Source organism: Saccostrea echinata, unplaced genomic scaffold, assembly GCF_033153115.1.
Source record: "Saccostrea echinata isolate AGI-Se365-2 ecotype Australia unplaced genomic scaffold, CSIRO_AGI_Sech_v1 ptg000009l, whole genome shotgun sequence".
Taxonomy (NCBI): Eukaryota; Metazoa; Mollusca; class Bivalvia; order Ostreida; family Ostreidae; genus Saccostrea; species Saccostrea echinata.
In genome coordinates this window covers 44784055-44856143 of record NW_026889758.1, presented here as the reverse complement: position 1 = coordinate 44856143, position 72089 = coordinate 44784055, and the positions used below count along the sequence as shown (strand labels likewise).

The following is a 72089-nucleotide window of genomic DNA, read 5'->3' as shown; positions in this document are numbered from 1 at the left end:
ATATATATATATATATATATATATATATATATATATATATATATATATATATATATATATGTATGTATGTATGTATGTATGTATGTACAATGTATGTATGTATGTATATGTATATGTATATATATATATATATATATATATCCCATGTTTACCCCTTTATCCCTTGGATATGACTCACTGGATAATTTTTTCATATTCCACAGTTAAGTGCAGTTGTGATGTCACAATGGTTTTTGCGTTAGCGTGATGAAGTAAAATAAAGTGGAGTCCTATATAAAACAGTGTAAAACATTGGTTGGGAAATATTAAACATGGGATAAAAAGAATCTCCCATGATTTGTAGTTGGATATGACTTTTATCTCGTTGTGTGTTTTTATCCCCTCGCCAAGGCTCGGGGATAAAAAAAAACACACAACTCGTTGGATAAAAATCATATCCAACTATAAATCATGGAAGATTCTATATATATATATATATATATATTAAAAAGATACTTGTCCCACCGTAATGAATGACCCCTAAGTACCTGTTAATTAAAAAAAAATGAAGGAAAAGGGGATAAAGTACCACTAAGAAAAAAAATACAAAATAACTTCCTAGAACGAGGTAAATGACGTAAACAAGTAAGATTTATAGACTTTGAATCTTAAGAGATCTGTAGTACTTGTATCTGTAGTACTATGAATCTCTTCGGGCGCGACTTTGGTCCGTACCCGAGTACGTACTAGAGTTACTAGAGTTGCAACCGAACACTGGTAGTTTTTACTCAAGTTACGTCACATGACCTTATGGACTCTACCCGCTCTAACCCAGCCATTATTAGTGTCAATGTTAATATGTCCGACGGTGAAACCTTTAGGGCGAGCGCAATTCCTTTTCTAAAACTCTTCACATCTTCTCAAATGTCATTTTACATTCTGCTTATTACACTTTTATCTCGCGTTTACTGTGTATCGTACATATTTTTTTTTACCGTTATTGAAGTATATATTCTCTAACGTTGCAGACTCCCCATGCATCGGGATCGAAATTCCTAACTTCTCGGATATTTCCGACGAAATCGGAAATACCCGAGTAGTTGAAGTGACGAAAATATGACGACACATATAAAGTCGTGTGTACCAATGACGCACACGATAGTTTTGTTGGCAATTATGGCATGGAAATTGAATTAAATCATTGTGTATTGGTTTTTTTTAAGTAAGTTGTTGCTATGCTAAAGCCACCATGTTGCTAAGCACCGCAAAGGATTATTGGGAGTATGGAATATTTTCACGTGGGACGATAAAAATTTCTTTGAACAATGTGCTGATTTCAACCCGAATTTCCTCCGTTCGTACACGTTGTCTATGGAGCTCGCTACGCGAGCGGCGCTTCGCGCCGCCTCGCTGCGCTCGCTATTATTTCGAAATTCCAAACACTAATGCATGTACACTGTAAGTTACTATTCATTAAGGATGTTAGCTTCCAGCTTAATTGAATTTTTATTTATAGAGAGCGCAGCGCGTAGCGAGCTCCATTGACAATGTGTATGAACGGAGGAAATTCAGGGTAAATTCTGCAAAATTGTTCAAAGAAATTTTATTAGTCCATGTGAAAAAATTCCAAACTCCCAATAATCCTTCGCGGTGCATTGCAACTTGGTGGTTTTAAAAGCATAGCAACAACTTACTTAAAAAAATTACAAACAACAATTTAATGCAATTTCCATGCCAAAATTGCCCACAAAAATATCGTTTCATCCTCAGTAAACCGTGACTTTGTATGTGACGTAGGTCTGTCATGGTTTCCCGAAATAACCAAAAACCGCGTCTAGGTTGTTCGATTTGGTTTCGGTTCCATTTTTCCGGATTTCGGTTCTGTTCTTGCTTATATATTAGAATCTCTTTTATACAAAGAATTGCGTCGAAATCAAAAGAATGATAACAGTGATGAATAAACATCACAACTGAAATCTATTTCATCCATTACAAAACACTTGTCACGAAAGGACGGGGTCATTACCAAAACGAGCAAGTGTGGTCATGTTCGGCCTAGTGGTCCTTAACACCGATATCAAGACGTTAACATGATTAAGAATTGTTTTCAGTGTAAGTTTAATTCATAAAATTAAGGGTTAAAGTAGATAAAATAACCGAACCGAAAAACTCAAAACCGAACCGAAAATTTACAGAACTGACCCGATCCCCAAACATTTGGAACCGTGACAACCCTAATGTGACGTCATATGTACGTCATTCAACGACTCGGGAAATTCCTAGAAGTTAGAAAAATCGATACCGATGCATGGGGAGTCTACAACGTTATAGAATACTTATATTTCAATATCATTTTCTAAAAACATCCCTGTTCGATAATGCAGTAAAAGCATGTAAAAGGAGTTTACTAGAAAGTGTAACGTCATAAGCAGAATGAAAAACGACATTTGAGAAGGTGTGTATAGTTGTACAAAAATGAACTGCGCTCGCCCTAACGGTTTCACCGTCGGACATTTTAGCGAGTGCAGCGAGCTCTATAGACAACGCGTACGAATGGAGGAAATTCGGGTTGAAATCTACACATTGATATAAGAATTTTTTATGAGTCCACGTGAAAAAATTCAAACTCCCAATAATCCTTTGCGGTGCATGATAGCTATGACATCATAGCCTCCTCCACTGCGTTACGATAACCTCTAATGCGGAATTAATTGCTAGCGATAATAAATTTTAGCGACCTTGACACCCTCGATAAAAATGCCAAAATTAAATCCTTGCTAAAATTTCTGCTTATTCTGTATTTTCCTCCCTGTACTTTAAAATAAAAGACATTTGTTTAAAATCTTTGACATGTGGTATCATTTCAACCTAGAACATGCATCAAAATTTTGTAAACAAACAAAGATGATGGTGATGATGCTCACAATTTTCATGAGATGTTGATAATGACAGTAATTAACATTTAACTCACTGTTGACAAAATGCGGCTTTTTCTGATGCCATAGAAATACCATAGAAATGGAATAGAAATAGAAATGCCGTAGAAAAATCTATAAAATCACTGTATTAACAAAGACATGCCACAAGCATCTGTATATGGGAAACCTGGCCTGTAAGAAATGAGCATCTCAGCATGTATTTACCACGTTCATATATCAAAATATACAGGTCTACTGCAACCCAAATATCAACAATCTACATAATGTATTCCAAATATCATTATCCCTGAATCCACAAACTGAAAAATAAAACATGATAGTAAATAATTATTGTAAAACAATCACTGAGTGAATATCTATAACTATTACCTAAATGTTGTTTCATACTTGGTATTTATATCACTACAGAGTGATAATCTGTCTGCGAAAACTGATTTACAAAAATATTCATAATGATGCATGATGTCCTGTGCAGATTCAACGTCATCCATTAAATTCTTTACTCTGGTAATTTTGCATCAACACACATGGGCTAATGGACAAATTTTAAACATAATTGCACCTGACAATGAAACTGGATTCATCCAAAAATCTGTCTAAACCTACCTATTTATTAAATAATGTTTAACTTGGAAAAATTGTAATTAAATAAGCTTCTCAACAATTTTAAGAGTTCGAAAAGTACACATTTACCAGCTAATTGAATAATGTGCAAAAGTAAAATGAAGATGTGTATGCCAGGTAAGATATATATGAAAACGGCAAAATTACTCTGTTAATGTTTAAAGTATTATCATTTTATGTATTTTAATTTACAGCCTATTTTCTCTGCTTATCACAGTGATACCATCTTATCAACGCATTCTTATATTAATTTCTTGTAAAGAGTATGTCAGAGAACAGATTATTTAATGTGATCAGTTTCAGTTTGAATTTTTGTTTAAGACTTCAATGAACAGCTTAATATAAAGGGACAATTTGAGAATAATACTTAATTATAATATATTCTTTATTGCATAATACACCCATATGGGTCAAGCAATACAATTCATAATAAGAAAAAAACAAAGAACAATGAATGTATTTATACAATAGGCGCAATTTAAGTAATTTACTCCTTATATGTTACACCGATGTGGACCTTTTATTTCTTAATTCTAATGATTGTTTTATAAAAGTGAAAAGAGCCGGTATAACTTCAATTGTTGGGCTAAGTATATATTCAAGTTTCTGTATGGGTGATTTGAGATAGAATGAGGAACAATTATCTACACTCACAGTTCTCTTCGTTTCTTGTGTCTCACCAGTAGTTGAGGATTAAACCCTCTTGTCTGCCATTTTCTAAATCTAAAAATCTGTTTCAAAAATTAGAATAATTAATTTTTAGAACTGGAATTCAATGTGTCTAAAATAATTTTTGAATTAACCAACTTGCACCTAAAACTAGATGCAGTGTGTTTTTATAGTGAAAAACAAAAAAATAATTTCATACTTAATATAAATTGCAACCGAGAACTTATAGAAGGGATCAAATTGATTATAAGATTTCTCCAAAACCATTTTGCTCTCATGAAAAACCTATATTGTTGAGCAAGATGAAATGGTAAACTATCTTAAAATCACATTTTGAAATCTAAGAGCGATCAATAAGTTGTAAATGACAGTGATATAGATAGGCCATGATGCAAATATATATTATAAGTCTACTACTATTATAAGTCTACTACATTTTCAAAAAAAAGTGAAGAACTATAGTGATATCTAGCTTCTTGGGATTTTCATTTTCTCAGTGCTATGTTTTTTTTTATATTCTGGGTTGATAGATCCCACTGATAATAATATGTCCTTTTTATGATTTCTTGTGGGGCGTTCTGCTATACTTCCCTAGTTCATTTAAAGAAAACCTTTATGCTCATATAAATTTAGGTATACTTCCTTGAGAGCTTGTAGCCTCCAGAGTTCAAAAAGCTTCATTAGCCAACTAATGTAAACTTATTATAGTTTATTTGAAGGAACCACATAGCGCTATAAGCATGATACCAGTATCATGCTTATGCAAAAAAAACAAAAACAAAAACAAAAAAAACAAAAAAGAACATTTACATGTAGGATAACCAATTCAGCATAATGTAAGAAAAATACGTACAGTGGTTATAAGTGTCAGTGAATTGAATGAAATGTAACCGAAAAGAAACTGATGAAATTTCCAAACAAAAGATATATATTACATATTTCTTTTTAAGCTTGAAAGCCAAAGAACAAGTCTCAATAAGGCTTATCTATGGTCCCCGGTTACTCGTCAAATTTCGAACATTCATTAACATTTTTAAAAATTAGATTTTATTATTAACTAATGTCTTTATTATTTGAATCATCATCTAAAAATGTCAAACAATAGATATAGGCAGCATACGAAGCTGCGCGTTGAAGGTAGGGTCCTTTGATTTTCATGAATATCAAAAGAAATCAGCGACAGGTACACACTTCAAAGCTTTCGTAAACACCGAGCACAGGTTTGTTCAGAGTTGAGTTTGAAATATAATGTATATATTATATGTGTAAAGGTTGAGTGAAAATATCTTTGTTGAACAACCTTGTGCTCTATGTTTTCTAATTAAAAGTATTGCGATTTTGAATCTCTTCGCTGACTTCATTTACATGCGATTAACTTCTTTATGACCTGTTTAGAATCATAACAAGCCACGTGGATTTGTATCGTTACGGGTAAATGCCCCGAGTAAACGTGCTAGTTCTCAGTTGAAACGTACTCAGTTTTATATCGATCAGCATGGACTTGTTTGGTTTATCTTGTTATAGCTTTTATTGCCAAAGCTTTGTTAACAGAAAATTGTATTTGTAGTTGATTGTGAATCTTGAACATATTATTCGTCTTTGAAAAAAAAAATATCATACCAAGATCTTCTTTTTATAGTATCTAATCTAAATGTCTCCGCCTATTTCCATATAATAGAGAAACCGTAGTCTGATCGGGGGGAAATGTTCCGGCATTTTCTAGTGCGATGGGTGTTAAAAATATGCTTGTATTTTTTTTATCTGTTTGATTATTCATTATAAATATACAATGTTTTAATTAGAAATACTTCGATATACACAATGAAAACAAACAAAATACCGTATGCTAATATTTAACCGGTAAACCAAGGGTGTAAAAAGGGACCACACTACTATACTTAAGTAGAATACTCCTTTGCCGTTTCCAGCCTATCGTCAGGAATATCGGAGTGTTTTGATATCAAGAAAGTTGTGAAAAAGGCTGCAATATACATGTGTAATTTGCTTTTCTATTTCTGTTAACTGTGGACTGTATAATGAGAACTAGACAGAATGGGGGAACAGAAATGAGACTTGACTCTACCAACACACTAAATGAGCTTGTCATTGCAAATATAGTTTAATTTTCTTCAACAAAAAAATATAAAAAGCAAAATTGAAGATATACTTCCCCAGAGTCAGAGAAACTGTGATCAAAATTAATAATGGAAAAACAGAACAAGTGCTCGACATTTGGAAAGAACAATGGTAATAAATCAGCATGAAGAAAGAAGAGATTGAGAACGCAACTAGTTGTTAAACTAATAGTAATACGAGTAAAAAGGATCTGAAAAATAGAGAGGCATATAGTCCAAAAGAACATCACATGGAAAAGAAAACTAAAACTGTATAAACTAATTATACTAGAAATTCACGTGTATAAATGTGAGACGTGGAAAAAGTAATTGAACAAATGCTCAGAAAGATGATGAAAATAAGACAGGGAGAGCTATTCGGCAATGAAGAACTAATTGAAAGGATAAAGATAAAACCAACTAGCCAGAAAGTATGTAGGTCATACACAGAGGCAAGAACCATCTAGCTACTACATCACCAGAGGGATGGGAAAACTTGAGGGTCCGAAAACAACGTGGCACCACGGAGTAGAAAAGGAGAGAATAAACTGAGTAACTTTTAGCAGCCAATTAAAGTGAACTGAACTGTGTTTAGAAGGATATATATATGTTTATTATTTAAATCAGTCCAAGCCTCAAAGACATCTTTCCAAAACTTGTTTTTCAAATTCTTCAGGATAGTTTTTAATAATAATTTATATTCAATGCCACATGTTGATATTTTTATCAAATCTATATTAGGTAAAAAGTTTTGAAAACCTTTATATGACAGAGTGAGCTGTCTCATCCAAAATAATTTAAGTGATGCAGTAAAAGCTTTAAGATTTATCATTTTTAGTCCGCCTTCTTAATATTTTTTACTAAGACATCTTTTCTCACTCTGTGATGTAAACCATTCCATACAAATGAAAAAAAAAAAATTCAAGTTCCTTCAAAAAATTTTCTGATGCGTTGGGATTAGCCATTAGTATATGATTTAAAAGAGGTAGAACAAGAGTTTTAAGAACAGTTATCTTCCCAATAGGTGTCAAATATCTCTTAGTCCACTGGCTAATAGTGGCTTTTATTTGACTTAATTTGGGTTCATAATTGAGTCTTTCAATTTCACTTAAATCAACATCATAATGAATTCCAAGTAAGCTAAATCTTGTACATCCCCACTTAAGATTATGCTCATGACTTAATATTTCTTGACTATATTTTTTGAAACCAATCCAAACTGCATGGGATTTTGAACAATTGATATATAAACCAGACATTTCTGAAAATTTCTTTAATATTTTCATTACTTCTGTCAGTGATTCTTTACTACCATCTAAAAGAATTGAAGTATCATCTGCTAATTGTGATATTTTCTTTTCTATGTTCTTTACAGTTATTCCCTTGATTTTTTTTATATTTTCTTCTCAGAATTGCTAAAATTTCTGCACACAAAATAAAGATATAGGGTGATAGAGGATCCCCTTGTCTACAGCCTCTCTGAATGTTAAAACTTTGTGAAAAGTTACCACTCTGATTAATCATGGAACTTATATTAGTATAAAACAATTTCACCCATTTTTGTATTGATTGACCAAAGTTAAAAAACTGCAGGGAGTTCTGAATGAATTTCCATGAAATGGTATCAAAAACTTTCTCAAAGTCAATCAATAGCAACAAGCCTGGTATATTTTCCTTTTCTGTATACTGCATAATATCATAAATCAAACGTGTATTTTCTCCTATGTACCTATTGGAAATAAAGCCAGTTTGATCGCTATTTATTAATTTGTCAAGATTAATTTTTATCCTATTAACAATAGTACCTGATGCAATTTTGTATACATTATTGAGGAGTGTTATTGGCCGCCAGTTTTTGAGAAACTGTCTTGGCTTATCCCCTTTGGTAAAAGTGTTATTATACCATGTCTCTGTGTGATAGACAGTTGGTTATTCTCATATGCATAGTTAATTGATCTGACAACAAAGTGTCCAAGGTATTTCCAAAAAACTTTTTAAAATTCTGTTGAAAAACCATCAGAACCTGGTGATTTGTCTGATTTCATTTTACTTAGAGTGCTAGAAGCCTCTTGTAAAGTAATAACACCTTCTAATTCCTCAGCTTCTGCATTAGATAACTTTGGAGTATCCTCAATTTTTAGATTAGACTCAAACTCTTTCAAATTTTGACTTAAAACAGATTCAGAATATAATTTCTCATAAAATTTCTTTGTTTCTTCTAAAATTTGTGCTTGATCATGGATTATCTCTCCTGTGTCTAATTCTAGCATAGGTATTATTTTACTAGTATAGTTCCTAGATTCTAGAGAACAGAAATATCTTGTAGGTTTTTCTCCTTCGTCTACCCATCGTGCCCTACTCCTTACACATATACCTTGTAATTTATGTCTTCTTAAGCTTTCAAATTGTTGTTTTTTGTTTTCTAAAACTAGAACATTTTCATCTGTAAGATTTTCCTCCAGGTGTTTTATTTCTTCTCTCAATTTTTTTCTGTATTATCATTTTTCTTTTTTAAGTATGAAGAGTTTGAAATACTTTTGCCCCTGATTTCCATTAAAAGAGTTTCAAGAAACAATTGATCATTTATAGTAAAACATATATCTTTATCATGAAGAGAATCTATATATTTTCTTTCATAAACTGGTACAGCATACTGCATTTTAACATTATTGATAACCTCTTCAATGCAATCTAAGTACTCTTTCTCCCTTAATAGAGAGTTATTAAACTTCCAAAAACCTCGTCCTTTTTTAAAGTCATAAAATTTTAACACCAACGAAATCATAGAGTGATCTGATCTATAGCTAGTTTCAATGTCACATTTATTTACGCAGGGCAGGAGTATTTCTGACATGACAAAAAAATCAAGTCGACTCTGTTTGAAAGTTTTTTTTTCTTACGCTAAGAATACCTTCGATCTTTTTCATGAAGTTGTCTAAAAGGGTCTATATATCCATTGCCCTCCATGATCTCTAACAATTTAGTTCTAGCCTTTGGATTGTTTACATGTTTGTAATTTAAATAGTCTAATTCTGGATTCAACACTAAGTTAAAATCTCCGCACCATATAACATTACTACAATTCATGTCCTCTATATATGTTTCAATGTTTTCAAAAAAAATTAGGAGAATCATTATTTGGACCATACACCGTACATATTACTAGTTCATGACCCTGAATACAAGCTTTTATAATATGAAAATTTTCATCTTTATCACCTTTCTCTGATATGACCTTGAAATCAAAGTTGTTATTTACAAGAAATGCAACACCTCTAGAATTACTCGTAAAAGAACTAAAAAAAATCATTTATAACCCCACAAGTTTCTCACTTCGTTCTCAATTTCAGATGAGAAGTGAGTATCTTGTAAACAGTATAAGTTATATTTTAGTGTTTTTAGATAATGGAAAACATCTCTACGCTTTTACAACATCACCAAGACCTTGACAATTTACTGATAACTTCCATCAAAACAGAGTACCGGCATAGAGTAATGACACCAACTGGATTTTATTCTGTGTAAATGTTTGGTTTTATGATTCTTATTCTGAAAACATGCCATAAGGAAAAAGAGAGGAAAAGAGTGTAAGAGAAAGAAAACATGAAAAGAAAAATAAAACATATTTCGCGTCACAGTAATGTCTGTAGAAGACTTCACTGGCAATTTTCATACCATTGACCACATGGAATGTCGTATAGCTCACAACCGGTTGTTTATATGATAATTATAATATACAGAACCCGTGCGTAATTGAGTAATTTCCGGATTAGAGGTTTCACTCCTGGTCGTCTTTGAGATTTAATTTCTCCTCAATATCATCAAAAATATCAAACACAACCTTTTCAATCCCCACTTGACCATAGATGTGTCCATTAAAATACCATGCAGCCTTTATCCTGGGGTTTTCGAGAAGATCGTTTATAAGTTTGCTGTTCAAGTAGGTCACATCGTTATTGAGGCGAATCGAAGAATTCGTGTTGCTTTTTTCATTGTTGATCTATGTATCATAATCCTGGTCTGGCTGTATTGTTTTTCATTTTCATCAGGATTGGCCGTTGATACTCTTGTCTTCCCGGAATACGATATATAGCTATGATATCCTTCTCCGTAACTTCCACTCCAGTGTTTTCTTTAATAATATCTTGTGCAACCTTCATGACATTTTCTCCCTTATTTTCTTCCCCCCATGTATTTTAATGTTGTTTTTTCTCGAATATTGTTCATTCCAGTTTGATTTGGCTAGTGCTGATTTAGCAATTTGCTTAATTTCATTGTTTTCTGCTTTTAGTTTTTCTGTGTTGGATCTTTGATTGTCAATAGTTTCATGTAACGATCTTATTCTCTCCTCGTACATTTCTTCCATTTCTTTATTGTGATCAGAAATGATTTCTTTAACGATGGTACTGACAATAATTTTCAAGTCATCATTTTTCACAGTTTTTTTTTTTTTTTTGACACTTTCCTTCAGAGACTTTAGATCCGCCAATATACTTTTCAAGATCTCGTCACCCTCCGATTGTTTTTCACAGATTGTATCATCACTAACACTGACATTTGCAGATGCACTCCTACTTGTAGCATTAGCCCTTTTCTTTTGACCTTGACTGCCGGACATTTTTGAAAAAAAAGTTTTTAAAGCACTGGTAATCTGTGTACTGTACTGAACACTGATGAACACTTTTCACGAGCACTACACGAACATCTCCATAAATTATGTCCCACAATCAATAAATAACAATAATAACTTACAGCAATATAGCTTTTTGTAGAGTCTTAAGTTATAACATACTTTTTGAAAGTTTAAAGTTTAAAGTGGGTACTATACCATCAATACTGCCAGTTTTTTTACGGAAATGTCTACTCAACGTCCGCTTTGCTCTCCGCCATTACCGGACTTAGACTTTTGGTCCATACTTCACTTCATTGACTATAACAATACATTTTTATGCATTTTATCGCACTGTGAGATGACGTTAGGCTTTATTGTTTCCACCACAATATGAACAAAGTTGTATGATACATGTATAATATTATACAAATAAAATTTACTCAACTATGCTTCCCTCGCCGCCCAGGAAAATCCATAGATAAAGAAAACAACACTGATTTAAGTTGGAAAAAAACTATGGAATCCTGTAGGTCCGCAGCAATTGCGAGTAAAACAAAATGAATGGCGGACTCATTCTCGCAAACATTGTCATTTATTACGATGTACAAAAATTTGACTTGCTAGTGTAGAGCGTGCTCTAGAGAATGAATACTAGGAATCTCTTTGACCCATTCGAACGCGTCATTACCTAAAAAACATTCCCATTCGTTATTACTCTTTACACAACAATTATCAACACTTCCGTTCCGACTCAAGCAATTTTTTAAGGACATACGCAACGTACCTTATCTACTGATAATTTTTCAAGATATTCTTAATTTAAAATTATAATACCATTACATGTTCGCGGACAAAATATCAGCATGCATTGCCAGGGGTTTTGAATAGATATTAAATGATGAAAACTACTGTATTATTCAAAGAAAAATATATAAAAATTACTAAACATATATCCTAGATGTTTTTTCATCCAAATATGTTTTAAAAGAGGTGTACAGCACCATATATAGACTTTAAAAGAGTAGCACACAGGTCCTTCAAGTATTGGAACTCTTTAACTCCAAGGAAAAAGATAATGTTCAAAATATGTCCTTAACTTGTCGATAGGACAATTTTTCTTGCTACACTTCGTAACGCGGGAAATTTTGATTCTCCCCACATGGCTGTACAAAGGAAAACAGAAGGTTCCCTGAATTCAAACTTTTTTTCTTTTGTTAAGAAGCAATTCAAATTTATATCTTCAATTATAATTAGGAATTACTGTATGAGTATTTTTTTTTTGATAATATGATACCAGGGTAATTGTTAACTGGTTTGTCAATTTTAAATCTTATCATATTAACTTGATGTTACATTTTTCTCTTCATGTACAAGGCATTATTTTACAATGATCCAGTCCATATCATAGGCTTTATGTGCAGCAAATTTTACGAGTTGATCTGGAATAAAGGATGTCTCATTCTGAGAGAAACAAGCCTTTCCACTGAGGGTTTTGTTTTCGGTATGACATCATTGGTATTAAGATAAATAAAATAACATTCTGCATTTTTATCTGTTTGAAATTGTTCTCTCTGTTTAAATTTTTTAGTGTCTTCATCTAACTTTTGTGGTGGTAGACAAACTTCGCACCAACTTGCGTCATATGTTGTAGCATACGTAATACTAGTGTATAAATACTAAGACCAGTATAACAATTCAAGAGTTTAACGACGGGTAATACTGATAGGAAAAGAAAAAAATGGCTAATGATAGTTTTTACAAACGGAAGATGGACGAAATTGATCTGAGCTTAAAGAAAGCTGGATTCGAAGACGATCAAGCTATAGCTTTAGAGGACTTTTACGGGGACTGGGGAATGGTGTATGCCTTCACTGTCGGTCCATTTCTGTGCCTCCTGCCTCCCATTGTGACAATCATTATGACTGTTATCTTCAAACGGGCCAAACTCTTTGGAGTCACCCAGAAGTTTGTTCTCGCTATCATGTTTCTAGACATGTGCTACACAACAATTGCAGCCTCTCGCGATGGGTTGTTGGCTTTGTTCAATATGAATTATGGATTTTTGGAATATCGAGTGTGTACAATTGTCCTGGTATCTTTCCGAATACAAACGCAGCTCCATTCAACGTCCATGTGGCTGAAAACTCTGATGTGCTTACACCAAGCCTTAATCGTTGGATTGCCTTTGAAAATTAAACAAATGAACCTCAAATTAATTTTCACAGTGTTTTTTTTCGATCCATATTGCTCTAACAATGTTCGTAGCACTCTCCATCTCAACTCCAAAGTTTAAAGCAATTCCGTTAATCCAGCATTATAAGGAAGGATTTCCTTTGCGAAAAATTCTAGGATGTCAATTGAGAGGTTCTTTCGTGGCAGGAGACGCTTTCTTATCTGACTTCTCAACTGTCATTTCTGCTTCATATCTGACATATTTTCAAGTCTTACCGTTAATTATTCACTCAGTTACCATGTTTGTTTTGGTATTTCTATTAACGAAACATCTTCGCGTTCTCTCTGTATTGACCAATCAAATAACCGGTTCCGTCGAGCGAATCAAATACATTGCCCTCTTGAAGGTAAATATAGGTTTGGGAATATCCTTCTTTTTGCAGGAAATACCTATCATATTGTTTAACCTTATTCAACTGCAGTTAGACGATACGTCGTCCTTCTATCAGGGTTTTGTGATAACTGCCATGTCACTCTCATTCTGTCTTGGTAAACCAGTCGATTTGATGATCTACTCTAGTCTCAGCAGAACCTTCTCACAGAATCTGAAAAAAGCATTCTGTTGTGAGTAACAGAGGAACAAATAATTACACACTCAAACCTGATATAACTGAAATGTTTAAGAATAACTTTTCTTTGTGTATTTCTATTTTCAGTGGAAATGTTCTTCTGTAATTTTTGACTTCCTTTAAAATTTCTTCATCAGTGGTCTGATGTGAAACATTGACTAGTTGCGAAAATTGAGAAACTGACAACATTCTGTTAACTAAGGACAAATTAAGGTGGTGGCGGAACTTTGTGTCTTACGATCTTTGTGTGTAAATTTCTCAGAACAAGATTAGGTAAAAGGATTTGTAATAAAATGATGATACCTCAAATGCTTTCTTACAAATTTCCTCTGAAATATAATTTTGATCACTAATTCCATGGCCGTAACTAGGCTCAATTTTTTAGTGAGGCAATGGATCTAGGGGCCACTCGAGTCCCATGCGGGTCCAGGGTAGTGTCCTGATGGGGGTTCTCGGGGGCGTTTCCTATACGTGGACTTTAGTAAAAAAAAAATACTTAACTTTTCAAAGTTTTCTCGTTTTGAATTACTTTTTTACATGAGTTCTAAACGATAATGAAGCACTTGGTGAGATGATCAATTTACAAAAATTGAAACAAAAGTTGAAAGTATTAATATTAGGCCTAATTTAGTAAAAAGACGCACATATTTAATTAATTAAACAAAGTTCAAAGCATTTTTTTCTCACTTTTTAGAAAACTCTAAAATTTTAGTGAGGCATTTGTCTCACTTGCCTCAATGGTAGTTACGAGCTTAAATTTGGAAATTGGAACTGTTTGGATGTATCACGAACTATATCAGCGAATACTTAATATATGTACATTTTATATAAAAGATAGCGATTAAAGGGATTTTTTTTCATTATTGTAAAGAATATGATGTACTCAGAGCAAAGAATATGTCAATATTTAGAGCTAGTTTAAATATTTTTATGTTCTACGAATGTGTTTTAGACACATTGACGACTGTATAAATAAATGCATTGCATCTTAGGCATGAAATAATGTAATAGACTTAGCTTCTATTTGTCATATCGCATTATATCAGGTTTCGTTTTTTAATTAACATGTCTTAGTAAGAAATAATACCTTTTGAAATACTTTTTGCTTTTATAGATAACATTTTCACTTTTAATCATATTTGTCTGTTTCCTTACATGCTTATAATATTGTACTATTGTTGATATCGACGTTCACTTTAATGTGTTTTGAAATAGTACTTTCGTCAAGAAATCTTGTGTATATGAACCGCGTAGTTTGAAATCAGGTAGATAACAAGAAAATAATTTAACACAAGAAAAATAGGAACAAGTAAATTGCAATTTGGGGCTTTGTTAATTGACATTTTATAATACGAATAATCAAATCTGATACAAAATGTTTGTTCTCTTAGACGAGACAACATTTTGACCTGAGGGTAAGTAGGAAAAGAATTTTGAAATACATATCTTACAGTAAATATGTGTAATTAGGAATTTCACTTTTTTCCTGAATTTTCGGAAATACATGAAATTCCTGTTCTGCTTAGGAAATACACGTATTTACTGATTTTAGTTAGGAAATACACGTATTTACTGAATTTTTCAATACTTTTTACACGTATTCACTGACTCTGTTTTGGTGAGATAATCTAAAAAATGAATCATAAAATATGAACAGATGCACAGTATATTCAATGTTTATATCAGTTAGCATATCATGTAAATAAATCATATTTGAAATAAACCTTTATTTATTCATAAATAAAAATGCATTATTTGTGAATATTAACAAAAAATAATAATAATAATAATAATAATAATAATGCACTGCTTTCATATTCTGGAATGAGTTGTCTATATGACATGAAAGCGAGAACAAACTTCTGGGTGACTCCAAAGAGTTTGGCCCGTTTAGAGGATGGGTTGCACCCACCCAAGACATTAAGGGTTAATCCTTGTACACTATTCGATTGAATAGTTTTAGTCTCGCACCCCAAAAGAGGTTTGACCGATTAGGGTTAGTTTCAATCCTATCCAAGATATGTTACAGACTTTTTGACCGATTGGGGTAAGCCTCGCACACATCCAAGAGATAAGGGTCAGCCTCGCACCCATCCGAAAGATTAAGAAATTATGGAGTCCTACACACACCCACACCCACCCTCACACCCACCCACCCACCCTCACCCACACACACACACACACACATACGTGTACAACCGCAATTCTCACTACACGAGGTTTTACACCTGAAAGTCACTACACTATGTTCAAGCAATGCTAACAAGATAAACAGACCATAACTGTGATTCTATGGGTCTTTGTATATGCAAATGAGGTTCAGAAAGATGAAAATTCAAATAATGAAAAAATGATTTTTCACCTAAAAGTCACTACATTTGGTCACGTGATTTTGCTCAATCACACACCGGAAGTTGACAAGTCACTACATGGCTTTACCAGGACACACACAGGAAACTCAGTACATAAACACTCTTGTAAGATATTATACAAGAAAATCACTACATTCAGTAAATTTTGAATGCGTTTCCCGTAAAAACACCAATTTTTCCAAAAAATTATCGAAAATACATGACAATGTCTGCATGAAATCTGTATGGTATTGAAAAAAAAATTGTCAAAGGATATCCGATAAAGTTAAAAGATAAAAAATTGGCTTTCAACATCTGTATATAGATTAAAATAAAGCAAATGAAATGAGAAGAATAAATTAACAGTCATGACAAAGATTTAAAAGTATTAACGGCCAGGCACGTAACATCGTTTTTGAAAGTCGGGGGTTGGGGGGGGGGGGGCAGAAAATACAACTTAATACCCGAAAATCTTTGGCAAGCAAGAGAAATAGGTTAACTTCAAAAAGTCGAAAATCCTATTGGTGGGTTGAACTTTTGTGAACCCTCCAAAAAATTTCTTTACAATAAAATGACCGCATTTAAATACATAACAAAACAGTGTGTGTATGGGGGGGGGGGGGGGTAATGAACACTTTCACAGTAAATTAAAAATAAAACTTTTAAGTTTGAAAAAAGGAGGGGCCAAGCTACCCCTCCCCTCTGCTTTTACGTCGCTGACGGCAATGAATTGCCGAGTGTGCGTTGATTCAAGACTTGCTTCGTCAAGAATATTCGTTTTGGGTTTTTTTTTCTGTTGCATTGAGTAAGACAAGTAGAAATTGAAAATCGTTCCCCAATTTTAAATGCAATCATTATGTTTTTTATGATCTTAAAGAGTTTATTTTTTTCTTAACAAGAATTTTAAAGGATTACAAATTCTTTAACTACTGTTCATGTAATAAAATCTCGTTCTTTTTTATGTGGATGACACCACAACCAGCATTCAAAGGAAAATTTACAATAGTAATATAGTATATTCAGAAAAGGGGGGGGGGGTTAGCCTCCGCGTTCTACGGACCTGAAATAAGGGGAAAAATAATGATCCCTCTTATTTATTCTTGCAATTTAATGACTTCAAAAAACTGAAATTACTTTGGTGGGGAAAGTCCACTTCATTGTTTTTTATGCATAACATTCTATCATTTCATATTCATCATTTCATTTTCCAATTCAGCATTTAAAAATCCCATTGCTCAAATATGTTGGTCTCTAAAACCATGATTTTTTACGAAATGCAGTTCATACAGCACCCTTTAGTTTTCTTATCCCTTTGCTCAAATGTTTTACAACATTTTGAAAGATCAAACAAAAAAGACGGTTTGTTTGAATGAAACAATTTAATTGCATCAACTATACAAAAAAGTACATAAAAAGAATGCTGACATGAAATAAGATACACATGTATAAGCCAAGTGTTAATAGATAATTCTTGCTGTTAATTTTTAAGGTATCCAAAATAAGTTTATTTTCACAGAACAACCAAGGACAATCAGTCAGTATTTGTGCAAAATATAGTGACATTTTCTTAGTGCATTAAACAACATACAAGTTTCGAAATAAAAAAAAACTCTTTAAGCTTAAAGCTGACAACCAAGCAAGAAATATAAATATCATGCAGTTAATAACTTCCTGTGTTTAAAATGCAACAAAAGGCCCTAGGCTTTGACTATTACCTGAGTATTATGAATTTCTCAGGCTGTGGTCATTTCAAAACCGCCTGGATCTAGAAATCTAGACCCATGCAACAAAAATCGTAAATTTTCACAAGAATTCTATATTTATTATCATATTGATGCAGCTGAACTCCTAGAAGTTCAAAAGTAAAGAGGATAAGGTATACTGGCTAATACTGTATAAAACATTCTAATTTATGACTAACTCTGCCTTTTCATGGGCCTGAAACATGAAGAAGCTTTCAATTAGAGGGCTAAGCATTAATTAAGATTAATTTTAGAGGTCCATGTTTGCTCTGTTACGAATATGGATTATTCTAATGGACTTTTGAGTTTGATTACTATTCATAATCTTCATATTTAATTTTATGCCTGCTAGTTTGCCTGCTAGATGTTCCCCAGTAAAGGATTTTTTAAAACTTCAATTTACAGCCCATAGCAAGGGGTTCAAAAGTAGGGGGGACTTCAAAAAATATCTGACAAGCAAAAAAAAACATTATTTACTGAACCGACCTTATTGCAACAAAAAGGGGGGGGGGGGAGGGGCAACCAGGATATAAAGGATACTTTACTATAGCAAAATACTATACTCAGAAAAAGTGGGGGGGGGGGGGGGGTTCTATGGGCCTGTTGCAGTGTCAATATAAATAGGTAAACCTTGCATGAACAATGGGTCATGAGCGATAAATTTCACAAATTTGGGTTAAAAAATAATTACTTGCTTAAATTATGCAAACAGCTGTCTGCTACATGTCCATGAAAAAAAATTTATAGGGTATATTTTTTTCAATATTCAGCTCCATCCTGAACCTATATGCAAAAATGAATCTCACAACTTTTTGTACTTAAAGAGCTATGGGCTTATATGATATGCATACCATCAACTGCCTGCTGGCAAAACTTCTCACAAAAGAGACATGAATGTTTTTTATTATCATAGTTCCCAGACGATGTTTTTGGCCTCTAAAAACCTGGTCTTTCGCTTCTCTGACTGTGGTAAAACTTTGCCGACATCATCATGATCATTTTCACATTCACTGTCCTTTTTGCTGTCACTTGCAAGTGCAGCTTGTTTCTGCTGCATTTCAGATTTGAGAGGCTTACTGGGCATATCTGAAATTATTATATATGTACATGTATTGACAAAAGGGATTCATCTTTATTTTTATAGAAGAGGCCAATGGGCCACATGGCTCACCCAAGTCACAGTAGCCCTGCACATCCCCCCCCCCCCCCATATATCCCTATGTAAAGCTTTGATTGCCTATTATGGCCTCATCTTACCCATTCAAACCTAATGAAGAGATATGAAAGTTGTTTTTCCATACTTCAATCTGTTAGGCATGATTGAAACACTCTATGTAAGCTCCTTATGGAGATATTTATAATTTATAATGCTGGCTAATGAACATCATGTTAATGTGATGCAAAGGAAAGTAATTTATTTAAAATGAATTTTGTCAATTTATCAGACTGTGATCATGTCTGGAGAAAAAAACAACTTATGGAATTAATCCTTAACTGTAATAAAGAAACAGTCATACTTAAAATTCAAGACAGAAATTCTGCCAGAATTTTAATTCACTTTAAACAATCTACATATTGTACAATGTAATACATAACACCTTATACAAGAGGCCCATGGTCCATGACACCTGAGCCCTTTTGCAAGAGAAAAGCAGAAATCAGTTCAGTATTGGAAAGTTTGAGTAATTATACAATTGGTGCCACCCTATGCCCTGTGGGTGATGATTTGAACAAACCTGAAACTACTTCTCCCATCCTACCCCTTGATGTTACGATTTGAATAAATTTGAATGTACACTACCTGAAAAATACTCCTGTATTAATATTACAAAATCATGGCTTTGCTGTTCTTGAGAAGAAGGCCTTTAAAGACATTTTCTATATAATTCCATGTAAAAGTCTTATGCCCCATTGTGTCCCCACCCTTCTGCCAGGGGTCATTAGTTGATAAAACTTCAAGCTACATTACCTGAGTATGCTTCTGTATTAATATGACTTGTCATGGCTTTGCTGTTCTGGAGAATAATTTTTCTGGCCCACTCAGACCTGTTTAACTTTTCTAACTGATGTCAGTATTCTAGAAGTTGTCAGTATTTTGAGCAGTTTGTCAGTAAAAATGCAACTCAGCTTATTAGACATTTTTATATGAAGAACCCCTTGTTATACAAATACTAAGCACTAACTACGCAAGTCACCGTATGCTGTCTACTGTTGCTTACATATTTTACATTTGCCATAATTATATTGTTTTTAGATCATTTTTGATAAGACCACTTCAATCAACAAGCTTCTTTATCAAACTGATTGGCAAATTTCGGGAACGACTCTGATTTTTTCCGTCTTTAGGGAAAATCTGTATATTTTCAACGTGAATCTGTAGAGCACTTTTTTACTCGAAGATTCATGGAAAATACTAAAAAGCTGTACAAGTAAACAACTCTGCCCATTGTTTCTGGAGAAGATTTTTTTAAAGACGCCATCAAATTTGCACTTATTTTTGATTATATCCCCTTAAAATAGGGTGATGCCTTTCATGTGAACAAACTTGAATCCCCCACCGAAGAATACTTTGTGGCAAGTTTGGTTGAAATTGACGCAGTGGTTCTTGAGAAGGAGCTGAAAATTTGAAACAACAGTGACGCTGGAGATGGACAATGGACAAACTTTGATCAGAAAAGCTTACTTGAGCTTAAGAAAGTTCTGTTTTCAGCTTTATTACCAAGATCATTAATGGTATCTTCATCACAGCTTTTTTCATCGCTTGAAGGATGGTATGATTCATCATCATTACCATCATCATACTCGTCTGCTTCATCACTTAAAGTGGCCCTGTATCATGTCCTATTTAAAATTCTAAAAAAGAAATTATCATTTTAAGACTGTTCATTTTTATGGGGTTAACTTTTAATTTGTAACATCCAAACAACATCATAAATATAGATTACCATTCTCATTGACAACATCATGACTGCTGCTTTCATTTACAAATGATTGGTGTGATTCCTCATCCTGCTCAATTGCAAAAGACTCTGTGAAAACATTCAAATTAGATATTAAATTGGAAAATAACACTTTTCTTAAAAAGTAAGATTCAAATTTATGAATACAATAGGGGTTATCTATTTTTTTCTTTTTGCCTTTACTATGCATGCAAAGAAGAGTCCCATGGGCTACAACATTTCCCATGTAAAAGAAGCTTTTCTTAATGTTTATAAAGAGTTTTTCTCCTTAATTTTCTCATGCAAAATTGTGAACTCATATTATGACCCTATCCTAACTCTAAAGGGTCTCTGAATCCACTATCCCCCCCCCCCCGCTTCCTTCCTCCCTTTGGCCATGATTTGAACAAAAAGGAAGCTAAAAGAAGGTTTAAAAATACTTTTTGTGGTCCAGTTGTTCTTAAGAGGATTTGTAAAGATTTTAACTAGTACATAAATGTATGTATATATTTCAAGGTAAATCTTTGATCCCCTATTGTGGCCCCATCTACCTCAAAGGCCATTTTTTGAACAATTTAAAATCTTTATTACATCAGGAAGCTTTCACATAAATTTCAGCTCCTGACCAGTAAAGTGAGAGTATTATGGGCTTTGAGAAGAAAATACACATTATGGTTTAATTTGACCTCCAAATCTTTTTTCTAGTACCATAATAGTGTACGATACATTTATTAACTTCACAACATACCAATCTTCTCCTGGATTTTGTATGCTGGTGAGCACAGACTGAGCTCACAGTTTCCAGCAAAGTTATCAGCTGTAACTCTAAACTCCCACTCTGAGTCCTGAGGAAGATCGGTGACAGTAAAGAGGGGTCAGTGCAGGGGTACTCATTTCTCTGTTCCCTTAAACCTCTCTTCTACAAGGTAGTCTACAAAGATAATCAATATTATCAACTGCTACAGTGTTTATGTGGTTTTGAACAGAGATCAACATTTCCCTTTTTTTATTCTACTTTTAAATTAGTACCTGTAATTTTACAGCCACCATTATGTTTAGGTGGTTCCCATTTCAGATAAGTTATAGAATTGTTGACAGCCTCTGGTACAACAGGTGGCAAAACCTTGGCTAAAATAAAAGTTTAAAAACGTGAAAGAAAAAATAATTGAAAATAAAGTACAATATGGTAATTGTTTTTTAAAATGTTATAATTTTTTTCAAATATACTTACTGTATTTGGGCTTGGGAGTTATGGGACCAATCACATCACTAGACTCACTGATTTAAAAACCTTCAAGATTCTTGGCCTGTATGTGGAAGTTGTATTCCTTGTCCTTTTTTAATCCCTTCACTGATGAAAAAACTCTCAAATTCAAGTTTTGTAAACAAAACAAATTTCAAGAATCACTTTTGTAAAACATCTTTTCACAGTTTTCAGCCATAATATACTAATTACATGCAACAAAAGGACATGTAAATCCACTTACTAGTTCATAAGAAAGATACATGTGTCAACAAGTAATCAGTTACTCACCCTCATAAACACACTCATCTACTGGGTAGTCGTTAGCCTGCCTCCAGTGGTGGGGTCTTCGTATTCTATGACATATCCTATAATCTTCTTAAAACCATCATTTCTTGGTTTGGTCCAAGAGAGAGATTGACAAAATCTTCATCAATGTCGAAAACACTTGGATGTCCAGGAGGATCACAACAAGCTGAGGGAAACATTTAATATTTTCAAAATTTTTCAACCCAGTTCATCATGCAAGCACAAAGACATTCTTTTAATTGTATACACCAATCAATGCTCGAATCTTAACATATCCCTTCATATTGAAACGAAGTCTTAAAGTTTGGAATTCATTTGATATCTAACAATTCATGTTCAACAGAATTATCACTTCACTTCAGCTTAGCTTCAGGGGAGAGATCAAAATTCATACACATCTACAAAAACTAATCAATCACCTGAAAATGAATTTCTTTGGCTACCACTTAAATATTTAGATGACTTGCAAAATAAAGTGGACAGACAGGACAGTATATATAGCTTGAACGAATAGGGATATACTAAAATACTTAACTAAATGTGCATTCTCAACCAAATTTGTGCACAGTGCACTATTTAAAGAATGTCCATACAAAGTAGTCAAAATACCAATCCCAAAGATCTTGAACTTAGCATTTTACAATTTTTTCCTCATAAAAATAGACAAATTCAAAATTTGATGAAAAATATTAATGCTCTCAAACTAGGAATAATTAACATTTTTGGTGGAATGGCTCTGTTCAATGGTACCAGTTATGGAAGAAAAAAAATGCTGCTGTTTGTTATTTATCACAAAATACATTGTATTTAAAAAAAATTCCATTTCTTTTTTATTTTAAACATTTTTTCCTTTATATTCCCACAAAAAACTTTAATCCACTATTGTTTAACACTTAAGAAGCTGATTCCAAACATTGATCGAAAATGAAAATAAACCAATGCAAGGAAACTCACAATATCTGTGTGATAAATGTATACAGACAGGGAAACTCACTACATGTGGGTAAATAATGCACTCTGGCAAGGAAACTCACTACATGTGTGTTAATAATGTACTCTGGCATGGAAACTCACTACATGTGTGTTAATAATGTACTCTGGCAAGGAAACTAACTACATGTGTGCAAATAATGTACTCTGGCAAGGAAACTCACTACATGTGTATGATAATTTTAAACAGACAAGGAAACTCACTACGTGTGTGTAAATAATATACTCTGGCAAGGAAACTCACTACATATGTGTAAATAATGTACTCTGGCAAGGAAACTCACTACATGAGTGTAAATAATTTACCCTGGCAAGGAAACTCACTACATGTGTGCAAATAATGTACTTTGGCAAGGAAACTCACTACATCTGTGTAAATAATGTACTCTGGCAAGGAAACTCACTACATCTGTGTAAATAATGTACTTTGGCAAGGAAACTCACTACATATGTGTGATAATTTTAAACAGACAAGGAAACTCACTTAACATCTGTGTAAATAATATACTCTGGCAAGGAAACTCACTACATATGTGTAAATAATGTACTCTGGCAAGGAAACTCACTACATGTGTGTGTAAATAATATACTCTGGGAAGGAAAATCACTACGTGTGCAATTATTGTCCTCTGACACGGAAATTCACTACATCTGCGTGATAAATTTTAAAGTTAAAGATAGAAACTCAAAACGTCAACACAAATACTGAGGTATGTAACTAATGCAGAGATTATTAGATACTGTACGTAGCATGAAAAAAATTGCTGGCTTCACATCAATGTTGCTATGGAATGAAGGAAAAAAATATACTACATGTTTTGTCTTTGATGAAAAAAAAAAAAAAAATAAAAAAGATAGAAATAATGTTATATTGTAATATATTTCAATACAAAATTTAATATTGCAATGTATCCAAGGTATTGTAATAGGATTTTTAATTTGCAATACCTAGCACTTAACTATGAACACAATGAGTGATTTGGCAATGTTAAAACAAACTACATTTCCTTTGCAGTAAATTCATCATCAACTTGTTCCTACTATGGATAAATTATATATGGCTCAACTAGTATTATAAACAATGAAAGTATATCCCTGAATAGAAAATAGCAAAATTTATATTTTTTTCCCCCTAAAAATGTATGTCTATAACATGAATATATTTCATTCAGAATGAAAGTAATAATAAAGAAATAATCCTTGAAATATTATGTTTTTTACGTTATGTCAAAAATCTTGACGCGAGCCCATTGCAGAGGTGTGAGAGAGGAACGAACGACTACTCTGCATAGGAGATTGGTAAACAGCAACCCAACCCCCAACCCCCCCGCCAAACAAACAAACAAACAAAACAAAAAACACGATATAATATCTAATCATAATATTTAACCTCCTGGGGTAGTGAACTCTATAAAACATGTTTAGTAGACTTATCTATAATGCATATCATAGAAGAAATATGGAATCAAAATAATCATCCCAAATTAAACATACATGTATTAACCATTAGAGAGAATCTAGGTATGTCACTCCAGTTTGTTTACTTTGTACCCCATTGGTTTTTCTGAGTAGAAATCATGTTTTTATTTCAAAATGAAATGCCATTTCACATTCTTTTGACATATAATTCAGTCTGTCTTTAATTTGATGAAGCTTTTAAATTGGATTTGCATCTCATAAGAATCCTACAATTTATTCTCAAATACAAATCAATCAGTGTTTTGGAAAATCCTTAAGTAAAAGCAAGAGGCCACTCAATCTCATTCATAACAGTATGTCACTTCTTTTCATATCCATGCTCAATACATTTCACTCTGATTCTTATTCTTCATAATTTCAATACTTTGCCGATGCTTCATTGTGTTAGCAATGTATACCAGTTTTTCTTACTTTTATACTAATTCCAGTTCTTAACTACTGTAACATTATTTTTAAATTTGCAAATTAAATCTCTGTTACAAATATCAATTTAAATATTTTTGTTGTAGGCAACCAAGAATTCAAGTAATGTGAGAAAAACAAAATGCCAGTAATATGTCTTCAATTATGTCATAAAAATGACTCTGGCCATCCGAACCGAGCAGCATCCAATCTTATAATTATGTGTTGATACTCATAAGTGTTGTCAAATCGGACAATTTTTAGTAACCGGTTACTCGCTTACTTTTCCGATCAAGTAAACGGTTACACGGATGGAATTTTTTTTTAGACCTTTAAACATCCTTGCTCATGGTATGTATTCAATAATAACTGTAATATATGTAACGTCATTACAATTTCCATGTTTAACATTTACATACTGGCCAATATCAAACGCAAATGCACTGTAGATGCATTTCATTTATTTATTTTTAATTACACAAAGACAAATTAAAGCTTCTAAATGAATTTGTTCTTGAATATCCTGTAATAGTTGGCAATTTTTGCAGATGTCCTAAATATAAACTTACTTTAGTTTCGTTTCTGTGTATGTTAATTTCATTTTACATATTTTACACCTTTTGGATTTAAATTCTTTTAAAACATTTCGGAATCTATGCTTTTGATGGCCGTGGAGGCATCTTGTTTAAAATTAATCCTGTACTGCGGACTAGCACAGTATAAGTGAGGTAATTATAAATAACCCAGGTTTTCTACATTGTATACTGCTTGGCAATCAAAGCCATCGATTAGATAAACTGTGAAAACTAAGTGTTATCAAAACAAATCGGTCATGTTTGTGAAACGCTAGATCAAGTCTAACGTTAAATAACGGTAAATAAAATGGTAGAGGTGTACATTCATTTCTGAACAAAATAACATTTCTTTTCTACTTTTGTCTATATATCCGAGTAACTGAGTAGCAGTTTTACTATCTGATACTTGCATTGTTTGCCGATTAACCGGTTAACCAGGTACTCGTTGACAACACTAGTAGAAATGGTTAAAATGGCATCACACAAAATAAAGATAAATTAATTATTCAAACAACAGGGAGTAATACAGTAAAACATGCTTACAATAGCAAAGAGCCGGGGACCAAAATATTTAATTCTTTATAAACATAAACTTTCCATTTACAACACTTTTAAATCTATGGGGAAGGAAATCACTTCAATGTAAGCATATAAATTCATTTTAAGCATGTTTGCTATAACAATGTTCTGGCTGATTGATTTGAAAATTTTACAAATGGTTCTTCAATGATGTGCACAATTTAGGAGACACTGCAACAAATGGAAGCTAGACCACTGCTCCTTGATGAAAATATATCCTTGTTCGTAACCTTATTATAAATCTAGCTTAATAGTCAGACTGGGTGAAGCATATCTTTATGAAGTATTGATACTGATGGTGGCATTACATAAAATCAAAGGCCTGAAGGCCTGAGAGACGCATCGCACTGAAGGTAGAAAACTCAAATTTTTTTACTCAAAAAAATTCGACATACATCTTGAGGGAACGAAAAAAAATCAGGAATAAAAATAAAAATTAAAAATATCATTTCTTTGAGGTTAAAAAAAGATTTTGAGTTGTGGCATTTTTTTAGTCGGTCGGAAGAGGGCAAACAAACATTTTTTTAAAGATAGTCTGATATATCAATTATAATTCATTGATATTTAAATTAATCTATAATTGATTTTAATTATACTTTTATTTTTTTTTTATTCTTTCATTATAAACATAGTAGAAAGATGAAATAATAAACGAGAATTTATAAATGAATGATTATTGAATAATTCTATATAATTTCTTATCTGAATTTTTTCCGTTTCTTTCATTATGAGCATTTTTTTTTTAAATATCAATACTTTGTCTTAGACTAGTTTTATCAATCAAAATGACATAATACGTAAACCATAGTGGGATACATGAAATGTTCATATAATTCGGACTGAAAAAAAAAACAATCGGGAGTGGTATACGGTATACTATGAAACACGTTTCCTCCGATATTCTCGATAAAATTAACTCAAAAAGTCTATGTTTATACGGTATTAGTAAACCTATAAATTGAAATCCACTGTCATTGCAATTTTTTATCAGATATTTTATCATACTCAACTGACATTTTACCAAAAACCGATCATTTCACCGTTTCGTGTCACTCTTCCTCGTGGAATTTTTTTCCCAAAACAGTCTAGACGAACTCCAAAAACAGCTTTGCTTTTCCGGAAGTAAGAAATTGAGACTGAAAAAGACTCCGAAAATAGAGTCTGCGCATGCGCACACGCACAAAAAATAGCGATTTTTCGGCAAAAATGATGGGTCTACAAAAACTGTCTGTGCAAAGTTTTGGAAAGTATGGCAATTATGCCAGTACTCAGAAATGCTAAATAAAAGACTTCGGAAGAGATCGTATTTGTCAGATTTTTGATTTTATTTGCAAAAAAGGAGATATTTACTTTCAAAGTTGACGTTTGAAGTCAGGTCAATTACAGATAAAATGATTCGTTTGAGAAGTAAAATGCATAATAAAAGGGATATATATGCAAAATGGGACAATACATATTGTAACTGTTAAAAACTTGACTGAATTTTACACATATATTAGCATTCCGGTATTTTTATTTGTGTACGACATCTGAATTAAACGCGTAAGTTCTTACCATGGTTATTTACCGATTTTTTTTTATCACATACGAACAGATATTATTATGAAAACATTTTTAAAACTATTAGCTATCAAAATGAAATCTTTAAAAACCACTCTTCTAGAAATTAAGGTCACAACATGTCTTCTAAATATAAACCTGTGAATATCTCTGCTCCGTAGTGAAAAATGCGCATTTTCTAATTAAAATACATACAAGCTGGGTGTCTTTAAAAACAAGTAAAAGCACCTAGATATCGTAGGAATAACATAAAATTTAAATCAAGGACACAATAAATCAAATAAGAAAATAATTCTTACCGGCAGTATTAAATTCGATGTCGTATAATCCAATTTACTACTATGCAAGAGTTTGAAGCAATAAATAAGTCAATATCCACAAAATAATTTCATAAATATAATTATCCATTCAACAAAATTAAAGTAAAGTCACAATGACTAAATACAGCCATTATGCAGCCGTATATTTGAAGAAAGCGAACGACAATCCATCGTTTGTTTACATCGGACGCCATTTTGCCGCAATGCATGATGGAGCCAAAGACTTCGTTTTCGGAGTTCACGCCGTTTTTAGAGTTCGTCTTGACTGCGAAAGGTGGCCCTTGTTGCAAAAATTTATTCAGTTGAACATCTTACTATTCGTTTCATCAAGTGAAAAAATAATGATATCCCTTCTATTTCTATAAAAACAACCATCTTGTTCCTACTGTTAGTGATGTTTTATAAAATAAAATTATTGTATATTTTTCTCAGATATTTGTACAAGCAATGTCGTATTACAAGGCCTAATAATTTATGGCAAGAGCTGTTGCGATGTAAATAGATCTTACTCTGCATAGCACATGTTTGTTTGTTGTTGTTTTCTCTCTTTCTCTATTTTTGTTTTGTTTTGTAATTGTTTCTTTTTTGTTATCTTTGTTGCTTTCAAAGTATAAACAACATATATATGTGAGATTTTATGTTATTTGGTATTTAAAATAGACAATGAATATCACCAACTTGTCAATATACATTTGCTCTATTTTCAATGGCGTATTTAGAATCAATATTGTGGAGTCCTTTGTTGCCGCAGTAATTGAAAAGAAAGAAATGGGGATCGACTGCAATGAGGCCACATCGCTGTTAGGGATGCGCCTCAAAAAATAGTTTGTGTCCAAAAACATGTGAATAAACATGATAAATATTAAATCCCTCTTTATGACATTATGATATCATGAAATTAGCTTAACAGCAGACTGGGTAGTGCAACTTGTATAATTATATTTATATATATTACCTGAATTAATCTCATCATCATCATCACTGTCAAATGAATTTCCATTGAATTCCCAACTAAAAGGGTCCGATTCCACTTCCACATCTGAGCTAGCCATTTGGATGTCTAAAACATCAAAGCATTTAGATTCAACATCACCTTTTAAAAATTAAAACTGTCTTCAAACAAGAGGCCCATGGGCCACGATGCTCACTTTGGTCAAATAGGTTCAACAAAAGACTTACTTATAGACACAAAATACATGTATTACAAAAAAATTTATCAATTCAGATTCTGAGATCTTATTTTCCAGGTATAAGTCTTCTCCTAAATGTGTCTTTGTGTGACATCATATTGTAACTAGGGGATTGCTCTAAAATCAGCCCCAGTATTTCCAATTTGTTTAAGCATCATTTATGTTAAAAATTATACAAAAAATATTTTTTGGAAAAAATATACAAACTTAAATTTAAATACAGATCAATCTGGATTTTAACTTTTTTGCACAAAACTATAAATTAAGAGCATATAAAATTATAATCATGTAATGAAAAAATATGAAATTCAAGCAATATTATCATTCTTTCTACATCCATCCACTTTACAAAACAAAACCACAGATGTTGAGAGTAAATTAATAATATAAACTTACTTTAATTTATAGTCTGATATAAATTTGATCTCAAAACCTTTTTGGTCAAAGCCAGCCTGGCAGTAAAAATCTGCTTCTGACGAAGGTGACATTCGTCTTCTCTGAAAATAGATGTGATCAGGGAATACATAAGCTTTAATTCATAACATACTATATAAATGGTGCCTGTTTTGGAGGGTAACAAATGAAATTGACACCCTTTTGAAAACCATTGTTAACCTTTTGTTTTGTCATTGAAATGATCCCTCCTGAAATATTTTATCGACCAAATATTAGAAGATTTTTTTAAAAATTTTAATCAATTCTTTGCCTGTAATCAAATGACCACCAAAACTTGTGTTGGATCTAAGGGAAAACAAGTTTCTTGGTTGACTAGTGATACTTTTTACAAAAAAGTTAACTGTTTATTGAGTTTTTTTTTAAACATATAAACATAGGTAATCAAAGATTACAAAGCTCAATGAATGGTACACGTGTATCTATAAGTAAGGTAAATCTTGTACCAATTTTGTGCGAGATCAATTATCAATGCAAGTTTGGTTAAAGTAGGACTTATAGTTGCATGGGAATAGACCTGCTCCAAAAACTTTAAACTTAAACTGTTTACTCATAAAGAAAATGTAGGTCAGTTCCAGCATCCATAGCATGTCTGGTAGTGTCCATCCCTAGTTTCGTCATCCATGCAAGTTTAGTCATAACGTGTCATATAGTGATAGAGCTACTCCAGACATTACTCTGGTCACATATCTGAAAAATGTAGGTCAGATTCAGCATCAAAAGCAAGTCTTCTTGTGTCCATCTTTAGATACATCATTCCATGCTAGTTTGGTTCTGGTAAGGCTAATAATTACTCATCTGGAAAATAAAGGTTAGATCCAGCATCCAAAGCAAGTCTGGTAGTGTCCATCCCTAGGTGCATCCTCCATGCAACTTTGGTTCAGGTAGGGCATAGTTACTTGGAAATGCATGGACTTGCTCCAAAAACTTTAACCTGGTCACTCATCTAGAAAAATTTAGGTCAGATCCAGTATCTGAAGCAAGTCTAGTATTGTCCATCCCTAGATGCATCATCCATGTAAGTTGGGTCCAGGTACGGCTTATAGTTACTTGGGAATGGACTTGCTCCTAAAACTTTAACCGGGATGCCGACACAAACGAAAATCAATAATTATGATTTGCCATCTAAATCACATGTTCAATTTCAAGTGTGATTTACAACATTTTCATAATTTTATTCGGTAAACAAATAAAAAAATTACAAATTCATTTTTAATGGACACAAATTATAGCTTGTATAGCCACTGTATTAGTGTAAAATGTGCACTGTGCCATTTGGCTGACCCCACAAAATGCAAGAAAGCCTGATTTTCTAGTTTGTAAGTTCATTGCAGTCTGCACTCTTGGTATTCGTCATCGAAATTAAATAAATCCATGATGTATCATATAACAAGAGGCCCAAGGGCCTTAACGGTCACGTGAGTATAAAACAATAATCCATAGAGGATCCATAGAGTATAAAATAAACTGATAGAACCTTAATTTGTTGCCCAAAAGCAAGAAAAATAGGATGATCATGATCTTCGAAATAATTAGTCTAATATTGAGTAACAACTCATAAATTAAGTTCTAATCTGTCCCCAATTTAGATTTTTCTCCTATAAGTTTTATTTTCTAATATGCCCCCACCCTACCCCCGAGGGTCATAATTTGAATAATCTTGAATCTACACTACTGTAAAACACTTTTTATTCACAAGAACTTTATTTTTGCGTAATTACGTGAGACAGTGTGCTCGTGAAAATTTCATTTTCACTTATCTTAGTATTCCTAAAGATTATATACAGCAAACACATTTCGTGAATATTCTGTCTCGCTAATAAGGAGTCAGTGACTATCTCGCGAAAATGAAGTGTCCCGAAAATTTAGTGATCTAAAGCACCTGAAGATGTTTCTGTATTAAAATGACTAATCATGGCTTTGTTGTTCTTGAGAAGAAAATTTTTAAATGATCTTTCATATATATTCCTAACTAAAATTTGATCACCTGTTGTGTCCCCTCCCTACCCCAGGGGGTCATGATTTGAACAAATTTGAATTTACATTACCCAAGGATGCTTCCATATAAATAAGACAAATCATGGCTTTGCTATTCTTGAGAAGAAGATTGTTAAAGATTTTTCCTATGTATTCATATGTAAATCTTTGATCATAAATTGTGGCCCCACTCTATATTACCTGAGGATGCTTCCATGTAAATATAACCAATCATGGCTTTGCTGTTCTTGAGAAAATAATTTTTTCAAGATTTTTCCTACGTATTCCAATGTAAAAATTTCATTGTTCATTATGGCCCCACCCTCCCCGGGGATCATCATTTTAAGAAATTTGAATCTACACTACCTGAAGATGTTTCTACATCAGTTTCATCTTTCTTGGCCCAGTGGTTCTGGAGAAGATTTTTCCAATGTATTCCCATGTAAAACTTTGATCTCCCATTGTGACCCGCCCTGCCCCCGGCAGGGGTGTGCAATTACCATTGCCCAACGCTCAGGGCTACCAATTTTAGAGGTTGGGCTATCATAAATCTATACTGCATTAGCCTGTCGGGCTAGTAAATCTGAAACGAAAGTATATGTATATTTACATCGACTGAATTGATGTACGAATTAACTTTGTTGTAAAATCATAATCTTTAATTCTTTTCAACATATATGTATTGTGTGTTGCTATCGCCAGTCGTTTCAGTGACTGTCACAATTATATTCAATAAAAATAGGGAGAAGTACCTGACAATAACATAGTGGAAACCATTATTTGTTTTATTTATTTCAACTTAAATTTTTTTTTTTTTTGGTACCTTTTTGTTATACTTATACATGTATTGTTTTCGGAAGTTAATGGGCTAGTGATGATTGTAAACCTCGAGCTAGTAACTTTGTTACTTCCACTAGCCCAGGCTAGTAACTAATTTTTGTAATTGCACACCCCTGCCCAGGGGTCATGATTTGAACAAACTTGAATCTACACTACCTGGGGATGTTTCCACCTAAGTTTTATCTTTCTTGGCCCAGTGGTTCTGGAGAAGAAGATTTTTAAAGATTTTTCCTATGTATTCCTATAATGTAAAACTTTGATTGTCCATTGTGGCCCCACCCTACCCCTGGGAGTTATGATTTTAACAAACTTGAGTCTACACTACCTGAGGATGTTTCCACATAAGTTTCATCTTACCTGGTCCAGTGGTTCTTGAGAAGAAGATTTTTAAAAGATGCCATTAATTTTTCACTAATTCTTAGTTATCTCCCCTTGGAAGACGGTGTGGCGCTTCATTTGAACAAACTTGAATTACCTTTACCCAAGGATACTTTGTTGCAAGTTTGGTTGAAATTGGCCCGGTGGTTCTTGAGAAGAAGTTGAAAATATAAAAAGTTTATGCAAGACGCACACCCGCACGACGACGGATGAAAACAGATACATGTAGCAATAGGTCACCTGAGTGACTCAGGTGACCTAATAAAATCAGAGCCACCAATCAACATATTGACATCCACTGGCTAAGCAACAAACTTTTCCTCTGATGTGGTTCCTAACTCCAAAATATCAAGTCATTTTGCATGGCTGCACCACAGATTTATGAAATTGATGCATATGGAAAATATTACCTTAGGCCATTCCAAGTTTTTTCTATGTTTAGCATCCACCCATCTTTCAAATACTTCCCTACCTATTCGCAAAAAACACACAAACCAAAAAGTAAAACACAAGTCATTATAGCCATAAAAATGATGTCATTCAAAGAATATGATTCCATTAATCTATTTTTCTCGTAGAAATATTTATTCTTCAGCAAAATCAAGGTATTAAATGCTTAAAACATTCCAAATATGGCATATTGTAGACAAATACTTAGAGAAATTGACAGAATTCAGTGAATCGACCAGAATAAACAATTTCAGGACTCCTGATTTTGTTTGTTTGGTTTTTTTTTTTTTGTTAAGGGATGTCAAAAAATCCAAGGCACACGCGGACGCTAAACATTGAAAAAACTTGGAATGGCCTTAAATGTACAATGAAATACCATACTAACAAATTCTAATTAATTATCTAGGCTCGCTCTTTGATCTCTAAAAGTTGGCATTAAAAAATGATTTTGGTTTAAATATATTTTATTCTAAATACTTGCTGTAATAGATGACAAATCTCCATGAAGTTCTAAAAACAGAAAATTTATTTCCACATATCTGTTATCAAGGTGGCAGGGGATAATTTTTCTTTTCGATGCCAAACATGTGCCGAGGGGGTAGGCATATGCATGAGGTCAATAAAAACAGATCATAGTTTGGGGCAGTTTCTTGGGTGCTAATTAATTGCACTTCATATACCTATAGCTCAAAAAATGTGTCAACCTATAACATGTAACCTACATATTAAAGTGCACATGTACCGAAAATGCACTTGGAGGTCTCCAAAGATTTTGGCTTGTTTTTCCAAGATTTGGGCTGTGGTCGCACCTATACAGCCCATCCCATTCCTGAGCGAGCAGGATAAAACACCCAGTATTCTGTAGAACAATGCATGCCCTAATGAAAATTCACCAATTGATCTGGGGCCATTCACCTTCCCTCTGAGATGCACACCACTGCTTTTCAGCTGAATTTCCTCTGCGACTGACCAAATGTCTTAGTTTCGCATTTACAACTCTATATATGCTAAGCATCAGAGTGACACCTACATGATGCACATCATTTTTCTCAGCAAGCTCTGCTACACTGCACATGTACATGTATCCCATAATTATTTTATTATACTTTCATGTTAAATACTAAAATCTGATTGGTTTAGACGCATTTAACAATCCGTATTATTATACTTCTGTTAAAATGTTTCCTATATAAAGTTAAGAAGGTAAAATAACTATCTTTATAGTCTCAAAATTTCCACACATAGCAAAGCTATACCCCGGGGTATAGTTTTTGCTATCCACCCCTCGGAAAATTTTCATGCAATTTTTGCCGCCAATTTTGATTTCCTGTAATCAATCTATAGACTTATGATGTCACCCTGACTTCAGTAGCATTGTGACGTGATCAGGATTTCAGCTCATTCTAGCAGTGTTATCTTATTCCAAATACTTGTTCAAGACTTTTATAATTTTTTTTCATGTTTTTACTATAGAACTGTAGTTTCAGGTAAATCCAACCCTCAGAAATTATAATATACATCAGTATAATAAAACGCTTATCCACTGGCTGTGACTGGGATAGCTCTTTCATCAAACCCTTGACAGGAACTATTCCCCTCGGGCAAGCCCTCGGGGAATAGTTCCTGTCGCGGGTTTGATAAAAGAGCTATCCCACTCACAGCCAGTGGATAAGTGTATAATGTTACCCTCAGCGTTAGCAACACACTTGACAACGGGTAACATTACGAAAATATCACATGCGTTCAAATCATGCGCGTACGGTTCACCGTAGAATTCTCAAAACGTCGGTTGTGCGTTTGAAAGAAGCCAAATAAACGACGTCAATATAAGCTTGCGTCCGATGTAGCTTACTTGAAAACAACAAACGACAGACGAAACATCCTTGCGAGTGCAAACTTTAGATGATAAAGGACTTTTTGAGTAGCAAACAAACAATAAAGAGGTTGGTAAATCTTTTCCGAAGCTTTCTTATTGAGAAAAATAGAAGCGGGGAGTTTGAAAGCTTTCTAAGCGTGACCTTAACGACGATCTCCAAATTTTTTTATGACATCCGAAATCAAAAAGACATTCAGTATAATAAAATAAATAGTGCACGTTTTTGAGGGTAACAGTTGAAATTGACACCCCTCGGAAAACCATTGTCAACCTCCGCTGACGCGTCGGTTGACAATGGTTTTCCTTGGGGTGTCAATTTCAACTGTTACCCTCAAAAACGTGCACTATTTATATACTATTCATTTTTCAACATAAAATATCACATCAATCAGGGGATATCTCAGTTTTTAAAGAAATTTGACAGCGCGTACTAATCTATAGTATGAAACTATCCCCTGCTACCCAATGCCATATGGCCATAGTCAAGTCGTACCCAAGGCAATTCAAATCTTAACATGTTAACATACAAACATATATGGTTTTGAGTTGACACAGATAAATGCTGTTTTTATTCTCACGGATCAAAAAGTTCCTTGATAAAATGGTTTGCTTAACAGATAAAAGTTACGTAATTGATCCTAAAAGTTTCCTTTTATTATATTTTGCTAGTTGTACAGGGGTATATATATATAATAAATTTATCATCATAACAGTAACTTGATCCTGAGACCCGTATTACGTCTCGTTGACAGGCGCGGATCATCAGATCAAACTCATTTGATCTGATGATCCGTGCATGTCAACTTGACATGATACGGCTCTTCGGATCAAGTTACTATTATAAATATATATATATACTGGCCTCTGTTCTTCTTTCAGAAAATATCATAGGCTCAATTTCGTTGAGTCAATAATTTGGAATATCCCATAATTATCTCTTAATTTGAATCACTTAAACATGTTAAATCAACACATGCCCCTGATCGGCCGAGAATTGCAAAATTTGGTGGTAATTTGCTTTACATTTAGATTATTTTACAACGTATACTTTAAAATTTATTAAATATCCACTCCAATAAACAAAAAGAACAGATTACATTTATCGGAAAACAAATTTTTTACCGAGAATAAACATAGTTTGAAAAACTTGTAGTGTTTTGGGCGAGTAAACATGGTAATGAAGGAGATGCCTATCCCGTTAGTATATAGATCCCTGACTTAATGCATAGAATAATGATTATACGTTAAAAAAGTGTGTTATAAAATTTGCATTGTCTGTTTATGATACGGAATACAACAGATCTAGGGCCTATAAGTCAAAAAATTTATTTGTTTATTCATTTGAAAATTTTGTTACAATTCCAGGAAATGCAGACATGGCTCTTCTTTATAGTAAAATTCTGCGCCAGATTTTCATTTTGCTCCGTAAAAGTTCACTTCAATTATAATGCCCTGTTCACAGGGAGAGTTTAATTCGAATTAAACATACGTTACTGCGAATTAAATTTGAATCGCATTCGCACAGGGAATTTAATGCGAATTAGTTTAATTCAAATTAATTAACTGCACATTAAATTACTTCGCATTAGCTCCGTGTGAATGCTAAGCGAAGCTAATTCGAATTAAATTTTGACGCATGCATAATGGCACAATTAAGTCACATGCCACATGTCTGTGGACAGATATGGATACTTATGCTATTTTTTAGTGGAAAACAAAGAAAAATTATGTTAATCACTGAAATGTGCATAGAGACTATGACAGAATGTAATATGGGTTTGCTGCGCATAAGGCGACGTGATTTGAAAATGACATCATAATAGCCTTACTGAATAGCCTTACTGTAGAAATAAAATTTTAATTTCCATTAGTTTACTTCGCATTAGCTGTAGTGTGAACACAATTTAATTTGCATTATTTTAATTCACATTATTTACTTCGCATTAATTTACTGTGAATTAAACTCTCCGTGTGAACAGGGCATAACAATTTAATGCATGTTACTGTCAATCAAAAATTGTTTTAATCAGTAAATCATGATGCAAAAACTAACATAACTTGCAGAAGTCAGCATAAACAACTTCACTAGCCAAATCAAGATCCCATTCAAAAAACATTGGTAATGTAATGCAATATCATGCACTCAAGTGTATAATATATAATTTTCTTATCGGTATTGTAAAACAATTGATACCCCATATGAGTTCCACATGGTGAAAAGAAGGACCCTTGACATGACCGACTTGCTAACCAGACATGACCTCGGCCACTACGTGGCCTTGGTCAGGTTAATTAGAATAATCTAACTGTGTCTTGGGACAGGCCCTCACTACAGTTAGAATCCCTCCCATATACCAATAATATAGCAGAAAATTGCAGAATCGCTCCGAAATGATTTTGGAGAAAACTAATGAAGTTGCATTGAAAATAACAGTCAAATTAATCATAAAAAACCTTTTGAGACTGTAAATACCTTTCATCTAAAAATTTAATCCATATGATGGAAGAATTCAACACTTTTTCACCAACATTTTTTACTCGTTTCAAATTTACACAAGATGTTGACATTCAGAACTCTCGGGATATTTCATAGTAAATGCACAAAGTTAGAGTTATCTCCCGTATTTTCTTTGCTACATGGACAATACACGGAATGCATTCTATCGTTAAACAGGGTCCGTAGGACATTTATCATTTTAATGATAGAACATTCTATCTATGGTCAGGTCAGTTCACCTCGTAGACCAAGTCTTGGGTCCGTATTTCACCATGTTGACCTCAGAAGAGGTAATAAATTGTTAATATTGTTAAGTTATGAGTTGTCATCAATTTATATAGGGGAGTCAGCTTGTAACAATTCTCCTGGTTACGAGTTGAATTTTGTCGTTTCATTAATGTGAGTTGACCTATTGGGTTTGATCTGTTCTACTCAACATGCTAGAGGTTCACGGCGATATACTTTTGACTTGGCGCTCCGAGGTATATAAGGAGCGTAGGGACGTTTAACCGAGGCTCTTACTTGTAGGAGGAGATCTGACCTAGATACGATCATACGAGGCTGGTTACGAGTTGACCAAAAACCCTTAAACAGACACTGTAACTTTTCTGTGTTTCCCAATCCCAAACAAGGATAGACTGTAATGCAGGCCCAACTGTGTTCATTGTACGTGTATAAAAAATGAATAAAACGGGCACTATAATAAAGATTATCGTTCCGAAAAATTGACACATACAACTGACCTAGTTCGAATTTTCTCAACTAAGTGACAACTTTCCAAAGTTCACAGTACATACGATGAACTTCAAGCATCTTCTAAATTTCCATCTTCAAAAGTAAAAAGAGAAGATTTTTATACTTTAAACAGGTCTAGGCGGCCTCTGTTTTTGGAGGATAGCTAGATTCAATATGGCGGCCAAATTTTTTACCATATATGGAAACCGCATTGCATTGTGGGATAGTTTATCCTCCAATTTCAGAGGATAACACAGGTAATTTTCAAACGCCTCGTGCCTACCTTTAATCAAAAAGTGCAAGCACCAGAGTACATGTAAATTAAAGTTCAAACATTAAACTATCGATTGTATGTGGCGATTTGAGATTCTATGTCTAGAATTTTTACAATACGCTTTCAAAGTTGGCACTTCTTGCACTCCATTTTTACTTAATATTTCTTGGCATTTTGTTATATTTTTATGCTTTTCCCTATCAAGACAAATAAAAAGGGACTTAAATAATATTACTTTCATATTTTCTCTTAATTTAAAAATGGAGAAAAAAAAAGAAACACAGAAGGAAATGTATTTTAAACACAAAATATACTCTGCCTTATAATTTAAGCAATGAATGAATATAAATTTAAACATATAATAAATAATATTAAAAAAATAAATAAATTATTTGAAAAGCATATATAAATAAATAAAATATAGATAATTTAACATGTTTACTAAGAAATTAACATTATTATATACATGTACATATATATGTGTTTCAGGATTATTCATTAAATGAAATGCTAATAATACTTAAACTTAATTTTTCCAAAAAATTATTTATCAATTTTTACACATAATTACAGTAGCGGAAAATCAGCTTGGACATAAAAAAACGTCTCAGACAGGTACACATGTAGGGGTATTTGTTGTTAACTAAGCTTTAAAGTTTAATTAAAACTAAATAATTGATTGACAGCAATTACAAAATGAATGTAATATTAATTTAATATCTAGATTTATCCATCATCACATGAAATTTTACGTTTTCTTTGTTACGGTTCATAATCTGATAAATGCAAGAGTTGCTGTTATTTGTTTGGTTAAGAGTTAACTGCCCTTTGTTTTGAAAAGTCCGGTAGGTGGCGACACCTCTATCCTCTGTTTTTAGAGGATAAAAGCTATCCTCCAAAAACAGAGGCCGCCTAGACCTGTTAAAGCTTACAAATACTTACAAAACTGTCTTTCATACGCAATGCAGTCTCAGTCATGCTGTAGGGTGTTACCTTCGCTTGACTGGTTCTTGTGAACTTCCGGTAACCAGCACATTTCTGAAAAGTGAAAATCTTGTAATATGCAGGCAATATTTATGACTTTTAGAGTGGGACAGTTGCAAAGTATGATGGCAAAGGTACTTATTTTGGCCATTTTAGGGTGGGACAAGTCATTTTAACAACAAAAGACCCTACATACATAATCTATATAACTCAGTAACTGTAGGGCAGTGGCGGATCCAGAAGGGTGTCTAAAGATTAAGGGCCTGGGACACAAATTATAAATGCAATTAGCAACAACAAAATAAAAATTTCTTAATCTTTATACGAATAATTTTGGTTATAACAGGGGAGTTCCCCCCCCCCCCCGAACCCCCTCCTAATAAAGGTCCCTGATTTTATTATGAATTGAGAAAAGACTCATGAATACATGTAGTTATTCAAATCCATGAAATAAACCCTCAAATCACAGGTTCCTCCTAGTTTTTGGACAATTTAGACCTGGCCTTCAGTGCAAAACTGTCAAATTAATCAATATAATCAAATTATCAGGAAATTAATTAATCAATTTAGATTTAGAGAGTATGCTACATTTAAGATTTAGACAGTATGTTAGAAGCATATAATATACTTTTAGTCAAGAGTGTATGGGGATTTACCCTGGATTGTATTCCACACAACTTGAGGCTGAATCAAGGGTGTAGGGGATTTACTCTGTGTTGTATTCCATACATGTGTGCAGAAGGCCCCAGTGCTTTTTAACTACTCCTTGTGACATCACAATATTTTACCTTCAGCTCAAGCTGTACATAGTACATGTATACTAAATTACACCAGCTGGCTTGCTATACAAACAAATCTTATATTACAAGTTAGCTTGCTGCTTCAGCCTCTGAGGATGTATAGAATACAATTTACCAGAGGAAAATCTCTTTACATCCTTGATTGAATTGCAGTGGATATATCCCTGCTAGAATTACAAGAAAAACAATCCAATGCATGTCATATTTCCTTAGAAATAAAAAATGTCATGGTCAAGTAAGATTTTATACAACTTTCAAACATTTTCAGGTTGCATGATATCCAAAATCATGCACGTTTAAAATTCCCAAAATTATTTCATTTAGAAAAGGAAATCACCAAATATTTTGCAACTGAATGGAGTCTGTACCCTTCAAGTAGTAGCCATCTATATCACAGCCTCAACATGGCTGATGAAGGAGAAATTTAAAGGTCATATTATATTGTATATATGTACAGGGGTATTTATGAACTTTAATTTACTTTGATTTAATTTTCATACAAAATGAGGACGGGAAATATATTCTTTCACTGCAGTGGAAGGTATGAGACCAATTTATTTAAGACTTTATAAATCTATGTTTATGCACTGGTCACACTCTGGTGAATAATATTGCCTAGTCCCTTATTCATGGACTATAAATTTGTGGAAACTTGAATGTAATTGATATTGCAATTCAAATTATCCTAGTAGTTAAGAATACGAAGCCAAATATACTTATTAAGTGGATGTTGCATTATTTTGTATGCTTTCTGTGGTTCATGACATTATGCTGAAAATTCTTTCCAAAAAATATTTACTTGTACATACGTATGTTTATCTAGAGTGTTCCAAGAAAAAACATGTGTTGCCTGCTATATAGGCTCATAGAAGTTGCAAATAAATCTAAGGATGGTCAGGTATTTGTTGTACAGTGCATAAAAAAATCCACAAATAGGAAGGCTCTGATAGAAATTGACAATATAATAGAAAATGTTGAATACGATTCCCCTATCCTCAAAACTAAACAAAATAATATTACAATTAAATCAGAAATAATTATAATTTAATGCATGTTTCCAACAATCCTCTGAAAGTCTGACTATCCCTATGATATTGACTTTACTACACTTGAATTTAACATTCAGCTGATTTTCAAAGGAAATACTTAGTATTCAAGATATCTTTATCTAAATTCACACAATGATATATTGTGAGAACTATTCAAATGTGTCCATTTTTTTTTACCTTGACTTAGCTTTTTCATTTTGCATTTTGTTCAGTTTTAAAGGAACTTTTTTTTTTATCCAAATACACATACAGTGTACTATCACATGTTGGTAAGAAGTATTCAAATGTGTCCTGAATTTTTTATTGTGACCCCTATGATATTGACCCAACTATTTCAATCTGCATTTAGCTCAATTTCAAAGAAATTATTCAAGATATTTTTATCTATACACATATCTGAGATAAACTATGTCAATTTTTTTTATCTTGATCTTCCCTTTGACCTTGACCTCGCTATTCCTTATTTTGCATGTAGCTTAGTCTTAAAAAAATCTTTTAATTTATTTTTATCTATGCACTTGCACTGACACATATTGGTGATAACATTTCAACTGTGTCCAAATTATGACCTGTTCCTTTTGTTAATCATTAATCTTACTATTTATTTTAGTTACAGCTCTTTTTTTTTTTAAAGAAAGTATTCATAATATTTCTATCAAAAGTACAATAACACAAAATTGGTGAGAGTTATTCAACTGTGTCATAATACTTCAAACCTTTATAGAGTTTCCTTTGACCTTGACCTCATCATTCCTCCTTTACTCTGATTTTGAACCATAGAAGCCTGATGCTTTTTTCCTTGTTTCATCAAAACTTATCCTGTGTAAGGCATTCATCTCCTGTTATAGATTTTAATTTCTTTTAATGAAGGTTGTTATCTAGAACACTAATATCTCAAATACAGGGATACATGTATGTCGAAGTGAGTTGGCACTCCCTAAAATCTTTTTTTCAGCATTCTTCATGTTTTTAACCCTTGTCATTTCCAATCTTTCTGCGAAAATTTCAAATTGTTATTAAAAAAAATGAATTACAATGTTTATGCCTTTATAAAAAAAATTTAAACAAAATAAAAACAAAATTTTACCTATCAAACCTATTTTTTATTAGCAAGTAATGGTACATGTATACAAGCATGTTTTTTTCCTTATGCCTGATGTCTTATAGATTTCATTCCAGTTAATAAATCTTGTTGATCGATTGATTGTTTGTTGTTTAATGTCCCTCTTGAGAATTTTTCATTCATATAGAGATGCTACCACTTGCTGGTGTAGGGCTACAAATGTTGACCTATACTCGGCACTCAGGGCCAGTGAGGGATATTTTTCGAGCCAGCACTTACTGTGACAAGGGACCTTGGTTTATACAGTCTCATCCAAAGGACCAGTCTCCACGACCCGCAGTGGGATTCGAACCTGCGACGTAAGGATCAACTCCTTACTCCGCGACTCTAGAGCAGACACCCTAACCACTGCGTCATGCAGGCGACAAGAAATCTTATTAAAAAGTCTAATAAACTGTAGCTCTGTACATTGTATTTACCCTAAAATGTGCGAATTCAATGCATCACCAAACTCGATAAATCATGATATCTGTATAACAACATATTGCTGTTTCCTAATTAATGAGAATTAGTTTGTGTATATATATAGTGCAAACATATAGTGCATATGCATATATGCATAGTGTATATGCATATAAACATATCAAGTTTTCAAGCAGTAATTACTTAAGTTGAACTTCAGTATCCATGACACTGATATATTGAATATCATGGATATGTTGAAAGGGATTTTGAAGTCCCAAACCCTTATTCTTTGGGTATTTTGCCCTGGATATCTTGAATCCTTAGATATCAAGGTTTGACTGTATTTAAAATTTTTGGAGTTTCATTGTTATTCTGCTAACCCAGTTAAGCAGGTATTACTATTTCAATCTATACTATATGTCTTGTTAATTCCTAACCCATACTAATTATCAGACTAGTAATCAATGACTTCCCTAAGTAAGTTGTGACTTATTGACCACTTTGGGGTACATTAAAAGTGGCAGATTCAGGACCCCCCCCCCCCCACTCCAAGATATTTTTTTTAAATTGTCATTTTTACAACATATTGCATAAATGAGATTGTCTCTTTGCTATATCCAAACACATTGTTCTGTATTGTATTATATGTATTAAAAAACCCAAACATTTATTTATTGTAGTACTCTTAGATAGATTAAAGGCCGACTGAGTCATAATTTTTAATATCATACTTTCATGTAAATTAGTTGAATCTGATTCATCAAGAAACATTTGTTAAAAACACTATTACCCGCTGAATAATGAAGCCACACCCTCCAGTCCACATTGCTTGACTACAGGTGATATTCCAAAAAAATATTGACTCTGCAGAATTTATGCGCGCAAGGTTCACTGTATTGTGATTGTTTGTTTGTTTGTATGTTGTTTAATGTCCCTCTCGAGAATTTTTCACTCATATGGAGACGCCACCACTTGCCGGTGGAGAGCTGCAAATTTTGTCCTATACTCTGCACTTACGGCCATTGAGCAGTGAGGGATCTTTTTTGTGCCAGCACCTACTGCGACACGGGACCTCAATTTATACGGTCTCATCCAAAGGACCGGTCTCCACGTCCCACAGTGGGATTCAAATCCACGACGTAAGGATCAACTCCTTACTTCGCGAATCTATAGCAGGTGCTCTAACCACTGCGCCACGCGGGCGACTCACTGTACTGTGTATTTGTATAAAACATTCAGTATGATATGAAAAATACTTCATGTAGTTGCAATTGAGGGTAACATTGAAAATTTTCACCCCAAGAAAACCATTGTCAACCTCGGCTGTGCATCGGTTGACAATGGTTTTCTAAGGCTGAAAATTTTCAATGTTGCCATGGTTACACTCAACTACATGCAGTATTTATATAATACAATCTCAAACTTTATATTACTGAGAAAGAACTTCAAGATATCCAAGGATTCAGGATATCGAGCCTCGGTTGACAATGGTTTTCTTGGGGTGAAAATTTTCAATGTTACACTCAACTTCATGCAGTATTTATTATATTATGCTGAATGTTTTTGCGAATACATATAAAAGTGAACCTTGCATGCATAAATTCTGCGCAGTCACTATTTTTGGAATATCACCCGTCATGAAGCATTGTTGACTGTTGCTATGCCGGAGGGCATGACTTCATCATTCGGTGGGTAATAGTGTTTTTTAACAAATGTTTCTCGGCGAATCAGATTCAACTATATAGCAGCAGAAATAATCTGAAAACTGAAAGCCAACCAAAATGTTAGTCTAAAAATGTTGATTTATTTTGCTCCCATCCTTTTGCATAAAGAAAGCTTGAAAATTCTTTCCATTTAACTCACATTTATCTTTTGTAATTACTAATATTATGCGCAGTGGTTATAGCATTTGCTCTGGAGTCGCAGCTTACATTGCAGATTCGAATCTCATTGCAGGACATGGGGACAGGTCCTTTGGATGACAGTATATACCGAGCTTCTGTTTCATAGTATGCGCTGGCATGAAAAAGATCCATAATTGCTTATGGGTGCACAGGTCTAAATTTTTGGCCCTCCACCGGCAAGTGGTGGCATCTCAGTATGAGAGAAAAATTTTCAAAGGGATGGTAAACAAGCAAACAATTATTTTAATTACTTGTTCTTTAATATTAAGCAAATATGAAAGAATTTTATTTTTTCTCTTGAATATTTTGCAATTGTATCACAGCTTGAATACTGTTCGTTATCTCCATATATTTCGTCAAACTCTTTCTTTCAAATAAACTTAACTTTCGGGAAGTTCTAGTAAAGTCAAATTACTGGTATATAAAATGTGAGATTATATGATGAAATAATTTCATTAGAGATGATGAAATAATCTCATTAGATAAGGCAACATTATTTAAAATGAATTGTTTAAAACAGCTAAAAAACAAAACAAAAAAACCCCAAACAAACAGATAAAAGAACACTAAAACAAATTCACTTGTTTTAAGTAAAATATTTACATATGTTTATTTACTAAACATTTTTTTTAAGAAAAGGTAAGTCCACTTTTATTATTCTTGATCAGGAAATTCGGATTATCCCTCATTCTACTTTTACAACCAGTAACTCACAATGACTTTTTTCAATATCCTAATGTTAAGTGCACAAAAGACAAACTTAGGGCCTATAATTTATTAATTTATCTGTTTGCAATCGCATTGCCTTTGACAAACTACTTTAAAATGTCGGAGTTTCGAGGAAATTCAGTCAATATTAATAAATGTTATGTAACATATAAAACTGATTTTAAAGTTTAAAATAATAATTACATTAAACACGGTACGTTATTTTAAAGTTAATTATTTCAATTAATAGAGAAAATATCCTTAGAAGAAGTGCAACTTTATTCACATCCTTAACTGAATGTCATTTCTAACAAAATAATCTGTTAAAATCATGTTATAATTTTTTTTATCAGTACTCTGGTCTTTAAGCGACTAAATAATAATAAAACATATCAAAAACAGTTAATTCGGATTTTGTACTATGTAAAAATTGTCAAAATATGTTGTTAATAACTTACTTTTACTGTTGATGTCCATTTTCACGGAAGTTACTCGTGCGCATGCGCAAAAAATCCATCAGGGGAAAGTGTGTAAACGCCATGATGCAGCATGAAAATGTGTGTGGAAAAAATCACGTTCAGACCGGAAACTCACACTATGAACAATTTTGTATTTTCTGGGTAATATACGGTGCGAAATTCCGTTTTCAACACTTTAGAAAACTCACTACATGAGTGTAAGTGGTGACTCTTCAAAATGTAGTGACTTGCTGGTGTGTTACCTAGTGCGTGTAGTGAGTATCGGGGTCTTACAAACACACACACACACACACACACACACACACACACATATATATATAAATATATAAATATATAAATATATATATATATATATATATATATATATATATATATATATATATATATATATATATATATATATATATATATATATAACACAACTTGTGTTGGCGTTTTTCCCTTCTCTCTCTATTTGAGTCTTGCGTATTGTACATTGTACACCTATGATTCTTGTGTTATTATTCACTTTCAAATAATTAGGTCAATGACCCACTTTTCGTGCTAGTGGCCCCTGAGTATTTCTCGGAAAATACCTCAATTGTTCACACTATGACCAAAATTTCTTCAATTTTAACTCACAAAATATTACAAGCAACAAAACTCTTTAGATAACAAAATATAATACGAATGGAAAAGTTTTGGTACATATAAATGAACAATTAGGATTGGAGCAATAAACTTGTTAATCATTCCAGTCCGAATTTCCTCTGTCACTTTTCTAAGTTTTTACCAATTTCTTTGAATTTTTGTTCAAGACTTCAATGAACATCTTAACATAAAGGGACAATTTGAAGATAATACTTATACACTCACAGTTTTCTTTGTTTCTTGTGTCTCACCAGTAAGTGAGGAATTAACCCTCTTCTCTGCCATTTTCTAGATCTAAAAATCTGTTTCAAAAATTTGTATAATCAATTTTTAGAGCTGGAATTCAATGTGTCTAAAATAATTCTTAATATTAACCAACTTGCACCTAAAACTAGATGCAGTGTGTTTTTATAGTGAAAAACAAGAAAATAATTTCATACTTAATATAAATACCAGTATCATGCTTATGCAAAAAAAAAAAAAAAAAAAAAAAAAAAAAAAAAAAAACTTTTACATGTAGGATAACCAATTCAGCATAATGTAAGAAAAATACGTTCAGTGGTTATAAGTGTCAGTGAATTGAATGAAATGTAACCGAAAAGAAACTGATGAGATTTCCAAACAAAAGATATATTACATATTTCTTTTTAAGCTTGAAAGCCAAAATTTGCCGTTTCCAGCCTATCGTCAGGAATATCGGGGTGTTTTGATATCAAGAAAGTTGTGAAAATAGGCTGCAATATAATTTGCTTTTCTATTTCTGTTAACTGTGGACTGTATAATGAGAACTAGACAGAATGGGGGAACAGAAATAAGACTTGACTCTACCAACACACTAAATGAGATTGTCATTGCAAATATATAGTTCGATTTTCTTCAACAAAAAAAAATATAAAATGCAAAACTTAAGATATACTTCCCCAGAGTCAGAGAAACTGTGATCAAAATTGCTAATGGAAAAACAGAACAAGTGCTCGACATTTGGAAAGAACAATGATAATAAATCAGCATGAAGAAAGAAGAGATTGAGAACGCAACTAGTTGTTAAACTAATAGTAATACGAGTAAAAAGGATCTGAAAAATAGAGAGGCATATAGTCCAAAAGAACATCACATGGAAAAGAAAACTAAAACTGTATAAACTAATTATACTAGAAATTCACGTGTATAAATGTGAGACGTGAAAAAAATGATTGAACAAATGCTCAGAAAGACGATGATAATGAGACAGGGAGAGCTACTAGGCAATGAAGAATTAATTGAAAGAATAAAGATAAAACCAACTAGCCAGAGAGCATGTAGGTCCTACACAGATGCAAGAACCATCTAGTTACTACATCACCAGAGGGATGGAAAAACTTGAGCGGCCGAAAGCAACCTGGCACCACGCAGTAGAAAAAGGGGAGAATAAACTGAGTAATTTTTAGCAGCCAATTTGTGTGTATATATATATATATATATATATATATATATATATATATATATATATATATATATATATATATATATATTTCAGTATTTTTAGTATCCAAACATTCGGTTCTCGTACATCATACCTACTTTTCACTGATACGTATGAACGTTTGAACCGATAGAAGTTTCATCGGGTTGACACAGTTATTCAGTTGGAGCAGGTACCCGGTAAGGCTTTGAACGACATACCCTGGAAAATAGATCTCATACTGACTTAACAGTCGGAGGATCTGCCACGGCAGGTTACAAATGCAGAAGGCCAGGATTATCACAACCACCAGCTTTTCCATCTTTTGAACGTCCGATTTTCTGTATTCTGATTGTTTCAGCCGGGAGATCTTTATGCCGTGAAAGACAATGATGGTCAGTAAGGGTAAAACGTAAGAAACCAGAGTGTCCACAATGCTGGAGTTAACACGGGAGAGGATCTGAATGGGAAGGTTCTTCCGGACTCCGATCCCGAGAGAGAACAGCCATATCAAAAGCAGACTCAAAGCGATAAACCGATTCCGTAGGATGACATTAGCTCTCAGTGGCTTGGTGATGACAACAAATCGGATGATGGAAAGAAGGGAAATGGATAGACCGGAAGCGATGTACGAAGCCGAAAAAAGAACAGAGATCACGGTATTCATTAAGATGTACAGAATGTCATCGATACACTTGACGTATTGTTGATAGTTCGTGTAGTCTAGGTACGCAAACGACAAGGCACTCTAGTTGACAGCGGAAGTACAGTAAATACAGTCTGCAACAGCAATGGCGCAAATCACACAGTAAGTCTTGTTGTGAAGATCTTTCTCGGCAATGATGGCCACTACAACCAGGCCGTTTCCAGCCGTTCCTACTACAAGTATGACTAATTTAACCCACTCCAATGGAGTGAGGTACCATGTACATGTTGTGAAACCCGGTTCCAGCTCAGACGTCACATTATCCAGCAAGGAAAAATTGCCCATTTTGGGGGGAAAGGATGAGGTTGTTGAGAGCTCCATACAAAAGATTTGATATTTGTTTTTGCTGAACATATTTCACATACAACACAGATTCATGTGACTCTGCCAAGTCTCAAGTGCTGGTAAAAAAAATCTATGTGTATGTCACAGAGCTATCCCCCAAGTTAATTAAATGTAAATAAATGAGAGAGTTAGAAGGTCTGATAAGGTTGCGGGTGCACGACGCAGGCGTTGTAGCCCTGTTTCCCATGGGTGTCATTTTAGCTAGTTAGAGAGAAAGAGAGTTGAGCAAGCATGAATTTATAATTTGTTAGTGTGTCAGTTCTGTTGTCGTTTGTTTATTATGTTTGATAGAGTTCTGAGAGATGAAAGTGAGCATTAGGTTGATTTGTGTGAGAAACTGGGGAGTAAGAGATTTGGTATGGGCATGCCATGAGAATATGTGAAAAAAGAGTAGAGAATGAGTTTGGAAGTCGATGAGAGTGGATGTATCTTATAATTGTGAACTTTGTGTATTACTATAATTACATTGCGTGTGTTGTAAATATGTAAATAAACTATGAAAATAAAAACAATCGTAATTATTAATCAGTGCCAGTGACAGGGAGGACCCCCGTCACATATTATGGTGGCAGCTGCGGGATAACTTAACGGATATTTTGGAATATTAACCCTTGTTCAAATCTTGTGAAGAAAATGCCGCGGAAAAAGAGACAAGACCCAATTGAGGACGTTATTCCTGAAGTTGTTCCTGACGTAAGACAATCATCCACCTTAATAAAGTCAGTTCCATTTTTCGGGAAACTTGAAGAGGATTTTGATTCTTGGATTAAAAACTTTGATCGAATATCTAGAGCTAATTTTTGGACTGATGAAAGGAAATGCATAACAATATCTGCATTCCTTTGTGACCAGGCAGCGGATTACTATGAATCCTTAGACGATTATGTCAAAGATGACTATCGCTCAGTTTGTGATGCTCTGCGAGAAAGATTTATTCCGAAAGAACTTCAATCATTGTATTATTCTAACTTATTCGGATACAAACAGGCAGAAATGCAAACTGTAGAGGATTATGCGACAAACATAACAAAGCTCGCTACACGTGCTTACATGGACATACCTTGACGGCAAAAAGAAACCCTCACTAAGGAACATTTCGTTCAAGGGTTAAAGCCTGAAATCAAGAGGTATGTTTTACTTTCCAATCCTAAAACATTCGAGGAAGCTTTCAGACATGCAAAGAGAGAGGAGTGTAACAACTTCCTGGTGGATGCCCCGATGGCCAGATCAAAAGTGGCAGCTACGTCGTGCAGCTCTACAAGAACAGAGGAGCTGGAAAAGTCCCTTGCAGAACTCACAGCTAAAGTGTCGGTGATGGCTACCGAGATAGGACGATTTACCTCTAAGCGACAATACGTTCCGCCGACTCGGGGACAAAACCTTCGAGGAAGAGGCCGTGGATTCCGTCCAAGACCAGACCGATACCTTAGAACTACCGACGGGAGACCGATCTGTAACAACTGTCGAAAAGTGGGACACATAGCGATCCGATGTAACGAGCAAAGGAACACCAATTCGGGAAACTAAAGTCCGCCCTTTTGTGTGGGGGTAAAGGATCAGCGGAGTTCAAATACCCTCCTAGAGAGAGCCGGTCGCTTAAATAAAGGAAGAAAATTCCTCCGGGAATAGTGAAAAAAAATGATGAAATTGTGAAATATGTATGTGAAAATATTGTGTCATGTCAGTTAAATCCTAAATTTTGTACCGTCAAAATTATAGGAGATGTGAATAATAAATGTGCTTCGATGTTGATCGACACCGGTTCTAGTGTCACGATTGTAAGCGAAGAATTCGCAGACCAGAGTAGTCTGGTGCCGTTTGGGGGAGTGAGTATCACATCGGCAACGGGCAACCGTGTCGACATAATTGGAAAATGCGATTTAGGATAAGAATTGGTGAAAAAACTGATATTGTGTATAATGCATTTGTTGCTCGGGATTTCCCGTACAATTGTATTCTAGGCTTGGATATTCTGAAAGACTGTGCATGCTATATTGATGTTGCAAATGATTCTTTGTATATAAATGGTGAGTGTATTTCATTTAGTCCTGATACAAGTTCAGTTAGTGAGAGTGTGCAAGATGCATGTAATTATGAGAACTTGAATGGGATTGAGATAAGTGAGTGTGTTGAGTCTGATGAGAAAGAAATTAGTGATTTCTGTGTATCGAGTGATTTAGATGAAACAGAACGCAAGGCTATTACTAAGGTACTAGAGAAGTATAGAAAGGTATTTGCTTTCAATGATAATGAATTAGGGAGGACAGATCTAGTGGAACATTCAATAGATACAGGGGAGAGTAAACCTATTCACTTGAGGCCTTATAGGATTCCTCACAGCCAGCGGAAATTACTCGAATCTCAAATAGAAACCATGTTCTCTAATGGAATTGTGCGACCATCTAAGAGTCCGTACTCCGCCCCAATCGTTTTGGTGCCGAAGAAAGATGGCAAGGCTCGCATGTGCATTGATTTTCGTAAAATAAATGAAGTCACCAAAAAGGACGTTTACCCTCCCCCTAGGATCGACGAAATGCTAGATGCACTAAATAAGTCCAAGTACTTCAGTGTCTTAGATTTATGTCAAGGGTACCACCAAGTTCCGATTAAGGAAAGTGACAGAGAAAAGACAGCGTTTTCCTTTTTTGGAGGGCATTATGAATATAATTATATGCCGTTCGGACTGTGTAACAGTGCGCCAACATTCCAGAGACTTATGGACTCTGTGCTTTCAGGATTACTGTGGAACACGTGTCTTGTGTATATACACGACGTAATTGTCTTCTCGGAAACTATTTCCGACCATGTCGAAAGACTCGAGGAAGTGCTAAAACGATTCGAGAATTCGGGGTTAAAGCTAAAAGCGCAGAATTGTTACTTCGGAAAAACGGATGTCACGTTCCTTGGACACAAGGTCTCAGCTGAGGGAATATCACCGGACACGGAGAAAGTCAAGTCGATTCACAACTTTCCGAGGCCAACAAATGTGAGCGAACTTAGAAGCTTTCTGGGACTTATCTCGTACTACCGTAAGTTTATAAAAGACTTTGCTAGTAAGGCCGCGCCCTTACACAAGCTCTTAAGGAAAGGTGTCGAATTTATCTGGGACAATAACTGCGAGAGTGCTTTTGAATTATTCAAATCGGCCTTGACAAGCTTTCCTATTCTTAGATATCCAGATTTCTCACTCCCTTTTGTCCTGTAAACTAATGCATGTGACACTGGTGTAGGTGCAGTACTAGCTCAAAAAGGTCCAGATGGTGAGCGGACAATAGCGTATGCGAGTAGGAGTCTAAAACCAAATGAACAGAACTATGCAGTTATCGAAAAAGAGGCATTAGCCATTGTGTGGAGTGTGAAATACTTTAGACAATATCTTTTTGGCCGGAAATTTACTGTGATAACTGACCACAACCCATTACGGTGGCTTGTGGGCAGTAAGAATCCAGCTGGACGCCTAGCACGGTGGTCATTAACTCTTCAAGAGTATGACACAACTATAAAACACCGACCTGGAAAAGTTCATCAAAACGCAGACGCCTTATCACGAATTCCTGCTGAATCCTCTGTAGCAGCCACCTGTGCTAAAGCAGACACAGATGTAATACCAAAAAGGTCATATCAGGACATCCGCCACCGTCAGAAAAATGACCCTCTCCTAGCAGCTATCATTAACTACTTAGAGAAGGGGGAGTTGCCTGAATTATCCTCAAAGGCCCGTGAAACGGTAATATTATCTGGTAATTATGAACTCGGTCACGACGGTCTGCTATACCACCTTTGGCAACCTGGATCTCATAGACGACGCCAAGCTATTAGACGCCAAATAGCCATTCCAAGGAGCATGATAGATGAAGTCATGTATGCCTGTCACGACGACCTGACAGCAGGACATCTCTCCTTCCAGAAAACGTATGACAAGGTCCAAGAGAGATTTCACTGGAAGGGGATGTATTCGGATGTAGAGTTCTGGTGTAGATCGTGCGTAGACTGTGCCACCAAGAAATCGCCGAAGAACAGACCAAAGTTCCCACTGAACGCGCTACCAACGGTTAGTGGACCATTTGACAGAGTTGCCGTAGATGTTCTTGGACCATTCCCGCCAACCTATAAGTCCAACAAGTACATTATTGTGTTCAGTGACTACCTAACTCGATGGCCCGAGGTATTTGCTGTAAATAATGCAGATGCAGAAACTACTGCACGACTTTTTGTAGAGGAGGTAGTGTGTCGTCACGGAGCGCCTAGAGAACTACTATCAGATAATGAACTTTAGATCAAATCTGATAAAGGAAATCTGTAGATTGACAAATACCAGGAAAACTTTTACTACTGCTTACCACCCGGAGACCAACGGCCTAGTAGAACGCTTCAATGGGACACTCACAACGATGTTGTCAATGTATGTGTCTGGACATCAGCGTGACTGGGATACATTTATACCATACATACTGTTCGCAAATAGGACTGCTATCCACGAGTCTACAAAGGAGTCACCCTTCTACCTTATGCACCTACGAGATCCTGTTTTACCAACTGAAGCTGTGCTATGCCCACCAACATTCTCATACGCCGTAGCAGATGACTATAAGGAGGAAGCAAAATTCCGCCTTCAAGAGGCCTATACACTAGTCAAAGAAAACTTACAAAAATGTCAACAAAACCAGAAGGAACGTCATGACCGGTCAGCAAAAGAAACTCATTATATTAAAGGTGACAAATATGGTTATTCACACCTACAACTAAACCCGGACTTTCCCCTAAACTTACACACAATTGGCATGGACCGTACGAGATCATTGAGCGATTATCTGATGTCACCTACAGACTACAGGATCCTGATCACAAATCAAGGACTTTGACAGCGCATGCTAACAGGATGAAGCCGTATCTCGATCCTAATGACCGTCCTGATCACGACTGTATCTCAGACGAGGACGTAGAATACGAAGATGAAACAGTCGACGACAACGGACCGATTGTCAAGGTACTGGATATGATGCGGTCGAGAAACGAGTCAAAACGTTTAGAAAAACATTATTTTGTGCAGTTCGAGAATGGACATACCCAGTGGCTGAGTGAAAACAAAATTAAAGACTTTAGAATTGTGCAAGATTTCATTCAGTCAAAGAAATAACTACTTTTAGTGTATATACGTAGATTGTGTATATCTAATATTCTAAAATAAACATTTATTTTTTAAAAAAAAAATGAAAAGATAAAACTTGAAAATCAAAAGAAAAAGGTAAAACATGAAATGTGTATGCATGTTAAACTATTTTATTATTTCTGCATGTATGTGACTGTGTAATAAGGTCATTATCTTCAGTTACTATAAATGTGTGATTCTGGTATAGACAGATAATTGTGTAAACAGTAGATCAAATGTCATTATCAGTCTACTAATTATATAAGTGTGTCGGGACGCCACACTTAGGAGGGGAGGTATGTCACAGAGCTATCCCCCAAGTTAATTAAATGTAAATAAATGAGAGAGTTAGAAGGTCTGATAAGGTTGCAGGTGCACGACGCAGGCGTTGTAGCCCTGTTTCCCATGGGTGTCATTTTAGCTAGTTAGAGAGAAATAGAGTTGAGCAAGCATGAATTTATAATTTGTTAGTGTGTCAGTTCTGTTGTCGTTTGTTTATTATGTTTGATAGAGTTCTGAGAGATGAAAGTGAGCATTAGGTTGATTTGTGTGAGAAACTGGGGAGTAAGAGATTTGGTATGGGCATGTCCTGAGAATATGTGAAAAAAGAGTAGAGAATGAGTTTGGAAGTCGATGAGAGTGGATGTATCTTATAATTGTGAACTTTGTGTATTACTATAATTACATTGCGTAATGTTTTTATTTAAACTATGTAAATAAAAACAATCGTAATTATTAATCAGTGCCAGTGACAGGGAGGACCCCCGTCACATGTATATAATAGTACTCAAAATATCTTAACAGCTTTGCAGACTTTACACTTAGTAGAATTAATTTTACATTTTCTGTAATGTTTTAATCTTTTATAATTAAACGACTAATATGTTTCCTAAAATATTGGTAATCTGATAACAATGATCACGAAACCTCACATCAAGGTGTATGTATGTTTTTATTGCTGTAATATTCATAATTTGAAACACAATGATAGTATATAAATAAAAAGTTTAATACAAATGACAAATATGTAACCAGATCTGTATTTCAACCCATTTTCACACCTTTACGACTCTTTTCGACAATTTATTGAAATATTTGCAAGATTTTGAACTCCATATTAAGTTACACATTAATTTGATATGATTTTTCTGCATAAAATACACAATAAATAATCTTTCTGTAAGCATTTTTTATTATATAAGGCTTTTGAACATATTCTGATGAATATTGGCACGAGTTGGCTGTACATATGCACGAGCTTTTGATGTAAGTTCAGTTACTTCTTTATTATACAGATAAAACACATTCCCATTCATTAATAGTAATTATTTAAATTAAATGATTAAACTAACTCAAAATAAATGAAAATTTTTCAGTATTTAAATAAAAAGCTTTTCAACATCAGCGTCTGTCCTGGAAGTGTTCAATATCACATCATTCCAATGATCATACCACGTCTTGTGATTTGCTCATTAAGGTTTTTAATAAGGCTTATAGGTACTAAATTATTTAAGAAATACTTTCAATTTGGTATGAAAATAGATGTGTCTTACCTAGCTGCACTAAACATTTTTTGCTTATACAACGGGGTGTTCGATATTGAACGCTCGCATTCGGAATGTTTCGAGATATACTCGAACTCAGCGATCATTAAAACGTCAATATATTGAACAGTTGAACGCTAAAAGTATCTAGACTTTAAGTATTTTTTTTATTATAGACTATAAGCTATTTAATAATGTTAATTATTTGTACACACACACACACACACACACACAGAGAGAGAGAGAGAGAGAGACTCTCTTTCTCTGACACACACATACACACCCTCATACACAAGAGTGTGTTTGTGTGTAACCTTTGTCCCGAGCAGAATTGGCACGACTTTCCATTTTGTAGTACTTTTGGTCCATACTTTTTTTTTAAATTCTTTATCTAATACACAATCTGTTATATCATAATATAATACAAAGTTTAACATTTTACAGCCTGTGGTTTTTAAGAGAGAGAAAGAGAGAGAGAGGGGGGAGGGAGAGAGGGATACAATATAATACAAAGTTTAACATTTTTCAGACTGTAGTTTTTAAGAGAGAAAGTTTAACATTTTACAGCCTGTGGTTTTTTAAGAGAGAGAAAGAGAGAGAGAGAGGGAAGGGAGAGAGAGATACAATATAATACAAAGTTTAACATTTTTCAGACTGTGGTTTTTAAGAGAGAGAGGGGGAGGGAGGGAGAGAGTTGGCATGTTATCATGTATTTCAATTTTCATTTAATACATGAATAAGACTGATTCTTATCTTTAATATAACGGATTTATAAAAACAATTGATTCCATTGATTCCAGTTGGTGTCAAATACCTCTTTGTCTCCATTTTTGTATGATAAATATTTCTGAATTTCATAAAAAAGTTTGATATGTAAAGTTGCAGGTCTGACATCTAATTTTTTTCCTAAACATCTCATTGCATAAATATAGTATTTTATCCACAAGGCCAACAAGTTATGAATATCTTTGTTTTTACCTAGAAACCCCAAAATAAAACTTTGCTTTGTGAATGAAATTTGCAGCCCTATCTTTTGCTCACAATATACCGGTACTTCAAAACTGTTAAGAAAAGTTTGTACATTATCACATTCTCATAGAACATGTATTATTGTTTCCTCTTCCACGTTGCAAAAAGAACATAATTTATCATCTTTTTTCCTAATTTCATATAGAAAGGAGTTTGTACCAAGTATTTTATTTAAAATTCTATATTGAAACCATTGAAGTTTGCTATTTTTTGTAATTTTAAAAGGAAGTTTAAAAATCATCTTCCATTCATTTTTCCCCAAATCAAAAATATCATTCCATCTTGTTTTCCCAGTGGGTTAAACATCATTAACATTGATTATTTCATAAACCTGTTTTGCTTTCTTACACTTTGAAAGAATATGTGTGCTAGACAAAATTAATGGGTTTGGTAATTTTGCAATAATATCATTAATGTTCATTGCTTTCATCCATCCTTTTACAGCATGTATTATACCTGCAAATTCTAAGAAGTTGAGCTTAACATTTGGATATGTATCACAAAAACCCTCATAACTGTAAAGGAAACCATTATCATCTATAAGATCATTTATAAATCTAATATTCAGGTCATACATATTCTTATTATAAATAGCTTTCCCACAAATGACAATTTTAGGATTATAAAAATTTGGTACGTCTCCTGAAACCTTAAAGTCATAGAATGTTTATTATTTAAATCAGTCCAAGCCTCAAAGACATCTTTCCAAAACTTGTTTTTCAAATTCTTCATGATAGTTTTAATATATTCAATGCCACATGTTGATATTTTTATCAAATCTATATTAGGTAAAAAGTTTTGTAAACCTTTATCTGACAGAGTGAGTTGTCTCATCCAAAATAATTTAAGTGATGCAGTGAAAGTTTTAAGATTTATCACTTTTAGTCCGCCTTCTTCATATTTTTTTACTAAGACATCTTTTCTCACTCTGTGATGTAAACCATTCCATACAAATGAAAAAATAATTTTTCAAGTTCCTTCAAAAAATTTTCTGATGGGTTGGGATTAGCCATTAGTATATGATTTAAAAGAGGTAGAACAAGAGTTTTAAGAACAGTTATCTTCCCAAAAGGCGTCAAATATCTCTTACTCCACTGGCTTATAGTGGCTTTTATTTGTCTTAATTTGGGTTCATAATTGAGTCTTTCAATTTCACTTAAATCAACATCATAATGAATCCCAAGTAAGCTAAATCTTGTACATCCCCACTTAAGATTATACTCATGACTTAATATTTCTTGACTATATTTTTTGGAACCAATCCAAACTGCATGGGATTTTGAACAATTGATATATAAACCAGACATTTCTGAAAATTTCTTTAATGTTTTCATTACTTCTGTCAGTGATTCTCTACTACCATCTAACAGAATTGAAGTATCATCTGCTAATTGTGATATTTTCTTTTCCATGTTCTTTACAGTTTTTCCCTTGATTTTTTTATTTTTTTCTTATCAGAATTGCTAAAATTTCTGCACACAAAATAAAGATATAGGGTGATAGAGGATCCCCTTGTCTACAGCCTCTCTGAATGTTAAAACTTTGAGAAAAGTTACCACTCTGATTAATCGTGGAACTTATATTAGTATAAAACAATTTCACCCATTTTTGTATTAAGGGACCAAAGTTAAAAAACTGCAGGGAGTTCTGAATGAAATTCCATGAAATGGTATCAAAAGCTTTCTCAAAGTCAATCAATAGCAACAAGCATGGTATATTTTCCTCTTCTGTATACTGCATAATATCATAAATCAAATGTGTATTTTCTTCTTTGTACCTATTGGAAATAAAGCCAGTTTGATCGCTATTTATTAATTTGTCAAGATTAATTTTTATCCTATTAGCAATAGTACCTGATGCAATTTTGTATACAGTATTGAGGAGTGTTATTGGCCGCCAGTTTTTGAGAAACTGTCTTGGCTTACCCCCTGTTGGTAAAAGTGTTATTATACCATGTCTCTGTATGATAGACAGTAGGTTATTCTCATATGCATAGTTAATTGATCTGACAACAAAGTGTCCAATGTATTTCCAAAAACTTTAAAAAATTCTGTTGAAAAACCATCAGAACCTGGTGATTTGTCTGATTTCATTTTACTTAGAGTGCTAGAAGCCTCTTGTAAAGTAATAACACCTTCTAATTCTTCAGCTTCTGCATTAGATAACTTTGGAGTATCCTCAATTTTTGGATCAGACTCAAACTCTTTCAAATTTTGACTTAAAACAGATTCAGAATATAATTTCTCATAAAATTTCATAAAATTTCTTTGTTTCTTCTAAAATTTCTCATAAAATTTCTTTGTTTCTTCTAAAATTTGTGCTTGATCATGGATTATCTCTCCTGTGTCTAATTCTAGCATAGGTATTATTTTACAAGTATAGTTCCTAGATTCTAGAGAACAGAAATATCTTGTAGGTTTTTCTCCTTCATCTACCCATCGTGCCCTACTTCTTACACATATACCTTGTAATTTATGTCTTCTAAAGCTATCAAATTGTTGTTTTTTGTTTTCTAAATCTAGAACATTTTTATCTGTAAGATTTTCCTCCAGGTGTTTTATTTCTTCTCTCAATTTTTTTTTCTGTATTATCATTTTTCTTTTTTAAGTATGAAGAGTATGAAATACTTTCGCCCCTGATTTCCATTAAGAGAGTTTCAAGAAACAATTGATCATTTATAGTAAAACATATATCTTTATCATGAAGAGAATCTATATATTTTCTTTCAGAAACTGGTACAGCATACTGCATTTTAACATTATTGATAACCTCTTCCATGCAATCTAAGTACACTTTGTCCCTCGCGGCTAGGATAAGGCTGTTCGATAAATATCACAATTTATCCCATGTTTACCCCTTTATCCCGTGGATATGACTCATTGGATAATTTTTTCATAATCCACAGTTGTGACGTCACAATGATTTTTGCGTTAGCGCGATGAAGTAAAATAAAGTGGAGTCCTATATAAAACAGTGTAAAACATTGGTTGTGAAGTATTAAACATGGGATAAAAAGAATCTCCCATGATTTGTAGTTGGATATGACTTTTATCCAACTCGTTGTGTGTTTTTATCCCCTCGCCAAGGCTTGGGGATAAAAAACACACAACTCGTTGGATAAAAATCTTATCCAACTACAAATCATGGGAGATCCTATATGTACCAACCTTTGTTACTTCTCTGAACTACCAAGATATGACGTCATAATAGAATATGACGTCAAGTCACTGCAAACTTGAGCAGTCATAACGGGGAAAGTGTCATAACTTTTACATTCCTTCCCAAGGCATGTAGATTTTATTTCGACGTTGATGTTTAAATCAGGTGTCTGAATTGTTGTTTAAAGTTTCTATGTGCTGTTATGAAGGTGATTATTTGCAATACAATATCGTTATTCATTTCTCTTTCTGATAATGTACGTATTCAGACAATAACAAAAAAAGAGAATATGAAACGCTCCCCCTTACACGTCCGTAGACAGAGTTAGAATTTATAAATCATGCATATATGAGACTGGCACAAGTGATTAATAAAGATAAACTGAAGATGTTCTATGTAAATCTACTGGAAAATTGTTTCTCTAACTGAATTTTGCTGGGGGATCGTATGTAATTTATCCTATTTTGTATAAATTGAGATGAAGAGTGGAAAATGCCCCCTTGTATGTGGGTAAGTTGAATTTCTCGTGAAATAATTTCTTAAGAAGTAAAACTCAGACTTGCCCCCAGCTTTTAATATATATCCAAGAATACGTTTAATTGATTTATGTAACAAACTATTCTCAATAATTTTGTTTTTCACTTGTGCCGATGGGATTTTTGTGCAACAATTAGGAAATTTTATAAGTGTCCGTCACATGATCAACACAGTCATGTGACATCACAAATATGCTTTTTCTCAATACGTTATTAAACTCTCTTCACAAATTTACTGCACATGTATATACAAATTGAAATCAAAATCTAGCTCAAAATATAATAGCGTATTTTTAATGCATATTAAGCCTTTGGACAGCCTTAAAATAGCCGCGCTTAATAGAGAGTTCTTAAACTTCCAAAAACATCGTCCTTTTTTAAAGTCATAAAATTTTAACACCAAAGAAATCATAGAGTGATCTGATCTATAGCTAGTTTCAATGTCACATTTATTTACGCATGGCAGGAGTGTTTCTGACATGACAAAAAAATCAAGTTGACTCTGTTTGAAAGGTTTTTTTTCTTATGCCCAGGATACCTTCGATCTTTTTCATGAAGTTGTCTAAAAGGGTCTATATATCCATTGCCCTCCATGATCTCTAACAATTTAGTTCTAGCCTTTGGATTGTTTACATGTTTGTAATTTAAATAGTCTAATTCTGGATTCAACACTAAGTTAAAATCTCCGCACCATATAACATTACTACAATTCATGTCCTCTATATATGTTTCAATGTTTTCAAAAAAATCAGGAGAATCATTATTTGGACCATACACCGTACATATTACTAGTTCATGATCCTGAATACAAGCTTTCATAATATGAAAATTTCCATCTTTATCACCTTTCTCTGATGTGACCTTGAAATCAAAGTTGTTATTTACAAGAAATGCAACACCTCTAGAGTTACTCGTAAAAGAACTAAAAAAAACATTCATAACCCCACAAGTTTCTCACTTCGTTCTCAATTTCAGATGAGAAGTGAGTGTCTTGTAAACAGTATAAGTTATATTTTAGTGTTTTTAAATAATGGAAAACATCTCTACGCTTTACCACATCACCCAGACCTTGACAATTAACTGATAATATTTTAACTTCCATCAAAACAGAGTACCGGCATAGAGTAATGACACCAACTGGATTTCATTCTGTGTAAATGTTTGGTTTTTATGATTCTTATTCTGAAAATATGCCATAAGGAAAAAGAGAGGAAAAGAGTGTAAGTGAAAGAAAACATTAAAAGAAAAATAAAACATATTTCGCGTCACAGTAATGTCTGTAGAAGACTTTCATACCATTGACCACATGGAATGTCGTATAGCTCACAACCGGTTGTTTATATGATACTTATAATATACAGAACCCGTGCGTAATTGAGTAGTTTCCGGATTAGAGGTTTCACTCCTGGTCGTCTTTGAGATTTAATTTTTCTCAATATCATCAAAAATATCAAACACAACCTTTTCACTCCCCACTTGACCATAGATGTGTCCATTAAAATACCATGCAGCCTTGATCCTGGGGTTTTCGAGAATATCGTTTATAAGTTTGCTGTTCAAGTAGGTCACATCGTCACTTAGGCGAATCGAAGAATTCGTGTTTTTTTTTTTCATTGTTGATCTATGTATCATAATCCTGGTCTTGGCTGTATTGTTTTTCATTTTCAGGATTGGCCGTTGATACCCTTGTCTTCCCGGAATACGATGTATAGCTATGATATCATTCTCCGTAACTTCCACTCCAGTGTTTTCTTTAATAATATCTTGTGCAACCTTCATGACATTTTCTCCCTTATTTTCTTTCATCCCATGTATTTTAATGTTGTTTTTTCTCGAATTGTTCATTCCAGTTTGATTTGGCTAGTGCTGATTTAGCATTTTGCTTAATTTCTTTGTTTTCTGCTTTTAGTTTTTCTATGTTGGATCTTTGATTGTCAATAGTTTCATGTAACGATCTTATTCTCTCCTCGTACATTTCTTCCATTTCTTTATTGTGATCAGAAATGATTTCTTTAACGATGTTACTGACAATAATTTTCAAGTCATCATTTTTCACAGTTTTTTTTGACACTTTCCTTCAGAGACTTTAGATCCGCCAATATACTTTTCAAGATCTCGTCACCCTCCGATTGTTTTTCACAGATTGTATCATCACTAACACTGACATTAGCACTGACATTTGCAGATGGACTCCTAGCATTAGCCCTTTTCTTTTGACCTTGACTGCCGGACATTTTTGAAAAAAAAGTTTTTAAAGCACTGGTAATCTGTATACTGTACTGAACACTGATGAACACTTTTCACGAGCAATACACGAACATCTCCATAAATTATGTCCCACAATCAATAAATAACAATAATAACTTACAGCAATATAGATTTTTGTAGAGTCTTAAATTATAACATACTTTTTGAAAGTTTAAAGTTTAAAGTGGGTACTTTACCACCAATATTGCCAGTTTTTTACGGAGCTGTCTACTCAACGTCCGCTTTGCTCTCCGCCATTACCGGACCTACGACTTTTGGTCCATGCTTCACTTCATTGACTATAACAATACATTTTTATGCATTTTATCGCACTGTGAGATGACGCTAGGCGTTATTGTTTCCACCACAATATGAACAAAGTTGTATAATACATGTATAATATTATACAAAAGTAAAATTAACACAACTATGCTTCCCTCGCCGCCCAGGAAAACCCATAGATAAAAAAAAACAACACTGATTTAAGTTGGAAAAAACTATGGAATCCTGTAGGTCCGCAGCAATTGCGAGTAAAACAAAATGAATGGCGGACTCATTCTCGCAAACATTGTCATTTATTACGACGTACAAAAATTTGACTTGCTAGTGTCGAGGTGCTCTAGAAAAGGAACATACTAAAGACAAACATTATCATTTATCAATTCATTTCAAATTTGGTTAGGTCATTAAATTTTCATGAAATGAATGGATAAATGACAATAAATTTGGTAAAAATGATTGAATAAACCTTTATTTAATTGAATTGCACCTTATGATTAAGAAATTATCATGAAAAAATTGATATAAAAACTCAGAATATTGATTTTTGGGAGAATTTTATGGGTGAATTAAAAAAAAATGACCAAACGCATATTTATCAACCAACAATAAAAATACAGGCAATGAAAATAGATTTCTATGTCTCAGCATATGTCTTTAGATAGTGTCTAAATACCTGCCAAATATCTCGTAGATATCTCAATTAACAAAAAAGTTATGCCCAAAAATGATGCTAAAATTGTCAGGAGTGCAACACCTTTTTGTGACATTTTGAAATTTCAATATTTTTTGGAGATCTGTGAAATAAATAATAATGCTTTATGTTGAAAATAAAAACTTTCCTGGTAATATTCAAAGTATTGAGCTTTAAATGTGCGCTGTAGTAACTCTTGTTTAATCAAGTTGTGGTCATGGCTGATGTTTAAAAAAATGTTATACCATGTCAGGAGTGCAACAGAAAAAATGTAGTGTTGCGAAAAAACATCAATTGTAAAATTCTGAAAGAAAATTAAGGCAAAAAAGAATTTTCGAAGTATAAAACAATAATTAATATACATTTTAAAACTTAAAAATGTTATATAAATCACAAGCAGCATTGATTAGAGACAAGTATATGTGCATACCCAGTAATGTCAGGAGTGCAACATTTGATGTTTTGCTCCCAAGCATGAAAAAACTATTACCCAAGCTTAATTAACTTTTCAAAGACGCCGAAGGGGCTTGGGATTCACCTACAAACACAGTCTATAAAATTAATTAAGCAGCGTGCAGTCAAAACATGGGTGTGAAAGGTGTGAAACTTTGACGACGTCGAGATACCCGGAGTCGTCTGTGCGTAACGAGCGACCCTATTTGACAAACAGTTAGGTTCAGTAGAGCAGAAAATTGCCGATGTCGACATATGCCAGGTAAATTTTGCTCTTGGGACTGTGAATATACGTCGAGATAACCCGGGTTGTCCACATTACCGAGGTCGACATATCAGAGTTTTTGCAAATCATTTATATAGTAAACACTGCCGGGACCGCGGAAGGATGTCGACATATCCCACGTTGTCGACATATCCGATGTCGAGATACCGAAGTTTACCTGTAATCATGTCTCAAGGTCTTCAATATATGAAAAACCTGCCGTAAGCGATCAAAAATATCAAAACGACAAATTGATTTACAAAGTAAGAATGGGTTATTGTGTGTTACAATTTTTAAAACAATGTTAAATAAAATACATATCAGATGTCAGGAGTGCAACACAATAATGTAACATAGGGTCACTTCAAAATCTAGTATTTTTTTTAAAGAGAACTCGTATATAAAAATTCTTTTTTGGCTTAGATTTAAAGAATTGGCTGGAACGGACAAAAAAGCGAAATTTAGGGAATTTTATTGCTTCATATTTTTTTCATATTAAAACTTTTCAAATCAGAATTGAAAAAATAATGTAAAATAACAATCAAAAAGCCAAATTTTTGTCACACATACAAGAGAAGATACTCAATCAAGGACTAGATTTAATCATTTATACCCCTTTTACCATTTTGAAGCATAAAAAACTATAATTTCTTGTGATTATGTATTTTAGAAAGTCTTTTAAGGTGTAATGATATTTTCTTTTTTCAAAAGAAATTTTGCTAATAAAATTTCTGAAACTTTTTAATCTAATTGTTTATTTTATTGCCACTTCAGGATTTTAAACTAGAATGCATGTGCAATATGATGATATAAGTGAAAAATATGTTAGAAGTAGTTGAATTTTGCCAAAAAAATTCTGTTTGGTGGTCATTTTTTTTAAATTCACCCTTATGTTGGTCAGGTCAGTCAGGTTTTTAGTAGGTCAGGTCTTTAGTATGTTCCTCTAGAGAATGAATACTAGGAATCTCTTTGAACCGTTCGAACTCGTCATTACCTAAAACACATTCGCATTCGTTATTACTCTTTACACAACAATTATCAACATTTCCGTTCCGACTCAAGCAATTTTTTAAGGACATACGCAACGTACCTTATCTACTGATAATTTTTCAAGATATTCTTAATTTAAAATTATAATACCATTAGATGTTCGCGGACAAAATATCAGCATGCATTGCCAGGGGTTTTGAATAGATATTAAATGATGAAAACTATTGTATTATTCAAAGAAAAATATATAAAAATTACTAAACATATATCCTAGATGTTTTTTCATCCAAATATGTTTTAAAAGTGGTGTAAAGCACCATACATAGACATTAAAAGAGTAGCACACAGGTCCTTCAAGTATTGGAACTCTTCAACTCCAAGGAAAAGACAATAATTTTCAAATTATGTCCTTAACTTGTCGATAGGACAATTTTTCTTGCTATACTTCGTAACGCGGGAAATTTTGATTCTCCCCACATGGCTGTACAAAGGAAAACAGAGTGTTCCCTGAATTCAAACTTTTTTTCTTTTGTTAAGAACAAATTCAAATTTATATCTTCAATTATAATTAGGAAATACTGTGTGAGTTGTTTTTTTTATAATATGATACCAGGGTAACTGTTAACTGGTTTATCAATTTTAAATCTTATCATATTTACTTGCTGTTACATTTTTCTCTTCATGTACAAGGCATTATTTTACAATGATCCAGTCCATATCATAGGCTTTATGTGCAGCAAATTTTACGAGTTGATCTGGAATAAAGGATATCTCATTCTGAGAGAAACAAGCCTTTCCACTGAGGGTTTTGTTTTCGGTAGGATATCATTGGTATTAAGATTAATAAAATAAGATTCTGCATTTTTATCTGTTTGAAATTGTTCTCTCTGTTTAAATTTTTTAATGTCTTCATCTAACGTTTGTGGTGGTAGACAAACTTCGCACCAACTTGCGTCAAATGTTGTAGCATACGTAATACTAGTGTATAAATACTAAGACCAGTATAACAATTCAAGACTTTAACGACGGGTAATATTGATAGGAAAAGAAAAAAAATGGCGAAAGATAGTTTTTACAAACGGAAGATGGACGAAATTGATCTGAGCTTAAAGAAAGCTGGATTCGAAGACGATCAAGCAATAGCTTTAGAGGACCTTTACGGGGACTGGGGAATGGTGTATGCCTTCAGTGTCGGTCCATTTCTGTGCCTCCTGCCTCCCATTGTGACAATCATTATGACTGTTATCTTCAAACGGGCCAAACTCTTTGGAGTCACCCAGAAGTTTGTTCTCGCTATCATGTTTCTAGACATGTGCTACACAACAATTACAGCCTCTCGCGATGGGTTGTTGGCTTTGTTCAATATGAATTATGGATTTTTGGAATATCGAGTGTGTACAATTGTCCTGGTATCTTTCCGAATACAAACGCAGCTCCATTCAACGTCCATTTGGCTGAAAACGCTGATGTGCTTACACCAAGCCTTAATCGTTGGATTGCCGTTGAAAATTAGACAAATGAACCTCAAATTAATTTTCACAGTGTTTTTTTCCTTTCAAACAGCTCTAACAATGCTCGTAGCACTCTCCATCTCAACTCCAAAGTTTAGAGCAATTCCGTTAATCCAGCACTATAAGGAAGGATTTCCTTTGCGAAAAATATTAGGATGTCAATTGATAGGTTCTTTCGTGGCAGGAGATGCTTTCTTTTCTGACTTCGCAATTGTCATTTCTACCTCATACTTGACATATTTTCAAGTCTTACCGTTAATTATTCACTCAGTTACCATGTCTGTTTTGGTATTTTTATTAAAGAAACATCTTCGCGTTCTCTCCGTGTTGACCAATCAAATATCCGGTTCCGTCGAGCGAATCAATTACATTGCCCTTTTGAAGGTAAATATAGGTTTAGGAATATCCTTCTTTCTCCAGGAAATACCTATCATATTGTTTAACCTTATTCAACTGCAGTTTGACCTAACGTCGTCCTTCTATCAGGGTTTTGTGATAACTGCCATGTCACTCTCATTCTGTCTTGGTAAACCAGTCGATTTGATGATCTACTCTAGTCTCAGCAGAACCTTCTCACAGAATCTGAAAAAAGCATTCTGTTGTAAGTAACAGAGGAACAAATAATTACACACTCAAACCCGATAGAACTAAATTGTTTAAGAACACATTTTCTTTGTGTATTTCTATTTTCAGTGGGAATGTTTTTCTGTTATTTTTGACTTCCTTTAAAATAATTTCTTCTTCATTGGTCTGATTTTTGTTTAAACTGTGAAACATTGACTAGTTGCAAAAATTGAGAAACTGACAACATTCTGTTATAACAAAGGACAAATTAAGGTGGTGGCGGAACTTTGTGTCCTACAACTCTTTGTGTGTAAATTTCTCAGAACAGGATTAGGTAAAAGGATTTGTAATAAAACGGTGATACCTTCAATACTTTCTTACAAATATCCTCTGAAATATAATTTTGATCACTAATTTGGATATTGGAACTGTTTGGATGTATCACGAACTATATTAGCGAGTACATAATATATGTACATTTTATATAAAAAAATAGCGATAAAAGGGATTTCTTTTTGCATTATTGTAATATATTAAGATCTAGTTAAAATATTTTTATGTTCTACGCATGATTGTATAAATGAATGCATTGCATCTTAGACATGAAACAATGTAATAGACTTAGCTTCTATTTGTCATATCGCATATTATCATGTTTCGTCTTTTAATTAACAAATTAACATGTCTTATTAAGTAATAATACCTTTTGATATACTTTTGCTTTTATAAATAACATTTTCACTTTTAATCATATTTGTGTGTTTGTTTACATGCTTATAATATTGTAATATTGTTGCTATCGACGTTCACTTTAATGTATTTTGAAATGGTACTTTCGTCAATAAATCTTATATGAACTGTGTACTTTGAAATCAGGGAGATAATAAGAAGATAATTCAACAAAAATAAAACGAAGAAAAATAGGAACGATTAAATTGCAATTTGGGGCTTTGTTTATTGACATTTATATATTACGAATAATCAGATCTGATACAAAATGTTTGTTCTCTCAGACGAGACGACATTTTGAGGGTAAGTAGGAAAAGATTTTGAAATATATCTTTCAAATATATTTACGTTATTGCTGTTCTGAGGTCAATACGATGATTTAGCCACCTGAGGAGTACAATATTCACCGAGTATTCACTGAATATTGTACTTCGAAGGTGGTTAAATCATCGTATTAACTGAAAAACAAACAACAATAATTGTTTTATTATATGATTCAATAATTAAATGATACGAACTCATTATTCATTAAGCAGTTCATCCCATCTTGTTTACATTTGCTGAAGTCCTAGCTAAATACAATGAGAGAAGCAGGGTGAAATAAACATTACCAGTCGTATTGATTTGGAATTTTCAAAATCTAATTTAGTTGCTATGAAAAAAAAAATTATTTCAGGCTCTTTTATAAAAACAGATTTTAAAAGGGGGGGGGGGGTACATTATCAGGGAAAAAGGACAGCTAAAAAAAATTGATTAGCCCCCACGAAAAGAGATTTCTTTTAATTTCAAATTTTGTTTTAGGGTTGGGGTGGGGTTAGGGGTAGGGGATTAAGGTCCATTAGTGGGGGAACAGTCTTTCAATGAATATTCTTAGTCTAAATTAAAAGTAAAAATTTACGTTTAGAATTTTTTTTTTGGGGGGGGTCCCCTACACCTATCCCCAATCCCACAACCACCCCACTCTAAATTATATATACCCTCATGTTATGTTTACCTGAGTGAAAGTCGGTAGCAAGTGAAATAGCTTTCCAAAACTATTTGTATCAATTTGGAATTAACCGATCTATTTTTATACCAATGTAGAGAAAATATATTCACCTGGAAGGTCACGTGCAGGTGAATATAACATAGTCTTTTTTCTACATTGTTGGATCTCAGCCAATCAGTTATTATAGGAATTATTCAATCATATTATATATATTTATTTATATATATGTTTATTTATATTTACCCCGAAGTAAAATTTAAGAGTGTATCTATTTATGAATAATGCCGTGGAAATTCAATTTATCCAGAAAAAAATAAAACTAGCTTGCCATGGGAAAAAAATTGAATAGTCCCTCGATAAATAATAATACAGGCACATAAAACTCCTTTCCATCTCTTTCAAATTATTATTCTCTTTTGGTCATCTATTGCTTTTGAATTTTAATTTCTCTTAGATTTTTTTTTCTACAACATCACCGTTTCCTTTCATATGCATTTGAAACTGTAGTAAATACTTTTAATTTCTTCTTTCATTTCATATCTGAAAATACACTGAAATTTGGTAATCCAACTTATACTCATTGGTCCTTTTCTATGGAGGAAATTCTTAGAATCATTTGACAGTTTTAAATAGTTTTAATATTCCCAACAATCAAATTGAATTTGAATTATCATATCTATACTGGATTCCTACACTACATAAAATTACTTGCAAACAAAGATACATAGCCTGCTCTAGTAAATGTTCTACCAATATTAACAGTTTCTATGAAGTTTTTGGAGATCAGGTCTTCAACAATCTGTTGGAATTTCCATGGGTACTAATCCCCCCCCCCCTTATTAGCAGAAATTATTTAAAAAAAACAAAAAACTTCTACATGAACAGAAAAAGCCCCTTGCTGTGGCCTTCAATTCGACATTTAGATATATAGACGACGTTTTATCAATTAACAATATTCATTTTCATGCCTACGTTGATTTGATATATCCCTTTGAACTCGAAATAAGAGACAACACAGAGTCTGACACATCTGTTTCATATTTGGATATTTTACTAAAGAAAAACATAAATGGCAAACTTACAACTAAACTTTATGATAAATGTGTTGAAATCAACTTTTCTATCGTCAACTTTCCTTATTTTTGTAGCAATATACCATTACCGGTATTACCTGCATATGGAGTTTATGTCTCCCAGTTAATTCATACACAAAAGCATGTTTTAAGTTCGAAAAATTTCTAAAATGAGGCAAGCTATCGACAAATACAGGATATCGACAGTCTTGTTTAACGTCAACATTTCTTTTGTAATTAAAAAGTTTGGAAGCAATAGTCGATGAATATTTGTAAGAAATACAAGGTGTGGACTTCAACTTGAGATATGGTGGAATACAAGACAGGACCCGTTTGTGATTAGGAATATTACTAATATTTACTGCGTCAAATCCTTTGTTGGCAAATTTAAGTTTAAGGAATAGAAGTGTTTCTTGAGCAGTATTCTCTTCTGTAAAACGTTCCTGTGATAAGCAATATCCATAATTACAGGTCCCAGTCTGATTAAAATCAAACCTTCTACTAGCTCCGTTATTTTGATGGTCGCGACCATCAAAATAAAGGAGATTGTGGAAGGTTTGATTTTAATCAGACTGTACAGGTCCCAGCCTGTATTCTGGTGTCGAAGAATCCAAATATGGACTTTCCTTGGCCTTTTCAAATAGACGATTTAAAACTTTTAAAGGGGAAGAGTAAAGTTTGATGTGGATGTGATGAATACCCTTAGAACTGTTTATTTATATAAGGTAGTAGTGAATCAAAAGAGACATGATGTATAATAGTTTATTGTAAAACTAATGTCCATGACTACACTTACGTCTCTATGTATTGTTATAAAAGGCCAATTTCATTCATTTTACTACGCTATGGACTTGAAAGATTCCCATCTCTATCAATATTGTCATTTCAACCATATGGAAAAACAGTGCCTATTTTACCAATCCAGTATCGTTGTCTACGGAAAGGTGTACTTAAGGATATCCGCTCCACAGCCAGGAACAACTCTTAAATTATTATTTAATTTTAAAAAAGGCTTAAAATAAAGCTTGAACTTGAAATCTTTTCATTTTTAGAAAAAGCGTAATGAAAACTTAAACAAAACTTTATGATAAACGTGATGACGTCATTTCCCTTATTTACGTAGCAATATACCACTACTACCTGCATATGGAGTTAATGTCTCCCAGTTGATTCGATATGCAAAAGCATGCTCTACGAACATTTTTTAAACGAGGCTAGCTATTGACAAACAAGTTGCTGATACAAGGATATCAACAGTCTACTTTAAAGTCAACATTTCGCAATTCTATGGTTGATACAATGACCTTGTAAGCAATTACAATATACATGTATCGTTAAGTCGAATGTTAACTGAAGTTTTTCATACAAATTTTTAAGCCATTATATCCAAAATGAATTGCCTACGGAA

General features: G+C 33.5%; 1 long non-coding RNA gene and 1 pseudogene across 2 annotated transcripts; both read right to left on the bottom strand.

Annotated features, from left to right (window-relative positions):
• Positions 1–20636: 20636 nt before the first annotated feature.
• On the bottom strand, positions 20637–39871 carry LOC133182763 (uncharacterized). Of its 2 annotated transcripts, none has more exons than XR_009720555.1 (9): positions 39840–39871; positions 29814–29914; positions 29183–29287; positions 22305–22488; positions 22002–22121; positions 21800–21898; positions 21519–21701; positions 20777–20860; positions 20637–20684 (listed from the first exon to the last, which is right to left on the bottom strand). It is a non-coding gene; the product is annotated as an uncharacterized LOC133182763 (long non-coding RNA). The 2 variants fall into 2 exon arrangements; XR_009720554.1 differs by lacking the exon at positions 39840–39871 and adding an exon at positions 32214–32424.
• Positions 39872–48535: 8664 nt separating this feature from the next.
• Positions 48536–49411, bottom strand: LOC133182795 (galanin receptor 2a-like; annotated as a pseudogene).
• Positions 49412–72089: the final 22678 nt, after the last annotated feature.